Below are 71313 nucleotides of genomic sequence, written 5' to 3'. Positions count from 1 at the left end.
GCGGGAACATCCTGCACCCCAGGCTTGCTTGGCTAGAGGCTGGGCCAGCCGGGCTGATGAGCCCCAGTCTGCCCAAAGACGACGGAGGTTTGGAGGACAGACATTGTGCAGCTCACCTCTCCTCCCGCACCCAAAGCCCCCTTCCCCCTCGGGGGGACTGACAGGATCTCCTGCGCATCTGTATGCAAATCACAGGCTGACGCACCGGGAGAGGCACTTTGTTCCGAGCATCCCCGGCACAGCTGCTCCTCTTCCCGGGGCCAGGACCGAGCCCCTCCGGCCAGACACACCGCGGGGCTCGGGACGCGGCCACACCAACCAAAGCACGGCACAAATTTAGGCAAAGACTCCCCCCGTGTGCCCGTTCCACAGCCAGGGTCTGCCGTGAGGTGTTGAAGGGTCTTGGATACGGACAGGGAAAAATCCACCTGCCTTTATAAAGTATCGGGGTAGGTCTTTGGGAAGGCAGAAGGTAAAGAGGGACAACGCCTTGTTAGAAGACTAAACCAGAGTATTTTTTGTGTTGATGTGGCTCCTCGTGTCCAGTCCAGTGCCTGGCTGGGAAACAGTCTGCTTCCAGACTGGAAGAACATTTCTTGCACCTGAGACTTGGTGACAGAGCTTCAGTCTCTCCAGCCCCAGAGACACAAAGCACAGCCCCCCCAAACACAATACCTTTGGATTTCTTCCATGTCTCAGCCAAACCACTCCTCCTTCTGCCTTCTCTTTGGATTTTTTTTTTTTTTTTCAGTTAGGAACCCATCATATTCTGGGAAAAAAAAAAAAAAAACCAACCCAACAGTGTCTATTGTCTCAAAAACCTGTTCGTTTTCAGCAAGAAGTGTTTACAGGGCCCCAGTGAGTTCCCGACATCTCTGCAAATGGAGAAACCTGAAACACTCTGGCAGGTGATTTTTCAATCGACAAGACAGGAGACAAGAAATCTCTTCTGATGTAAAATGAGCCATTGCTCCCCAAAACAGAGACCAAGGTTTGAGCTGCTGGCCCCGAGGAGTGTGGGGTGACTGATGGGATGGGCAAACCTGGGCAGCCACCACCTCCCTTCCTCACTACTGGAAATTACAGCAAATATGGGGGAGCAATGGAAAACACCCCATTAAGGTGTGTTGTGCTCACAGAAAACAAAACAACCCCAAAAGGTGGCTTTTTACCAGCATCAGGTTATAGTTTGGCTCCATTTGTGGCCAGGGTGACCAACCTGTGTGCAAACCCCTCGTGCCTCTCTGGTGCATCTTCCACCCGAGTTGTCATTTGCAACTCAAACAGCCGGTGCCTCGGGGAATCTGTTTATTTTCTCCTTTCTGCTGGACGAGATTCTCTGGCTCAACACTTTATAAAAGCAGATTTTATTTTTCCCTTCATCCCATGCGACAGATGCAAATGGGGAACAGTAGGATGCCAGCTTATCTTTTATTTGTGCTTTTAGGTTATAATTGCAGTCTGAATCAGACTTTTAAGTTACGCTACATTCTGCCTCAGCAGAGAAAGGGAGAGGAGCGGAAACAGGGAATGATCCCTTGAAGTTCAGTACCACCAAGCAGCTTTGCTGACATACAAAAAGGCATTTGCAAGTGTTCCTCCCATTCGTTAAAGGCACAAACTATTGCCATGATGAAATATAAAGAGAGTTAATTGAGATGGGGGGCCCGGGGATGTGGGGGAAAATCGAACAAGAAATGCTGCTTCGGTTCCTATGTGACCATTGTGCTCACGGTCAGGTATCCATTTCCTAGCCCTGATTTGGGGGAGTTCAGAGTGTTTTACCTCACCCCAAAAACCAGCATTTCGGTGGGCTGCAGATCTGAGCTCTCCAGCCCACATGAAGCCCATCTCCCGGTGCAGCCCTGCACGGAGCTGGTGCGGGAATGTCACCTCTGCCTGTCTGCTGCCACCGCATCCCGCCGGGGCTGGCGAGCCGGCCCTGCCCTGACCTGCCTGAACACTTCCGCAGGAGCCAGGGCTGCAACACAGCACACAGCAACACAGCCAGGGCAGGCCAATACAGGAATACAGCCAGGGCTGCAACACAGCAACACAGCAACACAGCCAGGGCTGCAACAGCAACACAGCAATACAGCCAGGGCAGGCAATACAGCAATACAGCCAGGGCTGCACACACAGCAATACAGCCAGGGCAGGCAATACAGCAATACAGCCAGGCTGCAACACGAATAGCCAGGGCTGCAATACAGCAATACAGCCAGGGCTGCGATACAGCCAGGGCTGCAGTACAGCAATCCCAGCCCCGCCGGCTGCTCCGGCAGCGTGCGAGACACCTGGAGAGCCCGGCCAGCCGCTCCCTCCTCCTCCTCGCCCTCCGCAGGGATGGAGAGTGTGAAGTTATAAATCCCCAGCAACACGGGCTTAGCCACGGAAAGGGTATTTGCGCTCAATGCTGAGTCCTAATTTCCTTTTGAAGGCTCTACATGTTTGATTAGCCAACTTCAGCAGCCCCATAGCATCAGGTCAGGGTAATTAGAGACCTTGTGTTAATGAGTAAACAATGACTCAAAAGCCTAATTGACACTTCCAAGCCCGTGCACGTTGCTAATTGCCAGAGCCAGACCCGCGGCCCCTGTGCTAACCCGTGTTAAACCCTCCCCATGAATACGAGTTATCCCCTGCACTGGCAGCCGGGGACTCTCCAGCAGCGGGACAGGGCAGGGAACGCGAGGGGCTGGGACGAGCCCTGCCCCACGGCAAGTGTTGGAATGGGTGCTGTGTGCCTTTCTCCCGGCCAAAGGCCAGTCCCGAGGCTCCCGAGCAGACAATGCCAGCGCGGCCCCGGCAATGACCCCGCAGGACCACCCTGCTCGGAGGGCGAGGGCAGGCGGACCGCAGCCCGGCAGCCTCTCAATCTTCCCGGCCAAACAAAGCCGCAGTGGGGGCAGCGGCTCCCGGGGAGCGGCCAGGGCACGGCTGGCTGGTGGGAAGTGTCAAGAGCGGGTCGCACGGCAGAGAGCCCTGGAGGAGCAGTGCGACAGGGGGGTGAAAGGGCAGCGCTCCCTTCCCACCAGCCGCCTCCGCACGCCTCGGCTCGCTCCTCCTGCCCTTTGCTCCTCTTGTGTTCCTGCTCCACCCAGCCCGGCCTCGGAACGAGGGAAATCCCAGCACAATTCATGGGGCATTTCTCGCCCAGATGATTTACGGACACAGCATGCTGGACATGGGCTGGACATGGACTTAAACTCAGCTTTCACACCCCTGGCCTTGGTCGCAGAAAATTTGGGTGTTATTCAGGCAGTTGGACTAGATGATCGTTGCAGGTCCGTTCTAACTGAAATATTCTATTTCTATCTATTCTATTCTAATTCTAGTCTAGTCTAGTCTATTTCATTCCATTCTTTTTTTACCCAAAAATAACCCCCAGAAGAGCTAAAAGTGCCTCTTTGTCTGATCCCGGTTGCAGATCTAGTGCAGTCCATCCAGGCAAACTACACTGACAAACTCAGCCCAAGGATCAGGCCTCATCCCACGGGAGCTCAGCCTCAGCTAGGGTGTGATGGAAACACCAAATCAACCTTCATTTCTTTCCTCTGCACACAGCAGGGGCTGAAACCTGTCTCATCAAGTAAAGCCTTCCTTAAATTAGGTTGATATTATGGACTTAAGAAGCTCCTGTGACAGGATCGACACAGACAGGCTAAAACAAACACCTGAGCTGAAAGCAGAGGTGCGGGCGAAAGACAGCAAGCCAAAGAGCTTTGAAATGCCCCCCAGCTCACAGCTTGGGTGTCCTGGTGAGAGACATCCCTGTGGCTCTGCCTTTGCACAAAGGAGAATTAGAGATTGGAAGTGGGAAATGGGTGTTTCCTTCATGTCAAAAAGAGACAAAATCCCCTCACCAGAAACCACCACCCGCCGCAACAAATTTGCCAGCCAAAATCTGCTCCTCCCCAGCTGATTTCCCATCCACGTATCCATCTCTAATCATGAAAATTAATCGTGAAAATTAATCGTTTTGAGGCATGCTGGTATTGGCATACCCTGATGCCTGGGTGAGGGCAGCACCACTTTGTCCCTGCGAGCAGAGCTGTCCCCAGCCCCTCGTGTCCCCATCCCAGGCTCCAGAGTCCCCGGGCAGTGTCCGGGTGTGAGGGAGCATCGGGCACGGAGCAGATGCATACTTCTATGTGAGACTCACTAATGGCCTTTCAGGTACAACATTATTATTTTCCTCTAATGGCTGCTTTTCTCTTTCTTCCTCGCTGGCTCATAAAAGGCACATCATAACTACAGAGGGGGGGAAAAAAAAAAAAGGCAAAAGCTTTGCAAATTACAGCAATCAGAGAGCCTGGACCATTAGCAGCATCTGGGACTGCATTTTAATAACAGTGGACACTTTCTTTGAAACAATTACAGCTAATAATGAATTAGGATTGACTGGGCTGTAAACGTTTCAAATTGCAATTCAGAGACTGTCACTCCTCACCATCCCCTTCTCGCTGGAAAAAGCCCTCTTAATACTCGTTACTCCGTGAGGATCTCGGGAGGAGATGAGGCTCTCCGTGGCCGCCAGTGCAAAGTCCTGCGCTGTGGTCTCATCCTGAGCTCTGATGGATTTGGGATCTTGCCTCCAAATGCAGATGCTTCAGGGAAGGTTAACAGTGTAAATTGATGTATCAGGGTGGATTGTCCTGGTCTTTTTTAACTAATCCCAATTTAAGGGTGGATCAGCAGGCTGCCCTTTTCTGTGCAGGAACAGCTTTCCGAAGGGATGAGGGGATAGCTCCTCCCTAAGCCACACTGAGGAGTTGCTGTGGCCCTGGGGTGTCCTGTGTACAGCTGCCTCAGCCCCCACGAGCCCGGCGCTTCCCTGACACTGCAGCTCAATTTATCCCCGTATTCCTGTCCCATACTCTGGGGCTGGGGCTCAACCTTCACATATACCACAGCTCAGACTGTACCCCAAGGTGGCTCAAAATCCATCACAGCCTGGAGCCTTTTCTGCCTCATGTAGGGCATGAGACCCTCCAGTTGTCGGGAATTTAAAATGTGTGCGAGTTTAATATACACCAGAAAAGTTATTTGAGAATATGTGCTCTTTTCACCTTGTTTCTGGGGGTTGCACTGGCTCTGCAACACTTGGGAACACACCAGGACAGAGCCACTGCTGGCTCAGGAAGTCCCCGTGTCCCCCGTGTAGCTCCAGACCCCAGACAGAGCAAGGACAGAGCTGGGGGTCCCTGGGGCTCAGTCCCCCCCATGGCCAGCACAAGCCCCTCCAGCTGGGTTGTGTGTCTGCATCAACCTCTCGCTGCAGCTGCCTCAACAACACAGGTACCGAAGAGAAGTTAAGAAGAAAAAAAGCATCAATCCCTTCCCTTTTGCTGGAATAAAAACCCTTCCTTTAAAAGGCAGCAGATATAGAGGGGGAGATTGAGAGCAGGGAACACTCGGGGCCCTCTGTGGGAGCGCAGATGTGCTGTAAATGGGGTGCTCAAAGCCCCTTCTCTCCCGAGCTGGCAGGTCCTAAAAGGCCACTTGTTCTGCAAGTTGGCTGCAGTCTCACCCACCGTGTCACCCCAGGTCCCGAAGATCATTCACACGGGCTGATGCTCATCCCCGTTCCCAGGAGGGTCACCGGTCACACACACTGAAGCAGAGGGGACATGAAGAGACAACGAGGACCCCAAATCTCCCCCAAGCCCAGCCCTCCCCAGGGGAAAAAGAGCATATGCAAAGATGAAAGGAGGCAAAATCAACCCTAAGCGAAAGAAACCCCACGCTCCTGTGTCTGACACACCCTGAGGAACAGTTTCGTGTCTATTCCTTGATGACATTTGAGTTTTGAAATGCTCAGCAAGATGCTCCAGTGCCAGCAAGCCACAGACCGTGGCTGCCACCTCTGGCACCCCAGGCACACCTTTCCTTCCACCCAAACCTGCCAGCTTTCATCAACAGCATCTCCCTCCCATCTTTGGGAAACCTGAAGGCTGGCACTAAGCGTGCCTGGCAAATGGCTGCCTGTTTTACAGGGATGGCTCACACCAGCCTTAAAACTGTAATTATAGAAGAATAACAAGGCTCTAAAGCTCAGAAGCACTTAGATATTTTCAAGCCGACCAACGAGGAAGTTACAGCTGCTGTAATTAAACGTGACACGGAGAAGTCAAGCATTAAACGCAGGTTCATTAAGAAAGCGCAGGGACTCGGTGATCCATAAAGGCAGGACCTTGTAGTTGTGGGCCAGCTGGGGAGAGATTCAGAGAGGGGAAGTCTCACCCATCTATCTCGAAAAGGCAGCGCCAAAGCTGCTAATTGTGTTTGCATGATGATAACGAGCCACTGGCAGGACTTTCTGGAGGACAGCTCAGCTGCTGGCTGTGGTTGGGTTTCCCAGGCCACCAGCCCGTGATGGGACACCAGCCAGGCCCGGTGTGGGGCCAGCCCCTGTGCCCACAGCACCCAGAGCTTCCCTTGCACCTCTGTGCGCGAGCTCACCCACATGTGAAAAGACAGTGGAGAATTTGGGATCCTGCCTTCTCCTTCCTGGTTCCCTCTCAGCCTCCATCCCCTCAGGGTGCTCCAGGTACCCAGCCCAGAGCCCTCAACCTCTCAGGAGCCTGTAAATGAACATGCACTAATTAAGCAGCTCTCTGGGCTGGTTCCTCAAGTCCTGCAGGAACTGGAGTGAAGCATCGCAGGCAGGGACCATCTTGGGGTGCTTGAGAGGAGCAGAGATGGGAAATTCTGTGATTCCAACTGCAGGGTGCTGCACTTGGTAGTCTTCAATATGCAGACCCAGCAGCCATCTGTGTTTATGACACGACAAAACCCTAAACCCAAGAAAATGCTCTCGTTATTTAGGTGCTGCTCCACCTGCAGATGCCTCGTGCTTCCCAAAGGGCTCTCGCTGGGTGCAGGGCAGGATGGGGCACAGCCAGGTGGTTGGGCATGGGGCAGGGCTCTTCACTCTAAATTTAGCTAGCCCAAGGCTGTTTCCACACGGGAATGGCAGTGGGATAGGGAGGCAGCCGGGCACACTGGGACCCCCACAACTCCCCATGCAGCATCTTGGGGACAGGAGCCACAACCACAGAAACAGGACCATAACCTACCACCCCACTGAGACCCCGGGGGAGAAAAACCCACCTGGGGGGGTGTGGGGGTGTGGGGTGTGGAAACATGCCACAAATAATAGACACTAATCCTCAACCACCCCAGACCTGAAAAAAAAAAAAAAAATAAACTCGATCAAGATGCAGAAGAGAGGACGAAGAATAGAAGAAAGGAGGATGAACAGCACGACCCCCCCTGACCCGGAGCGTGCAGCCCCGGCTTTGTGCGAGCCCCTTCCCCCCTGTGCCTGCCCTACAATCAGGGCAGCTGCCTGGAACGGGGCCGGCTGCCGTGGAGGAGAGGGCAAGGGGGCAGAGAGTAATTTATTTACTCCTCACAATGTGCTGTTTGAACAGACTCCCAAGAAAACCGAGGAGGAAGCAACACTCTGCCAGGGGGAGGAGGAGGGGGATGCGGGGCTGGGGGAGATGGTCCTAAATGGATTAAAAATTTACCCTGCAACTGTGGGGCTTTAATTGATACAGGGGGAGGGGGGGAGCAGTAAAATTTCCCTCTAATTGTATTAAAGATACACTAATTAGGTTGATTAAAACAGAGAGGCTGTTTCTTTCTTTCCCAGAAGGCCTAAGGGATGGTGATGGGGAGGGGGAGAAGTGCAAACAGATTGGAGTTTAAAAAAAAGAATACAAGAGAGAGAAAAGTGCTCAGGCCTTGTGAGAGGTGCAGACCCATCAGCTGCCCGGGGCACCATCAGAGCAGGAGCAGTCTTCCAGGAATGGTAGGACGGCCAAAGCTTCAGCTTGTCCCCAGAAATGAGGTGCCAAGGTGGCAGAGTCACTCTCAGCATCTCCAGTACCCCCAAATCCGGGGTTTGTTCAGCTGCAGTGCCCTAAATTTGGGGTTGCATTAATTTTGGCCTTGTTTTGTGAACTTTGGATCATCCTTATCTACACAAATGTCTATAAATCCTGTGGGTAAATAGATGTGCACATATAGAAACTTTAAAATACAAGTTCTTTTTTGCCACAGAAAGAACGAACCTAACGCAGCGGTTTAACTGCACAGTCCCTACCCAGGTGATCCCAACCATTAGAGAACGAACACACTGAAAGGGAGACGATGGGCAGGTTCATCTCCATCACTGAACCCTCCCACTGCAGGTGCTTTCCTCCTCTTTTCACCTTCTGATCTCATTTCTCGCTCCCTGATGCCAACCCTCAGCCCGGAGCCCACTGAGCGGGGTGTGACATCCCCTCTGAAACCCTCTGTGAACTTCTTACCTGGTTTGAGAACCCACCTGACCTTTCCTGCTGCCTAAGAAGGACAGAGAAGTACTTTTCAGCCTGGGGAAAAGTTTCCCCTGTGAAAGGTTTTATTGCTCGTGTATGAGGCAGTTGCTAATTGATCTGTCAAATGGCCAAGCTGTAAAACGGGAATGGCAAATAAAGGGCTGTGACTTTAAGGGAGATAAACAATATTGTGTCGGGTTTGGTTTTTTTTTTTTCCCCTTCCTTCCTCTTCCAAATGACCATTTTATCCTTAGTCTGAAACCGCGGGATGAAGGGCAAACTCAAATTGAGGAAGGAAGCTTGATGATTTCTGATGCTTCCATTACTGCATAATCAAGGACTAAAACTGCAATCAACAGAACCGCCTTTGCAACCCAGCAGCTTTCAAAAAACTCAAGTGAAAGGGAGATAATTTTCTTTGTGGGACTTTATGTTCCTGAGCCACCACCTCCCTTCCGCCTTATTTCTTAATGTTTGTTTAGGAAAGAGAAGTGGAGGGCTCCAAGGAGACAGCGGGCTCAGATGAGCGCAGTAAAGTGTGGTTTAGGTTGGAAGGGACCTTTAAAGGTCATTTATGCAGAGGTCGAGTGCAGAGTGATGAAGGACAAAGGCATTGCAGCCCTGAGAAGGCAAGTGGTCACCACAAAATGCTGGAATGGTTTGGCTCGGAAGGACCTCCGAGATGGTCTCAGTGCCCTGCCAGGAGCAGGGACACTCTCTGCTAGAGCAGGTGCTTTGTGTTTGAGCAGCAAAAGTGCCACTTTCCATCACCCCACCCAGAACTTGGAGTGAGCCTCTCCTGCAGCAGGAGCTGGTGGTGGGAGGACCCTGGTTTGGCTGCAGCAGGTTCCTGCCAGGTGCTGTGACAAGAGATCAGAGGTGAAGTGACTGGATTTCCCCTGATCCAGTGACACCAGCCAAGTGCTACCCTGAGCCTTGGCTGTGCCCATCCACATCCCTGCAGCCAGGGGCTTTGAACCCGAATATAAAACCTCTGCATTTTCCTCCATTTTCCCCCTCTAATTGAGGCACTGCAGAGGCTGTGGCAGGGAAAGGGTGTGCAATTGCTGGGGCTGCAGCAACAAGCAATGCAGCAGAGCCTGGATCCTTTCATCTCGCAGTGACGGGGTGCACACGGCGTGCTCTCCTCTTGAAAGCAGCTCTTGTCTTCAGAGGCTTCCCCAGCCCCTTTGACAAACACCTCAAGCCTTTGTAGGTGACTATCACACTCTGCCACAAGTGACACGTCCCGCCAGCTCTTCCTTCCCTCCCCTGCACAAAAAGCATCACTTGAAAGGCAGCTTTTGATGGCGTTTGACTCGGCCCGTTTCCGAGCAGCCTCGGAGCAGCAGCAGTTGGCTCTGGCTGGAGGGGCCCTGTGCATGCCCAGGGTGTGCCAGGGGCTTGGGAGGGTGCTGCTGGCTGCTGTCAGGTGGGAAACACTCGGAAACAGCCCACCCTGGTGTATTGCAGGGCTGTCTGCCCCCCTCCAGCTCCACACACACCTGGATGAAGCACCGGGACAATTCCCTGTGCTCATTTCGGTGTTCCAAGGCAGCCCTGCTTGAACCAGGGAGAGGGACACATCAGCATCATCACCCACCTCCCAACTTGCTCCAGCTTCACCCCCCACCAAGTCTCCTCTTGCATGTACCACTCTGACTCTCAAGAATCAAAAGGGAATAAAGCTCTCAGTGCACCATCCCATGGTTACACAAGCCTTTCACACCACAGAAATGACAGCTGAGGTTGTGAGACAGTGGCAACCTCAGCTCGGCTGCCCACGTTGCCCCTTGCTCACAGCTTTCAGTATACACAAACCTGCAATTTATTTTTTCAGTACTACTATGTTTGCTGGGAAATTAAGTTTTAGAAGGACTAAAAATATTAACAAATTTAGGCTGAGAAAATGGGAGGAGGAGGAGGAGAGCCGATTTTAAAAATGTCAAAACACTCAGATGCAGCATTTTTAATGAAATGTTTCACTTTAGAAATGCCAAAACATTTTGTTTTGACATTTTCAAAGTGAAACTTAATGATTTTTTTTTTCTTAGTAACATCATGGATTGCTTATAACCTGAGTTGAAGAAAAAGGAATGCGGAGAAAACTTTTCACCATGCTTCCAGCAACACTTGACATAGAAAGAGCATTTTCTTCCTGCTTCCAGCCATTTTGCCAACACATTTAGGCACTTTCTGTTTCACTTCACATTGCACCAATGAGTTTCCCTCCCTTTTGCACTGAAAACAGGCTCACACCTTCTGGAGGATCTGCTGCCCACTGCTGCTCTCCTGGCCCAAACAGCTTTTAACACAAGCAGCTTCCTTGGAAGCTGAGCTTCCTCCTTGCTGTTCAGGTGCTCAGCATCTGCAGAGTGAAACCTCTCCCTGTGCCATCACTCAAGCCAGAAATCACCTTTTACCTTTGTCTCTGGCCACACTTTGGATCTGCATGATCCAGATGAGTTCATGACTTTACCTGGAGTGCTGTGTCCAGCTTGGGAACCCTCAGCACAAGAAGGATGTGGACCTGTTGGAATAAGTCCAGGGAGGGCATGAAGATGCTACAAGAGCTGGGGCTGCTCCAGAGCCAGGCTGGGAGAGCTGGGGGTGTTCACCCTGGAAAAGAAGAATTTGAGGAGACCTTAGAGCCCCTTCCAGTGCCTAAAGGGGCTCCAGGAGAGATCAGGAGAGTCTTTGGACAAGGGCGTGGGCAGGACAAGGAGGAATGGCTTCACACTGACATAGAACAGCATTAGATTGGATATTAGGAAAAAATCTTCCCTGTGAGGATGGTGAGGCCCTGGCAGAGGGTGCCCAGAGAAGCTGTGGCTGCCCCATCCCTGGAAGTGTTCGAAGCCAGGCTGGATGGAGCTTGGAGCAACCTGGAGTAGTGGAAGGTGTCCGTGCCCATGGCAGGGGATGGAATGAGATGGTTCTCTAAGGTCCCTTCCAATCCAAACCATTCTGGGATTCATCATTTGGTATCCCACCCAAACCTCGTGCAGGACGAGGGGACAGGGTTGGTTCACAGCCAGCAGCATCCTGAGCCCTCTCCTCTGCACACACAGCCATAAAATGGACCATGAAAGTTTATCAGCCATGAACCAAATGGCTGTTTACATGTGTTTATTATGCTCTTATTTGTGGCCTGCAGCCATTCTCCTAATGCCTTGCTCATCACAGTCACTGTCCTGTGCTGAGACCCTGCAGTCTAATCTGACACTGACCAGTGCAGGCCTGGGGATTGGGAAGGTGTTTCTGGAATCAGCCTGCATGGAAAGGACATCAAGAAGCAGCGGAGTAAAACTCGATCCCATGGGACCATCAGGAACCAGGCATTTCCACTCATTTGGAGGCATTGGGTGAGGACTCTTCAGCCTGGCAAGAGACCCCATCACATGGCATAAATCCAGGCCAAAGGGCCCCTCTGGATAAAGCAAACATAAACAGAAAGAGTTGCAAGCGGTGAAAGGAATAAAGAGAATCTCAGATGCCCAAAATGAAGTGAATTTGATACCTCTGTAGCCTCCTTGGGTGAGGTCCCAGCCCGAGGGATGAGTGGCTACAGTGGGAGAGCTCCAGAGCTGGAGCAGTTTTAGCCCTAGGAAAGGAGGATGAATGTTTTCTCCCCACAGAAAAAGAGCTGATTCCTTGCAGGGAATGGCTGATGCAGCTGTGGGCAAACACATAAATCCAAAACATGTCAAAAAAGAATAAACCTGTATGAGGAAACAAATGCAGGTTTTGGTCACTTCTTGCTGGAAAACACACACCCAAAGAGGCAGCAAGGACAGCTGGTGGCATCACTCCATGGGAAGCCAAACCCAGCAAACCCTGGCAAATTTTCACTGGGGGAAGGCAGGAGCCCAGATAACCCTGGCCAGCCACTGACCTGCGCTGGGCCAAGGTGGAGCAGGGTCAAAGCTCAGGAGAGGGTGATCCAAGCCCTGCGCAGCCTTTTCTCTCCCAGGCTCAGACACGTGTCCCACTGTGGGACACTTCTCTTTGCTCAGTGCAGAAGAGATCAAAAATAATGAACTGCTTGCACACTCCCTGCATATGCAGACCTGTTTACATATGGAAATTAAATCCTTGGGTAGGCAAAGCCAAGCACATCCAATGGATTTACATCAGGCTCCTTACCAAGGCTTGCTTGGAAGTGTCTCCACGGTGCAAAGGCTCATGGGCTGAGCCACAGGGTCCTCAAGGGGGTGGTGGCAGGGGACAGGGAAGTGTTTGAGGATGCTCTTGACCACAGTGGCACTGTGGTTATCTCTGCAGCAAGGCCAGCTCCGTGCTCCTCAGAGTGGGGACTGAACCCAAACCCCTCCATTTGCTAACAAGGGTTCTGCATCCTATTTAAAGGACAGTGCTGCCTTAAGCAATTTACTCATTTCTAATTAGGATTATTCAGTATAGAGGGTTTTGCACTTGCAGCTGAGTGCTCACAACTGGCCAAAGGCTCAGCGAGGAAAAGAGCTTCAAACCCATCCCCTGCAAGGAGAGGTGGTTTGTGGCAGTAAAAACTACAGGGAGAAAGCAACAGCCCCCAAAATGTGAACTGTCCCTTTAATTTCTGTCAAGGCTAAAGCCCACAGACTACAAAAACAACATTTTAATTTAAATTCCGATTCCACATTCATTCATGGGAGCTGGCTCCGAGGGGGATTTCATTAAAGGCTTTAATAGTTTATAGGACTTGTCAGATCCGGAAAGGTTATGGAGCAAATGCATTTTCTCTGCTTCCAGAATTTCAACAACGGCTCGGTAAACAAATTTACCATGAAAATGCAAAGAGTCCAACCTTGTACAGACAAGGAGAAATGAACTTCATCTGAGTGACTTAAAGGCATCAAGATTCACTCTCTGTCCCTTCCCAACTTGATTCCCTCCACTCTTTTCCCTTGGCATGCTGTGCAGCTTCAACATATTTCTTTTTTTTGGTGGAAAATCAGAAAAGGAGAAACTTCTTTTTCCATGGATCACACTTGGACTCAGAGCTATTAAAAATAATGGCAGCTTCAGCAGCAGTGCAGGGATGAGGGGCTTAGAGGGGCTGCCAGAAGCAGCTCTCATCCAAGATCAGCTCAGACCTTGAACTTCTGATTGACTCAGGACAGGGGGTGATGCAATGAGATCCTGTTTTTCCAGAAATCCCTGGGTGTTGGAGGAGATGTGCTAAGGGGTGAAGGTGGTGGTGTGGTTGGGAGAGTGAGCTGACAGGAGAGTTTACAACAGCCACACCTTTGCTCCTGTCCCATCAAGGTTCTCACGAGCCCTGCCTCAGGTTCTTCACCAGCCCTTCCATTCAGAAGAGAATGAAGCTGTTTTGGTTGAACAGCCATAAATGCACAAGTTCTGACAAAATATTTTTCCAGAGTCTTTTCTACCTGCATTTTAGCCCTTGACAAATCGGCTTGAGGGCCAGTCCCAATGTCAGGCCCAGGAAGGAGCCCCCCAAGGCTGGGCTGTGCAGGCAGATGTCCCACCTTGGGGACACAGTGCCAGGGCTGCAGGATCCGTGCTGGGGTGGCTGCACTCACCAGTCAGTGTTTGGGCATCACTGGTGAGAGCCAAACTGCAGGAATCAAAGGCTGATGCCTTGGCAACCGAGTCGTAGCAATGCTGAATAAAGTGAAGAAAAGGCCTCTTGTTTTTGGATGAGCTCTGTAAACAGAGATGAATGTCAGAGGAGATTTTGCCCGAGCATCGCTTAGAGGCTGTATAGTGGCATCACAGAGAGAAATCAGCTTGGAGAAAATTATAGCTAATGCAAACCTCCAACCAAAACCTTTTTTTCTGTTAGAGGGTAAGACAAGTTGATGACTTTATTATTATTATTATTACGATGATTATTTTCCCTCCTTATGACTTTGCAATTTGAGATTGACAGGTCCTAACACAGCTGCTCTGGATGCTTTCCCAGCTCCACAAAGAGACAGGCAGAGTGAAAAGCAGTCGGGCGGTTCAAGAGCCGCTGGCGGGGCGGGAGTGGGACTGAGCAGCTCCAGCACAGAGACCCCATAGATGTGGGACCCTGTGCTGAGAGGTGTTGAACATCTGGGAGTCCCTTTCACTGGGAATAGGCACTGCAGGTGGCTGGGATGTGGCTGGTAGCTATGCTGTAATTAGAGGAAGCTGGGGAGAGGAGCAGATTTAAATCAAATGACTACTGAGTTAAAGCATGAGAATTCCTACGTAATGGTGCATTAAATAGCCTAAATATTTCTCCTCATGAGTTACTCTAATAGCTAATAGCTCTCATTTCAAGGCAGCGTTTTCTGTGATTCTCCTTCATCTAGATTTTTCTTCCTAGTTGGCAAGTACCATAGTAAAATTTCCTCCTCCAATGAGTGGTTTTCTTCAAATGATCCAAGTTCCTCAGGACATTAGCTTGGTAAACTCTGGTTACATTGACCAAGAGTGAAACTTCAAACAATTCACCAAACAGAGTCTTAAAAGCACCTCAGGGTTTATGGCTATACCTGGGAGACATGGATGGATGGATGGATGGATGGATGGATGGATGGATGGATGGATGGAGGACGGAGGATGTGGTCTCAGGGTCCTACAGACACACCTGGGACACACAGACTGTTATTTGTGTCACACAGCCTGGAGGGGTTTCTGAAGACTCATCTATCCCAGCTCAAGAAGGGTCACAGATGATGCATCTCTTACAAGGCAGTGAAAACGTGTGCCTTTAGCCCAGCTGGGTGTGATCAGCACGGCAGAGCAGAAAGTCAGAGAGGAGACCAACAAGAAAAGCTCTGGGTATCCCTGATCCAACCTGTTCTGAGCAAGGGTTTGAAGTTAACTCAGGATGTTGGAGCCTTCCCCAGTGAGGCTTTAAAAACCTCCAAGGGTGTAAATGGCAAAATCTTTCTGCCTGCGTGACTTTTGCTAAACCCTGTCTCCTTCACCAGGAGCCACTTTACCCTCTTGGCTGTGAGGCAGCAGTTTATACCACAACTTCTGGACTGCTGTGATGTGTGGTTTCCTGAGAGCATCCCCCTTCTCATCCCCATGGACACTTGCAGGTGTTTCCCATGCAGATTGCTGGAAGCGGGAGCGTGCACAGAAAATTCTCTCAAGCCGTTCATTGAAGCCTTCTAAGTGACCTCAGCCCGGCCAGGGCTCTGAGCTGACCCAAAAACCCAGAGCCAGCAGCAGGAAAATACTACCCAGAGAGAAATCACAGAGAAATAGGAAAATTTTTCCCTGCTGCCATCTACAGTTTGGAGTGCGGCAGAGGGCTGGGCTGAGAGCCCGGGGAAGGGAAAGGCTGAACTACAGTGTCTATCACAGCTCTTCCCAGCCAAGGCTCCTCCAGCAGCTCCCGGGAATCTGCTGCCATCTACTGATGCGAGGGCGGGGCCACAGGGATCAACAGGCAGGATGGAAATAACTTCATGGCCATCCCCAGAGACTGGAACGGCAGATTGAGTCCCCACTCTAAAATCTTCTCCTCAGAAGAGGTGCAAAGTTGAGGTGCTGCACAGCGTGTCCTGCTCAGCAGCTTCTCCTTGGCTGAAATGTGGGGAGCAGCTGGAATATCCTCAGGCACCTCCCTGGGGCTTCTTTAAGCTGGGTTTTCCACCAATATGTCATTGCTCCTTTCTGCTGTAAGAGGCACCCTGAAACCCAGTGACTGTGGTACCCATCACCACACCATGTACCACTCTAATGTGATTTTTAGTGTCCTTGAGGATTTTCTCCCAAATCCTGGTGGAATAGAGCCCTGCCATGCCAAAACACTGGAAACAAGACATGTATCCAGGGCTGGGTGTCCAGGAGGATACCTGCCTCCCTAAAACTCACCCAGAACTAAAAGCTTTTACACAGTGCTTTTGAAGCAGGTTGTGGTTCCTCCCCTGCCCTGGTCTCCTGGTCAGATGTGATGACATAAGGGAGCAATGTCCTCTCAGTGCCATTCCCCTCGACTCTGCAAACTGCTCTGCAAACTCCAGATGGGATTTCAGCCCTGTTCTCCTCCAGGAGCACTGACATTTTTAGTCTCCTGAGTATCTGCTTCCAGAAGCAACTGATGGCAAATGGAACATCCTGACATCTGCGTCTCCCTGGGCACCATGAGGAGCTTTTGCAGGAGGGAAGGAGAGAGGAGGAGAATGGCTGAGTAACTTCCTGGCTTAGAGTCAAAAAATCTCGTTCTGTATCATCTTTGGCTTCCTCTGCATGATCGAGTTGCACATTCATCCTCCCCAGGCAGCTTTTTCTGCTGTTTCTCCTTCCCTGTGTAATTTGAGTGGTGGGTGGATGGAGAGGGTCCCCTCTCTGTTCAAGAGAGAGGGGAGAGAGGAAGTCAAACCACAGCAAAAGGCCAGGGCAGAGCTGCTCCAGCCAAGCAGCAATGACAAGGGGACACACAGACCTCAGGTGACCAAGGACTTGCAGCAGAAGCCAGAGCAAGCTGTGGCTTCCCACGGGAGATGCCACCAGGCTAGAACCATCATAAAACTGGCAACAGGGTTTATGCTAGAGAGCCCAAAGGGATCCAATCTAATGCAAGGGAGGGTTGAAAAGAACAGTAATAAATGACTCTGAAGTTAATTTTGAGGTGGTTTGGCTTGGGGATGCACAGGAAAGAGAGCAGGACAGGCCCCACCCAGGAAAGATGGTGTGGACCTTGTTCAAACAAACAGGGGAGTGACAGAGCTTTGGGATAATAAAGCAGAGGGAATACACAGTGGTCTGTGCTCCAGGGGAAATGAGGTCAGGCTCTGTCAATGCATCCCTCAGCAAGCAAAGGCAACTCCAAAGTGCCTCAGACTCACTCAGGAAGGTTTCCAAGGACTAAAAGGACCCTCTCAGTTTCATCCCCCTCCTTCATGCAGGCTTTGTAGTGCTCCCACTTCCAGGACAGGCAATATTCCTTCCTGCCCTGTCTTCCTCCGGCCTCAGGGCTACAACAGAGCTGGGTTTGTTGCGTGGCACAAAGGGAGCACAGAGCATCTCCCCAGATGCATGGCTGAGCACATCCCTCCTCCAGCTGCCCCTCCCAGTGCTCTGCCTCCCTCCCTTCTGCCACACTCGGCATAAAACACCAATTTCACAGTCCCAGCCCAGCTATCAGCTCAGTTTGGCCTGGCAGCCAGCACCACCCCGATCTGTGCTCTGCCCACCCTCCCCTGAGCCCTTTGTGCTTCACCAATATCAGCCCAAAGTGCCACCCCAATATCACCTGCTGCTCCCCCAGGGACAGGACAGAGAATGAGGGAGCAGGGGTGTGAACACTCATCCCCAGCAGGGCCAGAAGGTTTTGTGCAGTGAAATCATCCTCTTCATGAAAGAGAAGAAGGCACCAGGACAAGCATGGCTTCTGCAGGAGTAAAAATGTCAAAAGCCTATTTTGAGAGGAACTCAGTGGTGCAGAGCCTCAGCAGGTTGGGAGGCTTTCCCAGCATCATCCCAGCAGCAAGCTAAATTATCATGTCTGACATTTCCTGCCTCCCCCCAAAGGCCAAATAATTCCTTGCTCTGGATACAGATCAGTTGGCAAACAAGCTTTCAGACACAATTATTTTGCCCTGAGAGGATTCTGCAGCTGCTCCTCTTTTTCTTGAGATCAATACCTAAAGGATATCCTGCAGATTATCCTGCAGTTTGGGCTGTTGCTTTAGCTCAAGCTCCTTGTTTGCTTTATTTCCTTCAAGAATTACAATTCCTTCTGGTTGGGTGAGGGAGTGTTTTTATATTCTGTATTTCCACAAATGAGACCTGACATCATAATTGTCTATAGTTGCTGGAGATGATTGTTGACTTTTTAGTTAATTGAACCCTTTTCGAGCACATACCGATTTCAGGTGTGAGTCATTCCTTCCCAAAAGAGCAGAGCAAACAATAGCAACCACTTAAACAAAACAGAGCAGATTTACCTGAAATCTAGCACCTATATTGTTTTAAAGCAAATCAAATCTGTAGGAGTTTATTCTCCTGCAAAGTCCCACAGGCCTAAGGCAGCAGAGATCAGAGCTCTGTTCTGTGCTTTGGAGAGTTATTTTATTTGTTTTGAACAGTTCTGAACATCCAGAATAGCAACTCTTGACTATTTGTGGCTGGAAAGTTTCCCAGGTGTAAACTTGAAGAGATGGGAGAACATCTCTGCTATTTCTGGGACAGATAGGACGTTCCTAAAATAAAGTTTTACCTCAGAATAACTGCTTTAGAGCATTTGTTTTCTGTCCAATAGATCAAGATTCATAAAACTCCACATTGTATCATCAAAGCATCATACCCGTGGGATGAAGGAATCTTCAAAACCTGAGAGACTTCTGAGGGATTGCTGGAACTGCAGTGATGGGACAAGGGCCATAGCTTCAAACTGAGGGTAGATTTAAATGCGATGTTAGGAAGGAATTATCCCCATGAAGGTGCTGAGGCCCTGGCCCAGAGAAGCTGTGGCTGCTCCATCCCTGGAAGTGTCCAAGGCCAGGTTGGATGGGGCTTGGGACAACCTGGGATGGTGGAAGGTGTCCCTGCCTATGGCAGGGCGTGGAACAAGATGAGTTTAAGGTCCCTTCCAACCCAAACCATTCCGTGATTCAGTTAATTTCAGGACTTCAAAAATCACCCAGAGTCTTAGTGGGACACAGGGAGCTCCAAGTCACTCCTTTGATCATCGTCCCGAGGCAGAGGAAGGTGACATTTTGAAGGTCAGCACACAGAACCCACAGATGGCACAGCACCGCACCAGATGGGGTTCACTTCCCAAAACCAGCAAACAGCTCAAGGTACCACACACCCTCTGCTTCTGGTCTCCTTCACATCCATTGAGATCCTGCACAGGAACACTGGGAGCACCAAAAAGCCATCAGGGAAGAGAACTGGAGTCAAGGCAAAATTCATATTTCTTCCAAGATGTTGCACTGAAACTGTGACTTCAGCATCACGTTTGACCTTTGAAACACTAAGGATTTCCAGCCAAGCTTTCCAGTGCCTGGCAAATGTGTTTTCGGAGCTTCCTATAAGGTACAAAGTAAGAAAAGGGATCTTTGGGTGTGAAACCTGCCGGGCAGATGAGGCGACAGCCCCACAAGGTGGCAGCGCTCCATCGCTGATGGCCCGAGCGCGGGATGCAGCAAAGGCACCGAGGGGACTGAGCCTTCCCCAGCCCCCCTAAAACGGGAATAAATCACCTGTAAATCCGCCCAGAAAACAGGAGCAACAGTTCTCGGGGGTTTGGGCACAGGTGAGCAGAACAGAAAAAACTCCTTTCTTCTTTTTCTCTTTTTTTTTTTCTTTTTCTTTTTTTTTTTCTTTTTTTTTTTTCTTTTTCTTTTTTTTTCTTTTTCTTTTTCTTTTTTCTTTTTCTTTTTCTTTTTCTTTTTCTTCTTTTTCTTTTTCTTTGCGCTGAGGTTTCTCAGAGAATTTTGCTGGGAGTTATTAGGAGGTTCTTAACCCACTCTAGGGAATTGTAAACTGGGAAAGAAAATGCAAACTCTCAAGCAGGGAAAGGTTGCTTTTATAAATTATAACAGGGCTCCAGAAGTGAATGGGGGGGGAATAATTTGGATTTCAGGTTTTCAGATTTCTTTCCAAGCTGTTCAGAAATGGGAAATTTCTTCCTGTCTTCTCTGTGCATGCCTCACTCCAGCTCAGTTAAACAACTGGCAATCAACTGGTCGTAAATACATTTCAGCAGGAGACTAACACTAAGCTTCTAACTTCAGAACAATTATAAAAAAAAAAAAAAAAAAAAAAAAAAAAAAAACCCAGCAAGAAAAACATAATCACCGTTATCTGTCATAGTCCTTGACCAGTTGAGGAAGAAGGATAAAGAACTACAACTTTCAACCGTGTGTCACCATCATTCCAGGCTGGGAAGAGGCAAATCTGGTTTGGGTGAAGCAGGACCTTCCTGTGCTTTTCTGTGATTTTCCTCCCTTCATTCCCCTTCCTTTCCAGGAGCTGAGTCTCCCTTACCACAGCTGGGTTTGGAGCTGGCTCTGGTTTTAGAGAACCACCAGGACACAAACCTGCAGAGAGAGAAGTGAATCCAGCCAGACAAAATGGACAAATGGAAGGTTTCACACTGAGTGGAGATCAGAGAGATGTGATCTTTAAAAAGAATCACCTCTCTCTGAAGTGAGGGGAGGCTTCAAGGAGGAATTTTTTTCACCAGAGGAAATCACTCTCAAAGAGGAGAGATATTTTGCTAAAGCAAAATTAAACCTTCCATCACTCAAACACCCAAATCAACAGCCTGACAAACCAGTTACTGTAGCAACAGGTGGGAAAAAAAGTGCCACCGAAAACTCAGCTATTCCCCTAACCCCAGTAAATTGAGGAGGAACAGTTTCTGATTGCTCTGAGCACACAGACGTGCAGTGGCTCAGCCGCGGTGGGCTGGGGTTGGTGCTGGGCTGCTGCAGAGGGCAGAGCCCACAGTTTGTTATTGCAAACCCTTCCTCTTCCTCAGCCTGAGAAAAGCTGGGGAACCCTGACTGGTTTGGGAAGAGCTTCCTTTGCCTGCTTTCCAGGAGAAGGAGGAAGATTTGAGGAAGCTGCAATGTGAGCTCTCTCCAGGAAAGGGGAAGAAAAAAAGTTTCCAAAAGATCAAATTTATAACAGATAGATTTGGCCCACGGGGCCAAAGAAATTCAGGTGCATTTGCCCTCAGTCCCTGTGCAGTGCATTTCTAAGGAGTATTCCAAAAAATGGTATTTCCAGCAGGATTGATCAGACCTTGAGCTGTGCAGTCAGGTGCAAAGCACCCAAAATCAAACTTTCTCTAAGAGCCACGAACTTCAGCTTCCCTGGCTGCCAGTGCTCCTCTCAGATCTGCCCACTAGCTACACTGTGGCAGAACAGACACAAAAATCCCAATTTCGACAGCCATGGCACATGGTGGCCCCTGCAATTCAGTTGGCTTCTGCCTTTCCTTTAATTACCTCTTCAGTTATTTGCAATAATTGTATTTATGGTGCAGAAGAACCATCAGTCTGGGGCTGTCTCGTGGCTGCTGCTGTCAGGACAAGCAGGAAGGGCTTTGCAGACCACAAACTCTGCAGGTCCCCCCCAGAACCACAAGGATTTTGCTCCTGCACCTCTGCAACCTGCACATCCTCCACCCTGAGCATCACCTCTCCCCCTGGAGCTCCTGACCCCAAAAGATGGGCTGCAATAAGGGCATGTTTGCTGCTGGTCAGCGAAACTAAAACAGAACAACCTCTGCAAACATCACACCTCTCCACAGAGACCCCAGACAAACCAAACAGTGCTCTGCCTTTTCATAAAGCAGCCTTTGCCCAGTCCAGGAGGTAATTACTGGCTCCACAGATGCCTCTGTCATCCCATTTGTGGGTATTTTTACCTTGCCAAGGAGGCAGAACTCTCCAGTGAGCCTCATTCTGTGCTGTCTGCTCTGAAGGGCTCATCCATCCCTCATTTGCCTCGCTTCATATATTGCTTTTATGCCTTTCCCTTAACAAAGCAGCTTTTAATCTTGATTCTGGTGCTTGCAGTTCTCAGAAACAGCACAGAAAGGATATTACAGTGCTCTCATGTTTATATAAACACGTCCTTTTTATTAACCTTCATCATGACTGTCTGAGCTGAAATGTTAACATTTGGCAAAAGAAGCAGTAGAAATGTTTTGGGCAGCCCTTTGAGGTAGGTCAGGAGTAAGGTGCTTAATTAAGGGAAGAGTTGTTTCATGGCTGAAAATATTCTCTTTAGTGACTTGTTTTCTTCTTCCAGGTCTTTCTGCTTGCTCCTGTATAATCCTATGGACTGGCAAAGCCCCATCAGCACCCACTAAATAGTGTTTCACTTCTCCCCTTTTCTGCAATGCTTTATGGAGTCACCAAAGGAAAAAAAAAAAAAAAACTCCCCCAAAAAATTTTTGTTTTCCTCTTTTTTCCAAACCATCACTTCCAGCCCGTGATTCCAGCTAATTTATAACACACCACTGCAAAACAACACTGAATTATAGAGAAAGACCATGGGAAGCTTTGACACCATTAGTGTTTGGAGGAATTAATGGGAGTAGACTGTTAAATATGATTATTTTCCTCTGTCTTTCCTTAGGGTGCTGATCACTAGAGCACAAGTGCCACGTGCATTAATTAATTGAAACAACACATTTACATGATTAGGGATTAACTCCTGTGCTTCTCCATTGACTAATTAGTGTATCTATAGATCTATTTAGAAAGAAAATACCTTGGGGAAGGCAGGACTCTTCAGAGTTTATTTCATATAAAGTGGCTGTCAAATTCAGGGATTAGAAAAATGTTCACTTCTCTCTTCCCTCCCCTGGCACTTCCTATTTGCTTCTTTTATTTCTCTTGACTCCCATGTGGCATCTGCCACAAGTTTTACCAGGAAAACTCTACCGAGGTTTTCTTCCCTCATTTTGGTCCCAAGTTTCCCGTTGGTTGTCATCCTCAGGCTGCTCATGGACTCCAGCTGTCAACACACTCTGGTGGAAAAGAATGTTTGACTCTGGGGATTTCAACCTGATGGATTAATTAACTGTCCCTTCTCCTTCAGCTCTCTGTGCCTGGGTACTCTCACATTTCACCCCCAGGATGACCAACTCCCATTTAATTTTTTTTTCTTTTTTTTTTTTTTTCTTTTGTTGTTGTTGTTGTAGGACACTGGACAAGAAAGAAGAGGTGAAGCTGCCCAACTCAGGAAGAAACCAAGCTCTGTAATAGTCTATAGCCTCTAAAATGCTCCATCCCCGGCAGAAAACTGCACAGAATATTGACTTTTAACACCAACTAATTCCTTAAAACTATACCTGCTTGCACAATGACTTCCCACCACTGCTCAGAGAAGAGGCTTTGCTTTCCCTGCTCTCTCTGAGAGGCTTCCAGGGACCCTCCTGGTGGCTTAAAGGCAGCACTTCAAGGTACAAGAAGCAGTAAAAAGAAATAACACCCTTCTTTCCTAGAGTCTCACTCGTATTCATTTAAATGAACCTTGGCCAAAATCTTGACAAAATAACCACTCTCAGCACCACCTCAACCCAGAAGCAGCTCTGCTCCTTTCCAGGGCTGGCTGGGTAGGAGGCTGAGGAGGGGCAGGGAGAGGAGAGGGAATTCAGCAATTACCTGATCAGAGCGTATTTCTTTCCAATAGCGGAGCTTCCTCTGCTCATGGCAGGCTGAGGAAGAGGAGGCTGAGTCCTCCCCTCCTGCTGAGCTGTCCAGTGGCTGAACACAGCAAACTTTGGGAATTAATCCCCTCTCCTATACCCCTTTATGGGGCTTTTGGGTTGAAGTGGTGGGAAATCCTTGCTGGGGTTTTCTCTGTAGCATAAATATACAATATATTCATATTATCCCTGAACATCTTCGTTCTGCATATCCTCATTAATCCTCATTAACGCACTCACAGAAAGAGCCCTACATGCACATCCTTTATTTATGCTATATTTATTATTATTTATGCTGTATTTATGCCATAAATTCTGTGCTTTAACATCTGGAGACAAGCAGATGTTCCACCTTTGCTGCACAGATGCAGAAAGGACCAGGACTGGTTTTCTGTACCTAATCTCAGGACCCCCCCCAGGTGGTCTGGGGAGCAAAACCACTTCCCATTGCTGAAATGTGTCCTCAGGGGGAAATTTAAACAGAAATAGAAGCAGTGGCCCTGTGTTTGGTCAAGATGAGATTGTTGGAAAACCTCCTGGAGGGGCTGCCATGGGAAATGCTGTGATGCTGCAGAGCTGACCCTGCAGCCCCTCTCATTCCAGCACCAGGGAAATGTCATTTCATGCTCCAGCATCGACCAATGCGTGACAGATCCCCCAAACCTGCTGGCTGTGAGTGGGATTTGAGATGCTCTCTCCCAGGGCCTCACTCCACCTCTCCAAGCAGCAGGCAGCAAGGCTGAGCCTCATCATCCCTCTGCTTGGCACCAGCCACCGCGGGAATGTGGCTCTGGGATGTCCGTGCCCCTCGCAGCCTGGGAACCAGCTCTGCCACGGAGGCTCAGCAGCAAACATCGTATTTTAGTGATTCACACGGTTTCCCTCATTGAAGGCTCGTGAGCTCGATTTGGAAACCCGGGAAAAGCACAGGACTCACTGCTGCGAGAAATGCTTTATTCCAACCAGCAGGAAATTCGACAGTTACAGCAAAACGAAATCCCAAAGGAGCTTTTTCACCCGCTCCTGCTCGGTGACCCCTGCTTATCACCTTTAGATCTCTGAAGGTACAGCAGGTACCGACAATTCCACGTTTACAATCTAATACACACAGCAAAGTTCCCACACTGCAAATTGCCTTCAAGAGAAGTAATATCTGCCTCCACAGCTCTAGAGCTGCTATAAAGCAACATGTTTCTCCTTTCTTGTCATTTCTGTAATGTCCTGGGTTCCTTAAGTATCTGAAATAAAGAATGCCTGAAAAAATATGCCGTTCCTACATAAGTACATGTTGAATTTTAGGCTCAAATTCCATTTTTCTGCTCTTCAGCACCACTCATACTCAGATGTATTGCTCTATTTTATTCACACTAACTCCCACGAAGACAACAGGAATTAAAACAAGCCAAATGGTTCTTTATCTTTTCTTAAACTCATTTGAATTTTAATCTCTGCTAAACAAGCTTTGATGGGTGAAATAATTTAAAACAATGCTTTGACTTAAAGAGACAAAGAAATCATGCAACTGAACACTAAAATTATAATTCTTTCCTCTTGATTTTGACAGGTTTTTGAGCGAGTAACACATTCACTTACAATCAGGAGGTTCAAGGAGGCTCACTCTATTTTTTTTTTCCCTTCCTGTACACAGAAAAGAAAAGGAGGATAAAAAAAGCCACTTGGCACTCCATTAGCAGCCGGTCCTTCACTTGGTTTTAATGAGCAGAGCTGTGGCTGCGGTGATGAACGCTGCTAAAAGTCTGTCCCTGCAAGCCCAAAGCTGTTGGTGGGTTTGTAGTGACACCACTGATGGGCTGGAGCCCACGCCTTGGTCCTTGGTGTGTGTGGAGAGGGCTCCCAACAGCCATAAAGAATTCCCTGTCAAAAAAACCAAAAAAAGAAAAAAAAAAATTAGCGCTGACTCGCGGGACTAAAATTAGGTGGGTGCCGCATCTCGCCGGAGGGCAGAGGCATTTGAACAAAGCAGCTTTAACAGGTGAGGTTCACGGCGCGAAACTCGGCCTGGGGTTTATTCTGGTGAAGCTGGACGCGGTTTGGAAGGTGGGCAAGTCGCAGACGAAGTTGGAACTAAATTATCTTGTGCCCCTTCCAACGCAAACACCTACAGATTGGTAAGAAAGGGAGAAGCTCTGCTGAAATGCAGCAGCCGAGGTCCAGGCTGATCCCTCAGGACTGTGCTGCTCGTGTGAGGCTGGGAAAACACTGAGCTGGAAAGATGAAGATGGATAAGCAATAGAAACAAAACAGGATGGTGAGGAGGAGGAGCTGAGAGCAGGCTGTGGTCCCCTGAAGCTTTCTCCTGATGCTGTTTCCTTCCCTGCGCCAGGAGCGGGGCAGGTTCCAAGCTGGGAACCCATCTGCCCACTTTTGTTAGCAAAAGGCTCTGTACAATTCCCTAACTGCAGTCACAGGGAGTTGCCTTCAAACTGAGTGTATGAAGAAACTTTTGTCAGGTTTCTTTGAGGCTCTTCTTTTTTTTGAAAACTAAAAGTAAAATGCATCTATTTAAAGATTAAAAGAGACTCCGTAATCCACAGGAAATGCTGGAGAGTCTCACCAAATTAGCCCACACATTTCTTAACCTAATCTAAAAGCACAGCTCCCACTTGACAGACTTTGAAATATTTCATAACATTTGCAATGTTCTCAGCTTCAGCTTTGAAGCTCTCCCCAAAGACTGGGTTTTCCCATCTCTGCATGGATTTATCATCACCTGTCAACATCTGTGCAGATCCTGAACTATTGGGGGAGTTTGGTGCTTTGAAGTGACAATATCAAAGCCACAAACAATTGATGCCACCCCCACATCTCCCTCAGTCAAATATTGATGTGCCAGGGGTCCCATTTCCAGCTTGCTCTAATAACACCTTTCTGCTGCGCACAGAGAAAGTTTTGTCTGCTCCTGTTCCTTCCTGGGACTTGGTGGGATTGAGGAAGAGTTATAAAATGCCATCTGCCCTTCTCATTGTGTGTGATACCTCCATGGGTTCTCCTGCCTGAATTTGTCTGGTACAGAAAATGTTCCCTCATATAAAACAGAGCTGGCACTGCTGGTAATTAAGTTCTCTGAACTAGGACAGAAGACTCCCTTGGGAATCACCATCTTCCTCACCTGTTTCCCAGACACCAGCAGGTTTTCAGCACTGCCAGATTTTGGAAGACAAAGCCTGAGCTGTGGTTTGCTCTCACATTTCCTCCCATAGGAAAGCCCAGCTGGGCTTTGCTTGTTTTACCCCACCCAACCCCAGCTCTCACCTCAGGGAACACCTCACCCCACCCCACTGCACACACAAGGACACTAAATCCTCCTTCTTAAACACAACCTAAGACAGAACTTCTCCAGAACAGCCAAACAGCCAGGAGAGAGGAAGGGAATAAGCAAAGGGAAGCATTTTTGCAGGACAGGTTTCCCAGCTGTTTGCACCTGTGGGCTCAGTCATGCACACACAGCAGCCAAGCAGAGAGAGAAAAGCACATCACAGCCAGGCTGGCACACAGAAACAGCAATTTTCCCAAGTGGAGCAGCTCTGAGTAGCCAGCAAATAATGAAGAGCAAAATTGGAGGTTGGAGCTAAATAGCCTGGGCTGAGTTAGTGGCAAGAGGAAGCAGGTGGCTCTGAGCAGTGGCAGGGCTGCAATTTAGGTTATTTCACAACAAAGATTAAAGTGCTTCACTTCTTTGGTCAGCTCATGTTATCCTTGTGCTTTTCAGCAAGGACTTCGTGTCCGTGGGGAGAGGATTGTATTTTATAGGAGCTTAGTTTGATTTACTGGGCACACAGGTGGAGCAGTGTTTGCTTTTGCAGCTGTAATTTACGATGACTTACAAAGAAAAATGATGTTTCTGTACTTCGGGATGAAGGGCTTAGTGTTGTTTTCACTCTTATTTGTACAAGAAGTTTAAAGTGGTGCTGAGTTTGAACAGTGGAAAGTAGGAGCTGGTGTGAAGATCTAAGCACAGAGCCACACTCCCCTTGGCTCTCCCCGAGCAGTGAAACGGGCTCAAATTAATTATCAAATAAAGCACCATCATTACATTTTTTTTCCTACCCAGCAAGTACCATTTTACAAATGCACATAACATTTCCTGCTGGATTTTTATGTCCCAATCCCTGCATTAATTGAACTGTCGGACCATCCTCCCCCCTCGTATTTTAACCAGACTTTTGAGCTTCCACTGTGCAGCAAGATGAATTGTGGACGTGATGCTGAACCCTTTCCAGCCCCAGCAGCTCAGCTGCAGAACAAATCTGGTAGAGGAGAAAGCTCTCGGGATTCTGGGGTGGGTTTGGGGCCAGCTTGGGGTGAGCTGAGTCCACAGCACAGCCTGAAAGCGTCTGTTCCTCTTACACATCCACGGGATAATATCCTACAGCATCTTGGCCTGGGAATGAGCTTTGGGATGCACCTTCCAGAAGCAAAGGTGAGGTGGTGGTGTCCTGCTTCATCACCACACTCCCTCCATGCCAGTGAGGCTTCACGAGGGGAGACGTGCAGTAAAATCCATCCTGTTATCCCTGCTCTGGTCCCTGTTCTCACCATGCAAAGCCAGCCAGGGTTATCTCATCACCATTGCAGGGACGGGCCTCGTTTGCTGTGTGCTAATTAGCAATGCAGGGCCTGTGCCAGCACTTATCTCCTTGGAAAGCTCGGACAGGCAGAGCTCAGCCTCTCAGGAGCTCAGCAAAGACAGAGCTCACCAGAGACCTGCTTGAGAGCAGCTGGAGAGGGGCAGGATGCCCGAGGAGGAAGAGGAGGATGAGCTCTGATGTGTTCCAGGGGGAACACAGCTCGTCCTTCCAGCAGGAGTGATGGAGCCTGGCAGGGTTTTCCGCCACCAGGAGCTCTCCTGTGATGGGCACCTCAGATGGAAACCCCAGCCCTGAGCTCGAGGACACAAACCCAGGAGGTCACCAGCAGTGGATGTTCCTAATTCACCCTCACTTCGAGAGTCTCTTCCTCTACCCAAAAAAGCTTGAAATGAAATAATGATCATCCAGATGATGTTTTTGCCACCTTTCTGCTGCAGCCTGACACTGGTGCAGTGGCACTGCTGGTCTGCAGAGAGCTTCACGCTGGGCACAGCCCAAGAGCAGCTGTTTGCCCTGGCAGAAGAAAGGGAGAGAAAAAAATTAATGAGCTTCTTTTCAATTCAAACAATGCTCTGACCAATTTTTACGAAGTATGGCTATAAATAACCAGTTCCTTCCAAAAAGTCCATTCAACATGATATTTTGCTCCCCAATACCACAATTAGATGCGATAGTGGAGAAATCTTTTCTTCTTTACAAAAATAATTTTATTTGAGACAATCCTGCCTTGAAAAATAGTCGAATGGTGATAGAAAAGGCATTCCATTAACAAGTTCAGCTGTTCCACCCCACTATGATGACAAGCTCTTATCAAATGGCATTGCATTCACAAGCATTCCCTGGTCGGAATTGTTTGTGGAATCCTCTCCCTACATTTTCAAAGTCCTTGCAGCTGGATTTTATCCTGGTTTCTAAAGGAGAAGAGGTTTCTGCAAGTGTGCTGGTTTATCTGCTGTTTCTCATGTTCAATTCATTACCAGTGTTTAAATCACTCAGTTGTGAGGGGAAGAGTGGGTGGGACAAAGGCAGGAAGAGCCTGAAATTTTAGTGAAAAGTATGGCCTGAGGAAAGCAAAGGAAACAACCAAAACCTGTGTTTTCTGGTGGCAGTGTGCTGCTGGCTGGTCAGGCCATGCTGGTGGACCAGTCTGCATCCATACAGCTGGAAAACACCCCTCCCTCTGCCCTGCCCTGTCTGGACAGGATGGGCAAAGGGGCAGGAGATGGGATCAGGGTTCCTGAAATCAAAGAGAACAGATATGAGATAAAGGATCCAAACCCATGGGACATAAAAACTCCTTAGTCCTGCTGCTGTGTGAGATGCTGCAGAACAAACCCCAGAAAGCAGAGCTGGGTAATGGGAGCAGGATGCTCTAAAACATGAATCTCAGCCTCCAAATGAGAGAGGGGAAGGCAGGACCACACTCTTCTAATATTCTTTCCTGACAGAGGCAGGAATACTTCGGGGAAAGATTCAAGGAGCTCTTGTGCTTGGAGCTCTGCAAAACACTACAGAGCTCTTCAGGGGCAATGTTAAACAAAATTGCAGTCATAAAAAAAGGCCCAGAATATAAGTACAGGTGTTCTGATTGGAACCAGGTCTGACTGCAGAGCACGTGAGTTTGGGAACATGGGAAGAGGGGGGCCAGAGGTGCATTTCCCAAGGGACCTTCCCCTGAGCAGTCCTGGGCTCCTCCATGAGCAGCTCTGTTTAAGCAGTGCTGTGCTACAGGTGAAAACAGGTGGGTTTAAAAATCTGGGGCTGATACACAAAAAGCCATCAGCTTGCACGAAAGCGTGTTTCACAAACAAAAAGTATTCCACTTGACCACTTCTCAAAAGACAGGCGAGGTTATCTGCACCCTGAACTCACCTCTGGAGCTTCCCTAACCCATGCTAGGTGAGAGTCAGGCACTGGGAAAGCTTCCCCAGGGATCAGGGCACTGGAGCCAATTGTGTGGGGGAAAGGTGAGTCTCCACATCTATGAGATTTGTGTTAACAGGAATGGAAATGACAGATCAGATAAAGGTGGATGGAGGAGCAGATTTCTGTGCTGTCCTGATGCCCTCTGCCACCCCCATTTTCCATGACTGGGACTGTCTTAATGTGTAAGAACAAGAGGGGGATTTCAGGATAAAATCTTGGCCCTGTCAAGTTCAGGGTGTTTGTGATTAATCCAAACGGCCACAATTCAGTGACAGTTGCCAAGCTGTTCTTAGATTTGTCAAGTGGGGCTTCCATTTCAGGAGAACCCCTGAGAGCCAACATCCCCAGGGAGCACTGGGCTGTGTTAGGAAGCAAAGGGAAGCAGACTCTGATCCCACAGATTGGTGTCTTCACCCAAGCAGTGCTCAGAGAGCCTGGAATTTGCTATTCTTTCTTTTGTTGCCTGCTTAGGTTTGCTCTTGCAGTCCTACAGAATCCCTTTTGTCTCGAATTCTCTGCGCTGCAGGAAACAAAGGGGAGAGCTGCTGCTCTCACTGTTCAGTCTTTCCTCCACTCAGTGTCAGGATCAGATAAAAGACAAAAGCAGAACAATTTATGGGGCATTTTCAGCTACCTTTGAAAATAAATCAAAGGATGGGACTGTACAAATGACGTTTGATGACATGGAATTTTGGGAAGGGAATTTTTTCAAGCCCAGTTGTTTGAATCCTTCATGAAATCCCCTAATGCATTGCTGTGCCTCCGAGATTGGTGGTAATTTAATTCCACTTACTCTTCTTTCCCTCTCCTGCACTGTCATCATCTCCTCAGATCCCTTTCTTCCCTCTCAGTCCACTGCTCTGTTCCCAGGGTTCGTTGGGACATAACCAAGGCTCTAAGGCTGAACAAACAAAGCCTAAAATAGAACAGTGATTTAACAGAACCAAACACCCAAAGGCCACGGCTTCAACACACTGCAAACAGCTGCCTAATGACAGAACAGCACCAGGAACTCACACTTGAAGTAGATAGGTCCTGGTTTCCTTAAGAACTTGCTCAGCTCTAGGTATTGCTGGTGGCAGTAAGTTCCTCAAGTTATTCAAGTCCAAGAACAGCATCCAGAGCTCCACTTTCAACCCCCTATTCCTAGCAAAGAGAGACAGGAGCCAGTGGGGCTCCAACAGAGAGGGAACAGCTCAAGTTTGGAGATAATTCACATGGAGACAAGGATGAGCCGTGGGCTCCCTTGACTGCTAAACCAAAGGCATTTACCCTAACTGAGAACTGCCATCTCCACCAGCCTAGCACTGAAATTCAAGATTAGTTTTACCATCTCCAGCCCTGAAGGGCCCTTTTAGGCTCACACTCAGCAGCCCTGCACTGACAGCCAGCCAGAGCCTCAGAGTGAGACATCAGCCTCTGGACCTGTCCCTCCAAATCCATCCCTGTTCCTCGGGGAGGGGAGAGCCCTAAGCCATGCTGTGGGTTGTATCCTGAAAGGAATCTCTGCAAGAAGCTGGGAGGCCGCACATCAGCTGCACCTCAGCAGTGTTTGTTCAGGGATATTTCCAGTGAGGATGCTCTGGAGATGCTCCTCCAAGGAGCACAGCACCCTCTCCCCTTCCATAGTTTCCTCAGCAGGAATGCACAACAACAACATTTACCCTTTGCTTGCTCCAGAGAAATTTAATTTACTGAATTCACCTTCCCCGTTTTGTTCATTAAATTGTCTTTTCTTATTTGCAGTGATGAGGCTGTTAGGATGGCACTCGTGGATGTGTGCAGAGATTTGAAATGTACCCTCTTCAAACCCTGCTTATGAGAGGAGTGGGTAGTTAGGCTCAGACACGGTATGAAAAATAATATGCCATGCCCAAATGTCAAATATAATCATGGGTGATATTAACCTCCCCAGTGAAAGGAATACATCCCTTTATGAAATAACCTGGCTTTAATGTTCAAGATTGCTACAACAGATTAAAAGGCAGCCCCTGATAAGTTGCCTACACTAAAAGCATCATGGAAATTTTTACCTCACTTAAGTGATTCACACTATTAATATATAGAGTTTTCTAAGCCATAGCTTTATCCCACAGCTCTGACACTTGAGCAAAATTCATCCTCTGCTGGGTAGATGGAAAGGGAGAGCATCACTTTGTGCTGCCCTTTTCCTGAAGAAACCCCTAAATCTGGGGTATTAAAACAGTATTTTAATATTCAGAAGCCAAACCGAATCTGTGGTGCTGCTTACCCAGGTCAGGCTTCAAATCTGGTCAGTGATAAGGGGGGAGACACTTCAGAGCCCTACTTCTCCAAGTGTGGGCTCTAAAATCTGGTCACCTGCATGTAAGAACTTGCATGAGATAAGAAATAAAATGTGATCAAAACCCCAAACCAGACACACACTCATCCTTCTCCACACAGAAAAAAGGGCAAAGGAAAGGAAAGTAGATGTAATAAATAACTAAGCTTACTCTAGGTTTTGAAGCCAGCAAGTGCTAATTCCTAATGTAATGGTAACCAAGATGATCTGTGAATGCTTACAAGAGAGATTAAGTGGTTCAGCGGGATGGAGATACACCCACCCACACCTGCACGCCATCACCCGAGCTTCCAAACCTTCTGAGATTTGGAAATATCAGACTTCCTTTCAATTGCAGCCTCTCATAACCAATTTCAGTGGCAAGCCTGAGGCTGGCTCTAAGAGCTAAACCATCTTGTTTAATCTGCTTGTTGATGTTCCAGATTTAGTGCTTCCAGAGCTGTACCTTCGGTCTACAAAAACATCGTGCAGCTGCTCCTCTTCCCTTAGAGGCTCTTTAATATCCAGGGCTGTTATCTCTTCAGAAATGGTACAGTGTGAGCCCAGAAACCCCTTGGCAGTGCCTCTGCAAGTGGGAATACAGCTGCCTCAAAGCACCTTTCCAAAAGGACGTGGACAGTGAAGATATTGCACCTCGCCCACGGATTCGATGGCTCTTGCGTGGTGCTCACAGCGCTGTCAAACACCTGCCTCCAGCCCCTCTCGGGAGAGGAGGGGCCAAATGCATTTTCTCACTGCCAAAATGAGGAGAAAATGCAGCACTCTGTGGCACTGTCAGGTTTCTCACTGCTTTGACAGGGCACCTCTTGCCCAGATGGGTTTCAATCTGGCCATGGAGCATCACTTTTGCAGCCAGTCCTATCTCCTGTTCCCCGTGGGACTGGAAAAACTGGGGGCTTGAAGTGAAAGAAGACAAAGGTTCTGGGAAGGAAATCTCAATATTTATACCTACACATGCACAAGCAGCCACTGCAGGTCCAACCATGGAATGTTGGAAGGGACCTTAAAGATCAATGAGAGGATGAATGGAGGACTTGCTGGTCTTGTGCTGAGAGGCAAGAGGGGTTCAGGAATTATCTCCCTTCGCCCCCTGCCCAGGCTCCATCCAGCAGCTCCCTGCCACATGTGATGGGGTTCATACCACTGCTTGCAAGACTTTACTAGAGCCTTGGGGAGAGGGGATTGCTCTGTCACAGACTCAGCAAAATATCTGTTACATCAGAGAGTCCTTCTCATTTCTCCTGAGTGCACTAATGCCTCAGCTACCACCACTCCCAAAGAAATCCGGTTACCCAAATCCCAGTGATCCCGCCCCTACTGAGAGCCCAATACACTCACAGTGGCAATGAGGAAGGAGGTTGCAGGGATGGAGCCACAGAGCTGCCCCAGCCTCTCTTCACAATTAATTCCACCCCAGGTAATAAGCTCATCAGTCTTATATTTTATAGATTTAACCAGGAAAAGAAAAATCCTTGTCCAATTCCCAACAGCTCCTTGGTTTGAAAGGAAATTGTTGCCTTTTGGAAGTGTGAGTTATGGAGGAGAGGGACAAAGCAGTGCTGTGCATCCCCAAGGTGCCTGGTGAGGGATCCACTCTTTAAAACTTGATTCTGAGACAAATAAAGGTCAAGCCATTATGGGATTTGTAGCCACAACACTTCATTTGTCTTTATTCCTCTTCCTCACAGAAAGCTCTTGATATACCCAGAAAATAAGAGTCCCAGTGCACCAAAGCGATTTTGAACAGCAATAGTCTGTGAAAAACCCTCATGAAGCATTATCACTCATTAACATCACAGGACAGAAAAGGCTGGGCTGGGGAAAGAGCTGGGAATCTCTTTGGTTCTTCCTTCCCTGAACTGGATGGCTAAACCAGAAGCACTCAAAGTAAATCCACAGACGAACCACCACCAAAAAAAAAAAAAAAAAAAAAAAAAAAATCCTGTCTTTGTATTTAAGTGGATAACCATAAAGGTCTGGGGGAGGCTACTCCAAGCTGAAGGAGATTTACTCATCTCATGTCTCTGTAAATGCACCCAGCACATTTCAAGCAGAATTTCACCATTTCAGTTTTTGCAGGAAAGGCTTTAAAGCGATCAAACAACACAAGAGCTCTCAGCACCCTCTCTCCTTCCTATCTCCAGCAAAAATCGTATTTGTATTTTTTCTATGGACTGTTGTTGTCAAATTGAAATTCAGGGATGGAAAATTGGATTCTGCTGAGTTCTGATGACTTTTTTTTTTTTCTTGTATCTGAATTTCTGATGATCAACGTTATTTAGAAAATTTCTCACAGACTTCAGCAATGAAAATTGGACCCTGCATTGGCATCCTGGGAAAGGGATGGGAAGAGCTGCCAGTTCAGCAGTTTACCAAAAACATTATCCCAGTTTTCAGCCTGGAAAACAAAAAAAAATATCCTGTGTTCAGGTACATTTCTGCTTGTCATTTTGTGATCCATCCACTTTTCCATGCTTTTATTTATAAAGACAGAACATGCTGAGGCTTAACATGTACTATATGGGAGCCACGTGTGGCTTTTTGACTGCACAATACCATTAATAACCAGACATTACAAATTCAAAATGAGCCGTATGGAGGTCTCCCCTTCTCTGTTTTTACTCTCTTTAAAAGTCTCTGGCATGTCTGCCCTGGGGACCACAAACACAATAAAACATATTCTGTAGCTAATTCATACTAACTGTCATCATTAGGCATTTAACAGGCAATGTCAAGACAATGTCCATGCAGCTGGAAGTGTCTCCACTTGCTGTCTTTCCTAATCAAGAATTAACTCATCTTTCTTCTCACAAGAGAACATGAGCTTTCTCCTTTCCCCCTTTCCAGGCCATTTGTCATCAGAGATTAGTCCAGATTTATGACACAGTTTCGCCAGGGCAGGCAGGGTTAGTGGGTTATTTTTCCGAAAGAACAGCACTGGTAGGTCCCTACCCTCTCTCAGTTCTCTGGAAATGCCCACATTTCCCTGGTTTGTATTGGTGGCTCTCAAGCGACCTGGTAAATGCAGTCCTCCAAGTTGTGCAAGCACAAAAAAGTGGGTCAGAGTCTGCAGCAATTACAGGAAAAATATGGAGATGACAGTTCCAACTTTCAAATTATTCACCAGAAAGTAAATCTGCTCCTGGCTTTCTCAGGAATTACTTTTCCTCCCACAAATAACATTCCTAGCCCACTCCTCAGAGCACTGACTAAATGAGCACTGGGTATTATATAAATAGGAATTATTGAATTAATGACAAGGTGTAAAATTCCTCTACCAAGACAACCCATTAAAGTGACTGATTCCATTTGTTGCCCTAAAGTTCTCGTGGGAAGGGTCATGAATACATTCATATTTGCTCCTTCCATTCTAAGCCAAGAAATACAGAAACATCTCCACATGGGAAGGCAGCACTTCTGCAGAAAGCAAACCCAACTTCTTCCTGGTTCAGCCCTAGAGAGTTGGGAAATACACTGATCCAAGACCCAGAAGACAGAGAGCAGTTTGCACCTCTCTTTTGGTCTGCACAAATGACAACAGATATTTTTCGTGGGTGGTTTTTATCTTTCACTTTTTAGTTTCCAGGAGAGGAAGGAGTCCTCTTGCTCAGAGATACAAAAAGGAATGTGCTGGAGTTATTTGGGGTGTGAAGAAGAGCAGGGTTCTCAGATCATAACAGTATTTTACTCCTGATCCAAAACACCTTAAAGAACAACATTAAACCCCTGTCCCGGGTCTATCCCTGTTATGGCTGGAGGGATCTTCCTATGGCTTTCCTTGACTTTTGGCAATTTATTCTGAATTCGGGGTAAGTAAAACCTCAGGCAGAGTCAGGTTAGCACAGAGGAGAAATCTTAACATCAGTGAAGGGGTGAACCCAGATAGTGTTTCCTGCCTCTGGGCAACTGAGGGCAAACTAGCTCCTGACCTCAGGGTGTCCAGTAGAGGGATTTGACCCTTCTCCAGCACCATCCCAGTGAGCTTGTTGAACACATAAAAGCAATGATGTTGCTCCTCCGAAGTCAGTGATTTGATCAGTCCTCTCACTTAGGAAATGATCGATTTTCTCGTATTACCAGGATAAAATCTAGCCTGTAATATGTAGGTCATGAACTCATCTTTCTCCACCTTCCTTGTCTCCGGGCACAGTACAACCAGAATTAATGACAATAATAATAAACTCCTTTGGAGTTTAACGATTATTCATTAGCAGGAGTACATCAGTTCTGCAGTCTCCTTTCCCCTTGGATCCTTGACTCTCTGAGCTGCTCTGCTTATGTTTAAGAGGAACAATCAATGAGCACCGTGCAGTCCTGGCTTTCTGGGCTGTTAATCTCTCCATTACTCAGTTAGGCACAGTCCCCTCGGCTTCAGCTGAGTCCATGTGCCAAAAGAAAAGCCCACACAATCAAACATATCCTTAGAGCTTAGCACGTCACCAGGCTGCATCTCCTGGGAACAGGGATGTCCTGGGACAGCAGGAATGTGCTGGTGACAAGAGGATACCTGGGGTATGTCCCTCAGCACTTCCATCTTCCAGCACACAGATGAAGCTGAGAAGCCATGTCCATATCCTAAAACCTTCCTGGGACCCTGGGAGAGCAGAGCAGGGCAAGAACAGGCCTGAAAAGTCACAACACCTCTGCAGGGTCCTTCTTCCACCATCCAGGGACTTGGGCAAGAACCAAAGTAAGGGTTGAAACCTCAGGAGAAAGTGGGAAGAGCTTCAGCAACTTCAGTAGGACTAATGTTTCACTGGGAGGGACTTTACCAGCCTGTGACTCAAGTGTTCCATCAAGGCCTGAAGCTCATCCTCTGAGCAGAACATCTGCCCTGATTCCAAGGCTTTCCTGGCACTGGGCTGCACACCAGGGCAGGGAGAGCATCCTGCTGGTGGAGGCCTCCAAGCTCTCTCTCTCCTCTCTCCTCTCTTTTTGGCCCCTGAATATAATTCATCCAAGCTTTTATGAGGCAATTCACATCCAGATTTTATTAGAAGTGGAAGGCCCTTTTATTTCCTCAGTGTATTCAGCACACAAAGAGCTGATGCTCTGGTTAATTTTATTTCTGTGCCTTCTGTGTTTTAATAATGATCTCCCCAGTTCCATGCAGCTCTGAAAAGGTGGGGGAGATGGAGAGATGTGAGTTGGAATAATGTAATTATGTACTGCAGACAGAGAAATACTGGTTAAAGTGAAGTGTAATGAATATAGGACTGAGGCAGAGATATAAAAGGCTACTTAAAGTATAAAATCTGATGTATCTGCACATTTACCAGGCATGGGAATGCACTCAAAAAAGAAAAAAAGTGCAGCTATTATTTCAAGAAGAAAGTAAAATTATGTAAAAACTTACTTTTATAAAAAAATAGTGCAGAAGTGGAAAAAACCCACACAAACAAGGCACACATATAGCTCCCACTCTATGTGGGTTGTTTTATTTTTACTGTTTTTTTGAAACCAACAAGACAAAGATTCAGCAGAAAAAAAAAAAAAATCTTCCTGTGACACAGAGTATTTGTGTGTGGGTGACAGTAGGAAATGACACACAACTCCAAGCTCATACAGGCCAGGGCTTGTCCTTCTGGTACTTCTTTCATCCCCCAGCTGAGATCTCCCTGTTCCTGCAGCTGCCTGATGGAGGATATCAAACCAAAGACACTTCCACTCCTCCTGTGCAGATTTTTCCAAGTGCATCCAACCTGACTGGAACACCAGGCAGAATCATGTAAAGGCAGTCAGGCTTTGTAAGCCTTGGTTAAAACCAGGAAGGGATTCAGCTCCATTTTAACATCATTCCTTTATCTGATGTTCACAGTCTGCATGTCATTAAGTGAATGTGTTTTGGTTTCTGAGGGATGCACACAGAGCAGGCATTGAGAGACTCAGCAGTGAGTGAGAACTACAGACCACATAACGGGAAAATTAAAATCTGTCTGTACAGCACATGGAATCCCCCTGGCAGAGTCAAGGAAATTAATTTTAAATAAATGGGGTTAAACACCAAAGAATCTCTCTCTTGTTTGGGCTGGGGTTTTTGTTGGTTTTTGTTTTTTTCCCCACAAGAAATCACACTGTCAGCAGCACCCCTACAACTGGAATTAAAAGAAAAAAATCCACTGGCACAGGCTGTCCAGAGAATCTGTTGATGCACCATCCCTGGAAACAGTCACAGTCAGGTTGGATGGGGCTTTAAACAGCCTGATCTGGTTAATGATGTTCCTGATCATTCCAGGGAATTGAAACTAGAAGACTTTTAGTGGTCCCTTCCAATTCAATTCTATGATTTTTATGAAATGTCAGAAGCCTCATGTTGGCTCAGCTGAAAATGTAAAGGTTGATACAGAGCAGGGTGGAAAGGTTCCCATCTTTCCCTGAAAACCTGTGTATTGCTGCCAGTGAGCAACATGCAGCTTTCAGCTGGTTCCTAAGGAAACAACAGAGGTGTAACCAGGTGGTGGGGGTGTGGCAGGGCCCCATTGCAGTGTTTTTGGGGTGCTGGGGACAGAGAGTCCTCAGAAAGCCCCACAGCCCATTAAGGTCCCTGCACACCCCAGCTGAATCAAACCTGAGATCAACCCTGCTCCTCCAGCTCCCGGAGGGAGAGAGGACTGGGTGTTCCATTCCTGTCCTGCACTTGCAAATGTTGACAGGCACCATTTCTCTTGCTTTTGAACCAAATGTAAAACATCCTTGGAGAGCTCCCCTGAGTTTTGACGCTGATTTCGCTGTCCACACGCTCCTTCACCCACTTCACCCAGAAGCTGAGCAGAAGCATCATTTTTAACAAGATGCTGCAGATTGAGCAGAGTAATTAATCTCAACAGCAAGTGCTGTCCACTTTTTCCTGGTAATTCATTTAAAGTGGGAAGTTAATTCCATTCAATGGAGCTACCCTTCACCACTTAGAGAAAGACACAGGCTTTGAACACCCTCGAGTGAAGTGTTCTGGCACAAACCTTCTTCCTCCTCCTCTATCTGCCCTGACCCCCTGCATCCCTAGGGAATGCCACATGCCAGTGCTGTGTGATCCTCCCTCTCGAGGCTGATTAGCCAGAGCTGGAGAGTTCAGGGAGGTGAGAGCATCGGCATCCTCATGCTGACGTTTGATCGCCGGCGGCTGCCAGTGCTCCCAATTAGCCTGCAAACACCGCCTCCGGCTCACAAATACTTTAAAAAATGAAGTTTGACAAAAAGCCGCCTGCCTCGCCTTTCTTCAACCCTCTCTGCCATATCAAAGCCTTTGAGAGTATCTGAGGACAACTTTTATAGGCGAGAAGGGCCCATTTGAGCGGTGTCTCATTAGTGCCGTGGCTGTGCTGCGCACGGAGCTGCAGAGCATCCATCAGCCCACTTACCAGGAGCACTCCTGAATACCAGCGAGCGTGTTAGGCTGGGCAGTTACCTCTGAAGGAGCCACCAAAGGGCTTTTCAAGCAGAAAGGTCATCCAGCTCATCTGCTTCTCGGGGAGCTGATTAGAGCCAGCGCATTTCGGGAGCCGTGGCACCCCGCAGCAAGTCCATTCCCTGGCTCTTTTTTCTCCCTTTGCTCACAGGAGTGATCTGCAGCTCATCAGAGGGGGTTCAGTGGGGGAGGACAGCAGCAGCACTTATTTTAATAAATAACATTCCTGAGTTGGCTTTCCAGGCTGCAGCTTGGTGAGGGATGTGATGAACATTGGGAGGGGAGATGGAGAAAGATGCTGGCACAGGGTGCCCAGGGAACCTGTGGCTGCCCCACCGCTGGAAGTGTCCAAGGCCAGGTTGGACAGGGCTGGGAGCAACCTGGGATAGGGGAAGGTGTCCCTGCCTGTGGCAGGGGAGTGACACTGGATGAGCTTTAAGGTTCTGGAGGATAAGGCTGGTTGTGCCTCCTTGATCCCTCGTTGATAAGTCAATATTAAAAACATCACTGGGGGTGTTACCCTGAGCAGTGATTCCAACCTATGGCCTGCAGTGGGAAGGTCCCAGATTTCTGGCAGGGCTGGTGTATTTCAAGGTGTGTTTCTGCACTGAGGAGGTCTTGGGGCAGTTCTGCTCATTTTCAGTGTATTTTCCAGGACTGTCTGCACTCCTGGTTTTAAGACACCACAGCAGACCTGCTCCAGCTGCTGCTCAGGTCAAAGTCCTTACAAGGAGAAATCATCACCAATGTGTTTGCACAACAGTTAGGAAAAGCATTTGCACTGGGAAAACAGAAGGAATATCTTTAGTTGTTACTTCTGCAATTTAACTCGACTGTTGGAGGCATCTGATGAAAATAGTGCCAGAAACATTGGCAAGCCTATCTCTCTCAAAAACCAAAATGCATCACAGCATTAACCCCACTTTAATGGATAAGCTCAAAAAAAAGGCTCAAGGTGGACAAATATTCTAAGAACACCTTTCTTTTTTTTTCCTCTCAAAACAGCTCCTTCTATTGTATCTCCAATACATTTATTTTCAATTGTTATTTCTCATGTAACTGTGAGGAGATTAAATACTTGGAAACACAACAAAATATATAAATTAAAACAAATGTTTTGATTAATGCAAACCCATTGGCATTTCTTTTCCTGAATAATTTAAAAATTAAGCTGAGAAAACCAATCTCTTGTCTGAGAAGCCTCGGTAAAAGGGAATGTTTGGTATTTTGCAGCACTTCTGTTAAGTGCTGGACTGGTGTCAGCATCTCATTCTTTTAACACTTAGAACAATTTTAACCCACCCACACTCCAGCTCTGAATTATTTAAGAAAAGATGTGTTTTTCTAGACCTTCTTTATAGCCTCTCAGCAATATGTCTGCTTGTACTTGGCATTTCTCATCTAGGATAAAAATACTGTATTTAAATATTAGTGAGAGTGTCCACAATATGTGTATCTTTGAAGCAAAGTTGGGCCATAATTTGTCTTCCATCCCTCACTCTTCTTTCATAAAAATGTAAGGGATTTCTCCCATATGGAAATAATCTGATCTTGAAAGGAAAATTAATGTAACATCCATGGGTGAGCCCTTCTCTTGTTCAGCAGGCTTTTGTTAGGGAAGACAACTCTTCCATATAGCTACATTAAAATCGATGGGAAAAAAATCAAGTTATCTTTTTTTGAATGTTTTAGAGTGTTATTTTAATGAGTCTGCCTTTCTGCTACTGCTGGAAATAAAATATTCACTGTGAGGAGAGAGTAAATATTGTCCCACAGGCAGAACAAGGCAACCAGAGGCTGACAGAGAGAAGCCACTTCGGGTGACACAGTCTGTCTGCAGCTGGATCCCCTATCCCAAAGCCAACATTCCTGCAGTGTGGAACAGGACTACCTTCCTGATCCATTCTTGGACTGAAATGGAGCCCTGAAGCCTTTGAGCACACCAGCAGAGTCACAGAGGTGATTCCATGCACACACAGTGAGGTTTGCACACAGACTGGATGGGAAAGAACTTGTAGAGTGCAAAAACCAAGCCAAGCTGGGCCAAATTCCTGCTAATGCAGGCAGAGGTTTGGCAGTGTTTGAGCTGTGTTTAGCACATGGGTCACTTGGGTTGGCTCCCAGGGGGAAATCGGATCTTTCCTGGGAAAGCTGCTCAGGGACACACACGGGAATGGCAGGAGGAGACACCAAATCCCCCACACCTCAGAGACATTCTGTTTTGAACTTCTGCCTCAGGGCTTTCTGCACGTTCTGGATCTTCTCTGTGATGACAGTGTCACTGAGGTGATCCCCAAACTTCTGCTTCAGCAGCACCCTGATGATTTTGATGCAGCGTTCGTCCATCATGGGCTTGGCCTCCCGGAAGGTGTTGCCCCTGCGCCCCGTGATGGAGTGGCTCTGGATGTAGTCTGAGGTGAAGAGTTTGTAGAGCAGAGTCTTGCAGGCTGTGCTGATTTTCTGGTCAAACCTGATGGTCTCTTTGAGCTGCTCCTTGGTGTAGCCATTGAAGAGCTCCACCACCTCACATGGCTGTCGGTGGGGCTCCTCCTGGAAGGACAGGGATTCCAGCCTCTGCACCTTCTTCTTCAGAGAGAGAACGTCCTGTTGGAGGTCCAACACCATCCTCTCCAGCTGCTCTATCTTCTCTGCCCTGAAAAATAGAAGTTGCATGTGTAAAGGCAAGAAAACACCATGTCCTCACTGTGGATGTCAAGCAGTGATTAGATGCCTTCTGCAAGCAGGGCAGGACAACTTTTCCAACAGAGTATCAGCCCTTACAGCTATTCCTGGGTGAGGAATAAGGCAGGAGAGAAAATGTCATGGTCTGGACTTTTCAGTGCTCAGGGATGTTCAGTTTAGCCCTCAACACTTCCTTGGCATGCATACATGGAGACTTTGATGCTCAATTTTCTTCTCAGTTGTAAGGAAAGACATAAAGTCTGTCTTGCAAGTCCCAGGACACACATATTTGTGGTATTAAACAACAGACTTGCGAGAAATGAACCACAAGAACCATAACTTGGATTTTTTTTGGCACCCATTTCTTTGAACAAAAACTGTCCCTGGTATCACTTTATCACTGGATACTGGTCATCAAAGTAATGAACAATAAACCAAAGAACACACAGCCATATTTTGATTGTTATAGGCAAGAGCTTTGTAGTTTCTGCTCTGTTTTAGAGCCTTCTTACATCTCTAAATCCAAGCCCTACAATCAGAAACACCTGGCTCAATAGTGAAGAGACTCAGCAACTTTGGGGTTTAAAATTGCCCCACTTTGCCACCCATCTGTGATCTCACTGCTCACTCTTGTAGTGAGGAGGAAAACACAGTTAGGAACAAGTGCCTCCTTTTGCTAATTACCTTTCCACCTCACCAGGACTGAAATTTTTGTGAACTCTCTCGAAGCCATCCGTCTCTTGCAAAGCATCAATCTTTCGCTCTTCACGGCTGGAAGAAACAAGCAAGTTAAATAGCACTGCCACAGACAGCACTGTGCTCATATTCATATTCATTCCTGAGGAGAATTATCTGGAATTCACAGCAAAGTCAATTCGGGTTTCATTCACAACAAGAATAAAATAGATTGAGGGGGAAGATGAAGTGTTCTTCATGTGGACAAAGTCCTGTGCATCCCCCTGGCACACAGATATGGGGAACCTCCCACTGACCCACCATGGAATCAGGATCTCAGAGCACAGGGTCATTTCTCTGCTGTATGTGCCCACATAAACTCCTGTTAACTTCTTTGCTTTGGATTTAACCTGTATGAGCATCTACTCAAAGCAAGCACAGCCAGAGAAAGGAGACAGAATGGAAATCAATATGTGGTGTGAAACATTCAGGGTCCTTTCTGTGCTTTCAGGTGTTACCTGTTCAGACAGATCTGCTGCTGGCACGGGGACAAGATGCCATCTGACTTCCTCTTCACTGGAAGGGCAACATAATCTGCAGCAGGGGTGGGAGACAAGCTGAAGAATCAGCTGTTGAAAAGGTCCTGAATCCTTCTGTTTCCAGAAGAGATTATCTATGCACCCCTGCTAGACTGCACGGCAACACATTATTCAATTTGCATAAACAGTGATCCAGACAGGCTCTCCAGGACTGATCAAAGGGGATTTGTTATTAGAAAAAGGTGGCATCTCAAGGGCTTCTGTTCCCAGTGCAAAAGATATGGTGGGGGCAAGGCAAGCAGAGCCAACATGTCTCTGGATGCTGCTGTTAGTCAGCAGGTAAATAAGACACTAGCATATTTTCATAAGTGCATTTAATGGGTGTAGTAGTGGGTGGAAAAATAGGGAAATAGGCAAATCTGAGAAGGTTTGACTAATGGAGACACAGGGCATTTGGGAATTTCAGTTATTTAGGCAGGCAGTCAGATTGTCTTTTGGCTTAGGGTGAGAGGACTGCTAGCCCAGGAGACAGAGCTTGTGCCTAACAGAGCAGAGACCACACACTCCATACAGGCATCTCCCTTGAGACAGCCCTTCTGGAGGAGATCTCCCAGATGGAAAGGACCAGGAAATGCCATCTTTAACCTCTGTAGCCCTGAGACAAAGCCCATAGAGCCACAGTGCAAAGCAGAGATTTCCTGGCTGCCCTGCAAGTTCCCATCCCACCCTGTCACTCAGGACCAGGCAGCAGAGCCAGAACCCAAGGTTACCTCTGGCAGCTGGACCAACCATGTCTTCTTCACCCTGGGAAGTCCCTGGCCCTGGAATGGCCATGGTGATGAAGGTGGATGGAGGTGTGAAGGCACTGGCTGGGTGGGGGGGAGCTGCCAGTGAGCAGGGGCTTCCCAGGACACGTCTGTCCTTGAGGATGGAGGAGCTGCTGGCATCATGGGGCAGGCTGGCCTCAGTCACCCTCAGCAGTGGCTTTGCAGGATAGGTCTTGTCACTGGGGTATTTCCTGGATGCATTCCCTGGGGTCCATTTTGGAAAGGTTTTCCTGGATTTTTTTGGTGGGGATGGCATCATGCTGTGGACAGCTGGTTCTTCTTCTGAAAGCAAGGGAGATACTCAGGATGCACAGTGGGGCAGCAATGTTGTGTATCTTCCATTCCCACTCGGTGCTTTGTACACTGATGGCAGTGATGTGAAATTTATGATGGCACAACAACATTCTCAGCATCCTCCCAACCTGAAAAGCCTCACAGAAGTAACAAGGTGAAATGTTCAAAAGCCCTTACTCACTTAACTTCTCCAGGAGCTGTCGATCTTCCAGCAGCTTCCTCTCCAAAGTATCTTTATGCTCTGTAGGAAGAGAAGATCTTTCAGCAACCAAAACTCCTTCTTGGAAGGTTTCTCCTGAGCAGCCCCAGATTGCAAACTCAGGCCAAGGAGGTGTCACTTACCACTTATGCCTTCCACCATGCCCCAGTACAGCCCACTGAAGCCAGGGCAGCGGGCCAGGACCTGCTCCCCCACGGTGTAGAGGTGGAAGGGCTTGCGGGGCTCCTTGATGTTCTCGATGTTGATGACCCGGCTGCCGTCGGGCCAGCTGATGAGCACGTAGAGCTTGGCTGACATCAGGGCTGCCCACCTGGAGCAGAGGGAGCAGTGTGGGAATGTCACTGCAAGGATTTGGGCTCTCCTGTGGCTGGGAGTGTTCACAAGCAGTGCTTTACCTGGGGCAACACAACCTGCAGATATAAAATACTTGGCCCTGTGTTTTCTCTACCAGTTATTTCCCTGTTCCCAATCCCACCCTTCTGAGCTTGTCTCATCCTAAAGCTCTTCACCGGGAGGCTGTCTTGGGTCTGACTGAGCACAGCCACACACGCCTTCAGTGCATCCAAGTGTCCTTTGCAGTGACAGCCATGGGGTCAGGCTGGGCTAGCCTTCACAGCAGACACTTCGAGCAGATGCTGAACAAGCCACTGAGCAGACACAGGCTGGTTCCTCTGCCCCTGTGAACCATCACAGCTCAAATGACTTCAGTGGTTCTACAGCAGTCTGCTTCAGTGCAGGGCTGGGTCTGTGTGACATCAAGGCAGTGCAGAGAAGAGACTCAAAAAGACCCAGGGGTATTTCAGGAAACGATCATCCCTTTGCCTGCACAATTATTTCCCCCAGTAAACATCAAAATGCTTTGATAAGGAGAACAGAAAATTCCCTTTATTTCACCCATGGGGAAACTGAGGCACAGACCAGTGATAGATATGTCTAAGGCAGTCAAGCAACAAAGTTGCAAGGAGCTGGATCCTAAGTCCTGGCCCACTGCTCTGCCCACTGAGATGTCTCTTTCTGCCCCTGGAGCAGACTTCAATCACTGGAGAAACTGGAGAGCCAGGCTGGTGGTGATTTCCAAAACCTCCTGTTCCAGAGGAGCAGCTGAGGAGCTGACGGCTGCTGAGCTCAGGAGCTGTTTCTTTCCAGCTCCTAAGGGCAGAGCAATCTGCAGGATTTGGCAGAAGGGTTCTGGGGACAGGGCTGAGCCCATGTGCTGGTGGAGAATAGCCATGGTGTGCAAAGAAGATGGGAAGGAGATGGGGCAAACAGAGGAGAGTTGGAGCGGAGACAAACTGGCAGGAAAGGCAGCTAGGACCCAATTTATTCCAGTTTCTTGTTTTGTCTTCCCACCCTCATTAAAGTCCTGCCTGGATTTGATTCCTCTCACTTGAAAGGTTCAAGTTCACCCTGGAGAACTTTCTCCTTCCCCACTTCCACCACCATCAGCTGCAGCAAAGCTCCCCGCAGGAACCGTAACTCTCCCCAAACCTGCCAGTCTGCCCTGCTGGCACAGTCTCACACTTGATTTTCTCCAACCCTTTTCTCCTGACTGATACACACCCTGGCATTATCAGGAAGCACCACATACAAATTTTCTGAGTGCCTCAGTCTCCCCACATCCCATCCCCTGCAGCAGGCAGCTGCCCCCAGCCCTCTCCCAAGCACAGGGAAGGCTACAGAGCAGAAACTGGGATAAATGCATAGCTGAACCCTCTCCCTCTCAGAAACAGAGCTCCGCATTCCGAACAGCAAACAACCCCAGCCCAAACAGCTCTCTGGAGGGGTTTTTCCTTTAACATTTAAAGAAACCACACTGATCTTCCTTCCCCAAACCAGTTGTTCATTTACCCTTATGAATGCAACAAAACTACACAAACACACAGGGATAGGGAAAAAAAAGAGAGATCACAATCCTGATAGCAACAGAGCTGCTCCTTGCCTGGTTAGCACTGCTCCAGGTGTTGAGTCTTGCAAGATGTCTCCTGTCTCTCCAGGTCTCTGCTGCCTGCTCCAGGTGAGGGGGTGACCGGACACTTCCTTGCCTTGGGCTTGTCCCTTCACCACAGTTCCTTGTCAAGTCTCCTTTGTCTGGCTTGGAAAGCTCCCACCTGCTGTCCCCACTGCAAAGGAAAAAAAAAAAAAAAAAAAGAAAAAAAGAGAGCTTTTGCTTTCTTTTTTCCTGGTTGTTTTGTTTCAGCATTACTATTCCTGTTATTTTTCCATATACATATTTTTTTTCCTTACCTTGTTTCAGGTCTGTTTCTTACAGGGAGAGAGAGCAGAAGAGAAGAGAAAAAGCCTTGGGTTTTTTGGAGCATGAATAAACCTTGCATTTCCATGAGTTATTCATGAATAATTCATGAAAATGCATGATTAATTCAGGTTCATGAATTATTCAGGAATAATTCTCGAACATTCCTGGTTAATTCATGCTCACACAGCGAGTGAGTCAGGCTCTAGGGCTTGGAGAATTCCTTTCTCCCTGAGACAGGAGAAGAGAGGCTTAGAGAAGCTGCATTGTGCACTTGCTGTTTACTGCCTCTGAGAAGAGAACATATTTTGGGCCCTTTTTGAAACAAGGACTTGAAGAAAATTGAAATGCCTGCAGCCTCCTGCCCACGGAGGAATAACACAGCACCAAAAGAAAAAAAATAAAAATAAAAAAGAGATAGAAAGAAAGAAATTGGACTCACAGAGGAAAGCCTGGCAGCAAGTTTTATCCCCTTCCAAAGCATCTTTCTCCCCCCACCTCCAGATTTCTCCCTGGTTAAGATACATCTCACTGCTTCAGTTTTTACCTACCATGCAAAAAAAAAGGACTATCCTCACGGGTTTCTGCCTGAGGAGTCAAAGGGAATTTCCATGCCACGTGCCAACCTCCCCCTGAGTGTGTGTGTGCACAGTGTTTTCTCCCAGGTAACAACCAACAGGACAAGAGGAAATGGCCTCAAGTTGCACCAGTGGAGGCTTAGATTGGATACTAGGAAAATTTCTTCACCAAAAGGGTTGTCCAGCACTGGCAGAGGCTGCCCAGGACACTGGAGTCACCATCTCTACAGGGATTTAAAAGTGTGGATGTGGCACCTGGGGATCTGGTTTACTGGTGAGCTTGGCAGTGCTGGCGGAATGGTTGGACTCCATGAACTTACAGAGTTTTTTCAAGCGAAAAGATTCTTGCAAAGCTCCTTAACTCAGTGTCCCAGGCAGGGTGAGCACTGGTTGTGGCACTGGGCTCAGGCCTGGTGCTCACACCAGTGCAGACATCAAGCTAGACATGCACAGCTCTGTGTTTCTCCTAAAAATATCACTGCTGCAGCACCTGAGCTTCCCTAGTGCTGGGCTTTTTATCCCTACTGCATGGAGAATCACATGGCATGGCAAAGGATGGATCCCACGTGGCATCCAGCCTGCCATGATCCAGGCTGGACACCAGCAGGTGAAGGTGCAGTGGGCTGTCTGCACAACCCAACCCAACCCATCCTACCCCAGCCACTGGATGAGGTGGAAAAGCATCTAGGGAGTGACTCCAAACAGCACTGTCTGGTTTATCTTAGCCCAAAACAGCACTGGAGGTTGTTGGGAGAAAGGAAGAATTCAGATGTTCAAAGACACATTAGAAAAGGACCTTGATCAGATTCACAGAGTAGGTAAAATTCTGCATCCCTGATCTGCAATATTTACAGCTAAAAAGTACACCTGTCAGCCCAGGTAAAAGCAGATGTTCAGTAGAGAGCTGATTTGGATTAGGTAACAAGCAGATATGAATAGAAAAGCAGCAATAAGTGACTTCTGTGTAGTTCTGAATGATGTTGCTCAAGACTGAGAGCTGCATAGTAATAAGAAATAGAAAAGCAATGACAAGGAGAGAAATAATAGAGATACACAACAATGGAGATGAGATTGGATTCTGGTTTGAGGCAGGACTTGGTTCCAATAAAATCTGCCTGGGAAGCAGGCTGGCTTAAACTAGCATTGTTTGCTTTCTTTTGAAGAAAAACAATATCCCAAACCTAACAGATGAATATTCCTGGGGTAGAGGTTGGTAATTCAACTGCAAACCGCAGGAGATGAAGGATTGCAGGAACCACAAGAGGAAGACAAATTGTAGTCTCATCAAACAACAGAGAAGTCAAGTGCCTGTGTATAAATATACAGTGTTTGTATTGAATTATTCCAGGAAAATGCGAGTCTGAAATGAATCCCAGGTGTTTGACTTCATGAAAATTAGCAAGCCCTGATTAGATTTCCTTCCCAGTCAGTGAATATGAAATCCCTGGGCAGATGCCTCAGTTCTGGGTGTAGGTAGAGTTACTGTATTCAGGAACCTTTCCTCTGTATCTCCGATTTTTTTGAAAACAAGCCCCACACTGCGGCCCCCGGTGGCAGCACATGTCACCCTACGAGCTGCACTCGCTGAGATTTAGATTTCAGCCACGACTGAAGAACAAAGGCTCCTTTGTGATCTTACCCAGAGATACACCCAGGGAGCAGCTCAGCAGCTGTTTGAGCGCTGCCCGGGTCGTTATCAGAACAATCTTAATTGATGTTTGAAGGGATTTAAAGTGCAAACACAGGTGGTTTTAATCCCCTTTTTCACTTAACCTTGACAATGTCGCTCTTCTTTTGGCTGGGTTCAGGAGCCCAGTCATAGAATCCTAGAACGGTTTGGGTTAGAAAGGACTTTCATGACCATCTCATTCCACCCCACCCTGCCTTCCACTATCCCAGGTTGCTCCAAGCCCTGTCCAAGCGGCCTGGGACACCTCCAAGGATGGGGGACCCACAGCTTCTCTGGGCAGCCTGTACCAGGGCCTTAACCTCCCTTACAGAGAATTTCTTCCCAGTATCCATCTAAACCTGCCCTCTGTCAGGTTGAACCCATCTCCCTTGTTCTGTCACTCCAAACCCTTGTTCACAGCCCCTCTCCAGGCCTCCTTGAGCACCTTTAGGCATTGGAAGGAGCTCAGAGGTTTCTCTTCTCCAAGGTGAACAGTCCCAGTTCTCTCAGCCTGTATCCAGAGCAGAGCTGTTCCAGCCCTTGGAATATCTTCATGCCCTCCCCTGGACTGGCTCCAGCAGCTCCACATCCTTCACCATTTCCAGAAAGCAGCCAGAGCTGAATAATTGAGAGACAAGAGCTACGTGGTTTGGTAATTTTTATCAACACAATGAAATGACACAGAAACCCTCGAGCCTTGTGGTTCACTGAGACCAGCTCTGCCTCCCTTCCATGCTGCCAGGAGAAGGGGAGGGCATGGCCAGGAGGGATCAGCACTGCCAGGGCAAAGGGTGCCAGGACAGAGACCCTGCCCCTTGCAGCCAGCCCCGTCTGACAGAGTCATTAGCATGGAGCTGGGGGATGGTTTCACGTTCCGCGAGGACGAACGCTGTAAGGCACTGTCTGTACCCGAGAGCGACCGCCTGGTGGCATTTTGCATTTGTAATTAAACAAGTACAAGTCCCACCTCTGCCTGTGTTCCGAGGCACAGTGAAATACGATCCGGGCTAATGAGGCTGGAGTTAAACGCGTTTTAATTAAAGAATGTCTCTTTTCCAACAGCCAGAAAGAAGCTCAGTTGCAGAGACACGGGGAGCAAAGGCACCATGAGGCCAGCAGCCAGCTAGACTCTGCAAGTTCTACCTACCACAGTTTGTTCAATGCTTTCCTGGGTTGGAGCTCTTCCCTGTTATTCCTCATAGCACACAGACGAGAAAACGATGAGAAAATCAGAGCTTAAGAGTACCGGGCACAGCTTTGGAATGGGCTGTGCAGAGTTCACTGACTGTAAGGGCTTCCCATGTGCCTAATGCAAGTTCTTATTCCTTCTCTAGAATTGCCCGGAATTAATTAGAAAATATCGAGAGACCAAGATATTTTATTTCTCTTCGGAAAAGGGTTTCTCCTATCTAATCCCATTCCAAATCCCCTTTCTTTTAACCTTAGCAGCTTCCTAGCATTTTGCAAACTCATTTTTTTTTAACTCTCTGCATTTATTAAACCTTTGTGCTATACATCTGATTCCCTATCTGTTGACTGGCTGATTTCTTGGGGTTCCTTTGTGAGCAGGAGCTTGCCAGTAAAATAGCATATATATATATATATATATATATATATATATAAAAGGGGGAAAAGATCACCAAAAAAAGAACCTTAATTGAGGGAGGGCAGCAATGCATGATGGCTTTTAAATAACCCCAAACCTTTTTCTGGTTCTCTCAAGTACTTAGCAATAGTCTCTTTTTAGTATTCAAGAGGACTTGAAGGGGAATAGCAGAAATTAACTAAACTAAGGAGGTACCAGAAATCAAATAATAGATCATTCCCATGTGAATGAAAAGGGAGGAAGGATTTTACATAGTAATTGCAGCTGAAGGTACCTGGGAAATGCCAACCTACTTAATTTCAGGTATCTGAGCAGCTTCTGAGAAAATGGAAGAATTTACTACATTTTTTCAATAACCACAGACTTTAGTGTCACAAAAATCAGGACCAAAAAGCAGAAAAAAACTCATCATTCCACTTAGTAACAAATCCCACTGCAAGGGATCCCAGCACATCATCTCACAACGGGAGGAAATAACACAGCAAGAAAGGGCTGATGTGGAAAATTCATCTCGTCACATCCAAAAGGGGGCTTGCCACCATTTTCCACACCATTCCTGAGTGGAAAGGTGCTGCAGACATGTGTGGTCAGTGCTTCGGATGAGACAATCCCAGTGTTAAACTGGCAGGGTGTGAGGGGTGGAAAACTGAGCTCTTTGGAAAACCAAAATCCAGTGTTTGTGTTGTTGGAAGTCTTAAATCCCACCTCAGTGGTGGGATGAAATAGGTGCTACTAACCCGATTACTAAAGTATCATGCATCAAGATGACACTATTGTAAGACTTTTTTTGAAAAAGGCCAATTTAAACAAACCTCTGCTCCTTTCCATTTTCTCTATTCCACACTTTATGACAGAAGACATGAGAAAAACATTGCTTTGGGAACAATGCTTTCAGGACTCTAAAAATTATAGAAGAACTGCTCTGTCACACTCTCAGCTGTTACAGCTCCAAACAACACTGCCTGTCTTTGCTCACCGAGTCACAGCTGTGGTGAGATTTCAACCATGCCACAGGACAGGCATTTTTTGGTTTTCTCCTGGAAATAACTACAGCACTTCTGGGTAGCAAGGCAAACTCGAGTCCCTTTAAATGGCCCTTAGAACTGGACGTGTGAAATGAGGTACACAAAGCCAAAGGCCAGCTGAACCTGTGAGCTCTGAATGGGTCTTCACATTCTTCCCAGGAAGGTGAATGGGAATCACTGGTTTGCCAGGGAAACTGTAATCAGCTGGGATTTTGGGGTAGAAAATGTGCCTTCTGCTCCTCTCAGAGCCAAAATTCCTACACACTTCTTCTAAGTCCTTCCGAGATAAGGACCATGTTCAACTGAGTGACAGGGAAGCAAAATGGCAATCCAGGAATGAATTTTCCTGCACTCAATCTCCTCCACCCATGTGGATGGTTACTCACTGGCACACAGGAGTAAGGAAGGAACCCAAATGCATCACTGGGTATAAAGTCAGAAGTGTTGAGGATGAAAAAATCTCACAGAGATATCAAAACTACCCCTAAAAACCCAGTTCAGGGAGAGCCTGAGCTATTTTGTGGTTCTAGGCATGGAGATGCTCAGGAGCTTCCACAGATGCTCAGCTGGCAGTAGGATTGTGCCTGGATGTTACTCTGGAAATGCCAGGGGCTCAACTGAGAGCTGTGGGAATGATTTACTTTGCACTGAGAGGGGCCACAGTCCCACAAGGGTCTCTCATCAGGAGCAAACAGCAGCCTGGAGGGTGGGGAATGCTGGATCTGTACCACTGTGTGCTCATCCTTCACCTTAATGCAGAGCTGCCCCCAAAGTTGCCATCTATCACTTTTTAGATTGCTCCTCTTGGGTATATTTTGGAGCAGCTGTTCTATGTGGCTCTTTATGGTGATCCTGTGGGAAGCAGCCATTCCCCTGCTGTGATATCCCCACAACTAATCCTAACTCCTCACTCCCTTTGCTTTGATGGGGAGGTTTTTATCTATTTGTTTCATTGGGTTGGTTGGTTTGTTTGTTTAGGTTTTTACGGTTTTGGTTTGAGTTTCTTGTTTACTTTGTTATAAAATGACTGGTGAAGTTGCCACAGCCAAACTCCGGAAAATGTAAACCAGGCTCAGCTTTCCAGGAATTGCTTTTGACTGTGTTTAGCTGCAGCCCCCAGGCTCAGGATCACCACTATATTTGCAGGTTTTGCTCTGCATCAGCAGCCTGCCCAGAGTCTGCTCACTGTTTCACAAATGGACAAGACAATGGATATTGTGCCAAGCTTCCTTTCAAACAGCAAAACCTGGGTCAGCATGACAGAAAAGCAGGGAAAAAAACCGAAAATATTCACCAGCTACAACAGAGCCAGTGTCCCACCATCGTCCCCTCCACCATTATTAATTTTGGACATTTGGAGACAAACCTGGCTCTAAAGCTCCCATCTCTCAGTCCCTGATGCTGTTTGCTACCCTGCAGCCTTGACTGCCCCTGATGTGACTGACTGCTGGCCATGTGGGGCTGGGGATGCTCAGCCTGGAAAGAGAAGGCCATGGGGAGGCCTCGCTGCAGGGCTTGAAGGGTCCCATAGGAAAGATGGGGACAGAGGGTTCAACAGGGCCTGTGGTGAGAGGGGAAGGGGGATGGCTTTAACTGCAGGACGGCAATGTAAGCTGAATCTAAGGAAGCTGTTTATTTAATCTGAGGCTGCTGAGGCGCAGGCCCAGGCTGTGCATGGAGGCTGTGGATGTCCCATCCTTGGGAACATCCAAGGAACTGCAACCAACACGGTCTGGGGGAAGATTGCTCAGGTTGGAACACAAGGATCTTTAGGCTCCCTTCCAAGCCCAACCGTTCAGGGCTTCCATCATTCAGTGGTCTCCAGTGTTCAGCTTGACCTCACACTCCTGCCAGTTGTGATGTCACAGTCCAGGTTCCAAGTGGATCTTCCAGCATCCAGCAACGAGCACAACACAGCCACTGGCCGTTGTGTCAGCCCACCCTTCGCCCTCGCTCCAAGAGCGCTCCTGTCTCCCTGCCTTTCACCTGCTCCCTGAGACCCCTGTCAGCCCTGACAGCTCCCGATTGTGCCTGGATTTTGCCTGGATCAAACCCTGCACGATGCTCGAATTTTTCCTGAGGATGGTACGGTGCCATTCCATGGAGACGGATACCCCTGGGCTTCCTGGGTGGGCTGGAGCTCGGTGGGGATGGTGTGGGACGGGGACCGCACTCTGAGGTTTCGCTACCTCTGCAGGCTGCCTCAGTCCTGAGACCTCCTGCCTGGCTGGATTTTGGCTGGACCCATCTCTCCATGATGTTCCGATTTGTCCTGAGGATGGTATGGTGCCATTCCAGGGAGGTGGACACCCCTGGACTTCCTGGGTGGGCTGGAGCTCGGTGGGGATGGTGTGGGACAGGGACCCCACTCTGAGGTTTTGCTACCTCTGCAGCCTGCCACAGACAGCAAGGAAGACGTGCAGGTGGAGATAAAGATTGATGCACAGGAGGACAAAGAAAAGAAGGGAAAAGAGCCTGGAGAGGAAGAGATGGAGGTGGATGTGGAGGAGGACAAGGAGGAAGCCATGGAGGTAGATATACCAATTAACACAGAGGAGGCCATGGAAGTGGACGGAGAAGAGAACAAAGACGAAGAGATGGAGGTGGATGTGGAGGACACAGATGAAGCCATGGAGATAGATACACCAATTGATACAGAGGAGGCCATGGAAGTGGATGGAGAAGACAATGGAGAAGAAGAGATGGAGGTAGATGTGGAGGATACAGAGGAAGAGATGGAGGTGGATATAGAGATTGATACCGAAGAGGAGATGGAAGTGGATGGAGAAGAGAAAGGAGAGGAAGAGATGGAAGTGGATGGAAAAGAGAACGCAGAGGAAGAAATGGAAGTGGATGTGAATGATATGAAGGAAGCCCTGGTGGCTGAGAGACAGATTGACACACCAGAGAAAAAGAAAGCGGACGGAGAAGAGACTGGAGAGGAAGACACAGAGGTGGATGTGGAGAAAGCCTCAGATGTGGAAATAGAAAAGGACAATGATGACTCCGATACTGATGAAAGTGATGAGGAGGACATCATTGTCTTGCTATGAAGACCCGTGCCAGCAGCAGGACTGGTATGTGCTCCCCACAGGCAGAGTGGGCCCCCGACCCCAGGCTGGGGCTGCTCAAGGACACGGTACCCCCTGTGCCCTGGGTCCTGGTGACCATCCCCAGCCTGCCCTGTCCTTGCCTGTGGCCACACAAGCTCCGTCCCAGCAGGGACACAACCCCCAACCCCAGGCAGGCTCAGTTCTGGCAGCAGAGCCCCGCTGTGCCAGCGTGTGTCAGCCTGGGAGCACATGGAACACCCTTGTGCCTGACTGCAGTGACCATGGCATTTGCTTTTCTTCCAGGTCTGAAGAAAAATCCCAGACAGAGATGCCACCGTTTTCTACATAGCTTTTAGAGTTGTTTGTTGTTGTTATCTTTGACGTATAGGTTTTAGGACTTCTTTTGTCTTCTGTAAATACGTTTCATCAATTTCTGCTAGATAAGTTCTTAGGTAAAGAAGTTCAAACAGTTGTTCCTGTTACAAATATTCTTACAATTTAAAATTGTTCTGCAGTTCATGTTTGTTGCTGTTTTCTGAAAATAAAAATCTTTTTTCCACATCCCTGTTGTCTTTGCATTTGCTTTGGGCACAGGCAGCATTTACAAAGTTGTGGTTTTCACTTGCTCCAGGTTCCCAGGGCTGGAGGTCCCTGGGGGAGCTGGCAAAGCCACCCCAGCAGTGGGGACACCTGTGCACAGAGGGGTCCCACTGACAAACGTCACTCTCTCCTTGCCATTTCTCCGGACACACTTGGTGTCTGTAGGGGCAAATCCCCACGGGCCCTGTCCCATGGGATCCCATGAGGGAGCAGGGCTGAGCCTGCCTGGGCCTGCAGAGCCTCATCCATGGCTCTTCCCTGGCTAGCCCCAGGGATAACGAGGGTGCACTGGGCTGTGGGCAACCCCTGCTCCTGGGCACCCTGAGGGGCTGGAGACAGCCTGGAGGGAGCTGCAGCACTGGGGCCTCCGGCCTACACGGACCAAGGTCTCCTTTGGAAACCCCTCTGGCACCAGACTCTGCTACAAGCACAACAAGAATTGATCCTCCCCGATAAAGGCACAAATTTGTCCCTTGGACTTTCTAGCACAGCAAATGTCAGCGCTGTAATGCCTGTTCTGCACGCCCTGCCTGGGCACCAAAACATCTGAACCCTCCAGAACATCTTTAATTAGCACCAACCTGCAGAGAGCTGTGGGGGGAGAACCCACACCCACGCACAGAGAAATACCTAACATTGATAGTCTAGGGCAGAGCTGAAATTAAAGTATTTTTATGCCAAGAGAGTGGGTTTTGATTGCTGAATTCCTTCTCCAAGAACAATAAAGAAAGCTTTCGGTCTCCTCACCTGCCACAGATGCGTATTGCCAAGGTTTGCTTCTGGGTTATGACTGATTTTTATGAAACTCTTCAGAACCCTGACACTGTTCCTGGATAAGGTGCAGAGATGATATTTCAGAGCCAGATGAGCTCAGCACTGCTTGTTTCACAAACACACAGAATTTCCAGACACAGACATTCAGGCCACGCAAAATGACACCTTTTCATCTCTGTGCAAAGATCGTTATTAGGACGTCGCTGATGTACCACACACTTCTCAGAGCTGTCCCTTCCATCAGCCCTCCCAATCTCCTCACAGACTTCACTCCAAGCAGTCTCTGACAGAGCTGAGTAGCACATGGGATTTAATCCTGGTTTTTGTTCATCTTCTCCTGAGCTGTCTCCACACACAATGTGTGGGCTCTGTGGCAGCATTAACGTGTCACTTCCCTGGCACCGAGGTTCATGTCACACCTTTTCATCAAAAGCAGCAAAGAAATGATTCCCACTGGATCCCACACAGCTTTTGGCCACTTGCTGTGCCTGCAGCCCAGGTGCACAGGAATTTCCACTGGACATACACAGAAGGAATCAGCCATTCACAGAGAAAAACATCAGTTTGCATGGCCCAAATCCCCATAACACTGCAGACTCTGGTAACCCAGACTCTGCATTCACACTTTGGCCTCTGGGCCTCACTTTTCCTCTCACTAAAGTCCCCCCCAGTTCCCCTCGTGCTCAGGTTCCCAAGATAATTAAAAGCAGCATTAGGAGCAGGGATAGATGAGGGGAATTGTGCCAAGGCTCAAAAATATTTCTCTTCTCAGGCCTGACCAGTCCAGCCAAGGAGAGAGGAAAAGCCTGCATCAGAGAGGGGTGCAATCAAAGCAGTCATCAAATTTTGGTATAATGAGAGAAGCTGAAGAGGTGTTCAGTGCTTGGAACAAGATTAGCAGCTCCAGGCACAAGAGGGATGTGACAAAAAGCAGAAAAAAACCCGCAGCATTTCACTTAGTAACAAACCCCACTGCAAGGGATCCCAGCACATCATCTCACAACGGGAGGAAATAACACAGCAAGAAAGGGCTGATGTGGAAAATTCATCTCGTCACATCCAAAAGGGGGCTTGCCACCCTTTTCCACACCATTCCTGGATGGAAAGGTGCTGCAGACATGTTAGGTCAGTGCTTGGGAGCGGCAAATCCCAGTGTTAAGCTGGCAGGGTGCCGCCAGCTGCTCCTGCTCCTCCTCTGAGTCATTGCCCCGTTACCAGGGTGAGCACAGCCTCCAGCACCTGAGAGCTGCTCCAGCACCGAGAGAACGTCTTGTTTCCTGTCACTCGAGCAGCACAACTCTGATTCCAGATCCTCCCCCTGCTGCTAATTAATTAAATGAAACCAGGAGCATGTTAACAGTCACAGAAGGGACTCGCCAGTTGGCACACACAGCCTCCAGCCCCCGCCACAGCGTCCCATTGAGACAGAGCTCTTTTCCCTCACCATTTCTGGGCTGGTGTTCCCCGTATCAATTCTTGCCCTGTTTCTGGCAGAAGGCTCCAAAATGAAGTTATTTGCATTCGGAGGGAATGTGTTGTGCTGATTTTGGACGAGGGGCTCTGTGGGACCTCATCCCTCTCCCTGATTCCTTGGGCTGCCGCGGTCTGGATGGAAGTTTCTGCAGCAGTGCCTGATCCTGTGCCAGAAAGCACCAGAAACCCTCTGATTTCTCCTCAAGTGGCCACAGCACTAGTTACCTCTCACAGGGCCTTTGGAGGTCCTAATAACTCCATAAATTCCCTCGAACCTGGCACAGCTTTGGCTGAGGGCACATGCCCCTTGCAGGCCCGGGTGCCTCATGTAAGGTCACCCTGGTGCCACCACGCAGGCAGCCTGTGGCAGGAAGGCCTCAGCCAGGACACCATCCACAGGGACATGAAGAGAGCGGAAAGATCTCTCAAACAGGCTGTAAAATCAGGCAGAGGAATTGTCTTTGACCAGCTGTCTCTCCAGGCCCTGCTTCCACGGCTGGCACCAGCAATTGGGCTCTTGTGTGAATAGATCTGTGAAAACCCATGGGAGCACATCCCACCCCAGCCCTGCCTACTCAAAGTGGCATCATTTTGGTACCTGACTACTTCAAAGGTGAAAGCATATTCTCTCTAATTTGCTAAATTGACAAATTTACTCCTCTCAGGAGACAATCTCATTTCCATCTTCTACCTCTTCAGCTTTAGTACACTCAGTCCATAAAATGAAAAGATTTTTCCTCAATTTCTTCTCCAGGAAAGAAGGAATTGATCTTTAATTTGCAGCACTTTAAATTGGCATGTTGACTACAAAAATCCACTCCTTATCACATTGAAGGCTGATCCGATAGTTCCAATTACTCCATTAATTTGGATCTTTTCAGGGATGAGTAGAAGGGACAGGATCAAAAAGGATGGGTCTTCTCACATGAAAGGAGGCAGAGGAAGAAGCAGAATCTGGGAAGACCGTGCTGCTTTAAATGAGGATATCTGCTGTGCATGGCAAGACAAAACCTGACCCAGTCCTCGTCCTGTCTCTGGATGTGATTGAACCCACTCCTCCCCAGCTGTGGAAGTGCGGTGCAGAGTCTGGTCCTCACTCCCCTGGCAAATGACAGAGCTGAGCTGATCTCAGCCTGGAATCCCCGGGGATTGAGCAAGGACTCATACAAGATATAACCCGTGTGTTTGCAACAAGCACAACATCCACTGGCAGGGAATGATTTTCCCTTCATCCTTCCCACTGGAGAGAAATACTCTCCAGTATTCCTCTAGGAAAATTCACTCTCTAGTGCAGACAAAGCAGTAGAGATGGAAGGTTCTGTATGCCTCAAAAAGTCATTAGCGTGTTCATCCTACAGCTCTTCCCTCACAGCAAACAGTTCTGCACAGAGCAGGCAGCAAACTGGTCACTACTGGCATTGCCTGTGGGCTGAACTGGGAGCTGCGGATCACCATCAAGCTTCAAGTGTTTCCTAGTGTGAAGTATTTTACACAGGTCCCTACACATTCTGGTTCTGGGTCAGTCCCACAGCAGGTTTGGGGGCTGTTTTGGTCAACAGGCTCTCCCCAAGCTGCAGCTGGAGCTTAGGGCCTCCCTCCAAACTACAGCACAGTGAAAAATACCTACTAAGGTCACAATGAAAACTCCTCTGCTAATCCTTCTTTACTGTCTCTCAACTCCTAATTCCAATTGTAAAATGCTATTTAGGAAGATCAAACTAATCAAAATCAGGACATTTTTGTGGATAATTGTAAAAATGCCTTTTGAAGCTTTAAGATGGAGGGATTGTCACTGAAGTCACTATTCCTCTTAAAATTTTTCAGTACCCTGTTGTTTTAACTTTCCACTCTTATCTCCTGGCAACTTTTACCTGCCCAGAGCCAATCGTTTTGCTGACAGCCACCATGCCCATGGGCCATTTGCTGAGCATCACCTGCATGAGGCCTCAGGTGCTCACTAAGGAAAACTCACTTCAGATTCTTTGCAGAACCAGGGAAGATCTTGCTTGCTCAGTTGGGAAGTGCAAGAGTTTTCTATTCAAACCTACTCTGTGTGGAATCACGGATGTATTTTTTGACTCAGAGAAATCTGTTTATTTTCTGCTCTTAAATAAAGAGTGAGCAGCTCTGTGAGCAACACCGTGGCAGAAGGAACACAAACAGACTGTTACTCAAACACCATCTCTGAAGGGCTTGTGCTCTGCTTTTCAGATGAGATTAAGAGCTCAGTTACACTAGAGAAAGAGCCTTTCATTAAATCACACACAGAACATAATAAGGACAAATTACAAAGCTCTTCAGAAGCAAATCTGTGTCAGACCGCTGCGTAAGGAGGCTCTTTAGGGGGAACTTCAGTGGTTTCTCCTGCCCTTCTGAAGAAACATGTCCTACACACCTCATCTAACCACATTTTTGAGGAAAGCTCACAACCAGAATCCTATGGGGCATCCAATTCTTTGAATGCCTCTCTTCCAGTGACACGGATGAGCAGTATAAGCAACCATCCCCTCATGTTTGTAACGAGTGAGGTGAAGATTTGGGTTAGTGCTGCTGTGCACAGTTCAGAAGTGCAATGGCTTGCTCTGCTACCACAGGAAAAGCCCAAAAGCTCAGTGTTGGCTCAGTCCCACACTGGTAACAGGAGATAACCTGTGGAGTTTGAAGAATTTTAAGGCCCAGCAGCTAAGAGATGAACCAACTACCTAAAGCCAGATGCTGGACATAACTGTTTCATTCCAGCATTCCTGCCATGCTCTCCTGTCTGCAAAAGCCTTCACCAAGAAAGCTGCAGATAAGGAGGTGAGGAAAGAACAGATTCAAGCCCCTCACACCGAGGAGAGAGCCCAGAGACCCTTGAGTCAGAGATCCTTCCCTGAGCAGCCAGGCTGCCCAAACTTTCCAAGTCAAAGATCCAGTGTGCAAATCCCAGGCACATGAACCACAGGCAGAAATACCCACTGGCCTCTGGATTTGCAGGGGACTGTACAAGTGTGAACCTGGAGCTCAGGGATTGGATGCTTTTCCCTCCCCAGAAATCCAAGGCACTGCATGGCAGAGCTCAGAGTGGACAGCAAAGGGTTACAGGGCCGCCCAGAATCCTGCACCTGGGAAAGGTGAAGTCCAGGTTCAGTCACAGAGTTGTCACCACTTGATTTTGTTCCTTCTGCTTTTCTGGAATATATTATGGTTAATTAAAAGCAGTTAGCTAATTGGATTGTAAGCAGGTGTTGGTGAAAAAACCCAAACCACTGTTCCCCTTTGAAATGCCAGACAGGAGGTTCATTGAAATTCCCTTTGAAAAGACATCCCAAAACCTCATCATCTGTTGATGAAAACAGTCAAGGAAAAGTCAAGGGAAAAAGAGCAAACAATGTTTTTTCAGGAGGTTTCACAACCCAGTCAACTGCAATCCCCATCAAGCATTAGGATTGAGGATTGTCATTTCCTCACCAGGAAACCTTTCAAAGACTCAAAAACTTCCATTGAAAAGCGGTGCCAGACTGCAAAAAGTTGAACAATGATCCATGAAGGCCTCACATATCCATCAAGGCTGGGATGAGATGAGTAGGAGAGGATGACTGGGGCTCTTCAAAAGCCAGACCTCGGAGCTGAGACAGGATTTAATCCTGATATCCCTCCAGTTATCCCGAAAAGGAACAAGACATGTGAGGGAGCTCAGAAAGCCAGAGTGCTCTAAACAGCAGCATGTACACAGAGGGAAGAGGAGGAAATACAGCTGGATACTTCCTAATGCTTTTCTTTGGTCTGACCTGATGGTCTGGTGCAGTGAGTCACAGAAAACTTGCTCAAAACATGGGTGGCAGAGCTGAAAGTGTTCGCTGACAAGCAAGAGAAAAAATTAAGAGCACATAGGAGCGAGTGTAGTCACAAGGACCTGGAGAAGAAAGAACCACAAAAGGCCAGACATCATGCAATATTGTGCATAATGAGGGTAAAATACATGTTGCTATTCATCATGTATCCAAAGAATAATAGAATAGTTTGGGTTGGAAGGGACCTGTAAAGGTCATCTGGAATGACACACTATTGAAAACAACAGAAAAACAATATCTTAACTGCCAGAGAAAACTGTATTAGAGCCAAAACAGCAACATCTTGTCCTTGAACTAAAGATTTATCAATAACTAATGCTATCTGCCACCGAGGGACACGCTAAGCCAGAATCCCTCCACTCCCGTTTTGCCATGCTGTGCTATCAAACCTCTCCATGTTCCCCAGCTCCTGCAGAAAATGGACTTTGTGATGTGACCCCAGCAAGGCAGCAGCCCACGTGAAGCACCACCTCAGAGACGTGCATCACCACTTCTACAGAACAAGGCGTTTTCTACCTGAACATCAAGCAACACTAAATTTCTCTGGGAAGCACTGGGTGCAGAATAATCAGGGACAGAAAAAGGATGTGTCTGTGGAGCACAGGGCTGGTTCAAATTCTCATTAAGTTGTTAACAGCTGGTTTCATTAGTCTGCCTACAGACAATCGTAATTACTTAGTGGCTACTGCAGGGGGAAAAGCCCTTTCAAGCTTATTAACATTCTCAGAGCTGCAAACCTGTCAGTGAAATTATTTTTAAAGTGGATTGTAAAGTTTGTCTCTTCTCAAAGAAGATGCCAGACTGATAGACTGGAGTGTGAAATTTACACCCCAATAAAAGGGAGTTTGAATGCACTTTAATAGTACTTGAAGTGTTCTGCTCTGAGCAACTGTCCCCAAAGTCCAGGTGGACCTTTCTTCACTGGAACTCTAGAAAATTTGTGGAAGCTATAACTTTGGCATTAATTTTACAGGAGCATTTACAGCCCAAGTGTCAAGACCAAAGTCGTAAAATGCTGCTCAGGCCCTGAGCTTTCTCAAACCAGAGGTAAACTTGTATCTAAAGTTCTGTCTGGAGCCCTGGACTACTAAATTTCCTCTAGTAGAATTCCATTCTAAAGCTGAGCCTGCAATGAAGGTAGACTTTTATCTTATCTTAGTTAAATATTCCCCCTAAACCAGCATAAATTATAATTTCCTCACTATAATTTATGGTTTATCCACTCCTAATTACACTTTCTTTTTTCTTCTTGTCCTAAGCACCATCCTTACTCCTACAACAGGCTGATGGCTTCCATTAAATTTATTATTCTACAGACATATGTAGGAATAAAGTTTTCCTAAACACGAGCTTTATCCAGCTCCTGCCAGAGCTAATGGAGAAGATATTTCAGTTTATTCAAAGCAGCTGTTATCTCAGAAAGAGGATCATGCTTAAATTAGAATAAAAGTTCTGCCAGAATCCATATTCCTTTGTTTCCCCCAACCATTCACTAAAAGCCCTCAGTCACTTAAGAGCTTTTAAAATAATTTCTAGTATTCACTACATGGCCAATTATTAAAAGAGCCCTCAACCTGCAGTGCAGTTAATGACCATCTCTGACATATTTCTTATGTGTATTTTCTTCTCACATTTTCTTCAACAATAGCTAACCAGGTGCCTTCCCCTTTTTATCTCCTGTTTATTGCATTTGCTCTCAGCCTCCATGGCACAGCATACGATGGTTCCAAAAAACAGTCTGTACCAGCCACTATTTCACAACTCACCCATAAAATCCCAGTCTTTTACACCTCCACCTCTTCATCTTGCCATCCACGGAGGGGAGTCAAGGTCAGCCAAGATGCAAATGAGGTGTCTGAAGCTGAGGGGTGATGAGGTGCTGATTGCTTGATGAGTACAGGAGGAGGAAAGGTCTTGGCTGTGCCTCGGTTTTTAAATCATCCTCAGTTGTGCAGGAAAATGAAGGACAGAGAGGGGATGCTCCTCTGACCAGCTTCCCCACGCCATCGCTCCTGTCACAAAGTCAAAGACAGGCAGGTCACACATATTCTCTCACTCTGACTTATGCTGGGACGACAATGTCAAAACACAGAAAAAAAACCCCACCTTATCAGGGATTTTCATTGTGTGAGCTCAGGATTCCCTATGCTCTTACAACGGGGGGATGTTCATCAGGCAAAGGATAGAAGAAGGTGCCTTAAATTGTCCAAAATCCCATTAAAAATATTTTTCCTATGGAAACCTTCACCAAGGCTGGTCACACTTCCGGCCCTTTTTACACCCATTTCCTGACGTACATCTCACAATGAGGTGTTCCCACTGCTCCAGAGACCCACCACAAACCTTAGAGCCCCACACAAACACAGCCCAAGGAGCTGCACCCTTCCCTCCAGACATGGGTACCTGCAACAGCCACCTCTCTGCTGATTTGAGCCTGCTTCTCCCCAAAACAAGGTGCTCAATTTACCCTTGGAAAGATTGACAACAGCATTCTTGTCTTCTCCAAAAGAGCCATCATTTCACAACTGTAATCTCCACACTGGGACTTTATTCCCTTAAACTGTCCAGGTACCGGGCAGCATCAAGGGAGGCACTGGAGTGAGTTAAGTTTAACCCAAAAGAGCTCTCAGATCCCTGTGAAAGCCCAGACAAGAACTAGAGAAAGAATTAATGCTCCCATTACTGGCATCTAACAGCCACAGGGCAACTGGAAATTTGGTTTTAGAGAATGAAGGAGATCCAGAAAAAGCACTAAGTAATAAAAGGTGAGAAAAACCCATCACTCCAACAGGAGTAAATGGAGGCAAACCACTTAAAAACAGAGATAGATGGAGAAAGCAAAAAAAAAAAACCCCACAATTAATATTGTCCATGACACCCAGAGCCAAAACAAGCCCAGGGGATCACACTCCAAACAACAGCAGAAATGAAGTGAGATCTCTGAAGGGAAAAAAAGAAAGAGGCAGCCTGAAGAAAGGAAAAAATAATCCATCTTTCCCCATCTTTCATTCCCTGCCCACAAGGTGTTTTGGGTTTTTTAATCAAGAATCCCTTGTATCATGTGGTAGAAATCCAGAAAAATAAAGATCACAAAAGGCATGGTTTATTTGTAACATTCCTGCATAGCAGACAAGATATATCTTTGTGCAAATTATTCCATGTAGCACTCACATCTTTAATTGCTTCTTTTCCTCTTCCTGGCGAAGCAGAGTTGCTTTATTTACTCCAAGCGATATTTTCTCCCTCCTCCTGGCAAAGAACAAGCTCCCATCATCTTGGCAAGTGCTCACTGCTTTACTTAATGCTCATCACACCCCTGCTAAGCAGAGTGGAACAGGTTAATGTATCACTTCTTACAATGATTAACTTGCCCAGCTGCCGGGTTCAAGAGCCCCAGAGTGCCTCAGGTTATACAGGATCACAGAAGAAAAAGCTCCATTGAATTAAGCTGCTGCCACACTGGCCCTCTTTGCCTGTCAAACACATTCAGTTGCTCTTGCATTGCCCTGTGAAAATTCCCCATAAAATACAAGTGAAAATCCCTCAGCACCTGTGAGAAAGCACAGCTACGTTCTGCTCTGGGCATTTCAAATAATGTGGGGTATTTGTGACCTCCCCCTTCAAAGGCAGCATCTCAGGAAGGCCAAAACTTTGTTGTCATGGACTCACAGGATGTGTTGGGTAGGAAGGGACCTTAAAGCAACTCTTGTTCCAGCTCTTGCCACACTAAGGACACCTTCCCCTGGACCAGGTTGCTCCGAGCAACATCCAATAGGGTCTAGAACACTTCCAAGGGTGAGACAATCACAGCTGCTCTGGAACTGTTTTGTTCTTCCCAGATCTAATATCATACCAAACTCAGCAGCCTCAGAGATAGATTTCTGTTAAACATCTACATATTTCTAGGAAAGAAATATGGCAAACGTTCTTTACATCTGACTTTGCAAAATCAACATGAGCTCTTCAGAAAGGTCTGCCACCCACATTTCTCATTTTTCCCTATTTAGGGCAACACTTTCATACTGTTGTTATTTGGAGCACTATTTTAATATATCTGGCTGAGGCGGCTTAAAATAGTACAGCAAGATACCAGAAAACTGAGCTCTTTGGAAAACCAAAATCCAGTGTTTGTGTTGTTGGAAGTCTTAAATCACACCTCAATGGTGGGATGAAATAGGTGCTACTAACCCGATTACTAAAGTATCATGCATCAAGATGACACTATTTTAGGACTTTTTTTAAAAAGGCCAATTTAAACAAACCTCTGCTCCTTTCCATTTTTTCTATTCCACGCTTTATGACAGAAGACATGAGAAAAACATTGCTTTGGGAACAATGCTTTCAGGACTCTAAAAATTATAGAAGAACTGCTCTGCCACACTCTCAGCTGTTACAGCTCCAAACAACACTGCCTGTCTTTGCTCACCGAGTCACAGCTGTGGTGAGATTTCAACCATGCCACAGGACAGGCATTTTTTGGTTTTCTCCTGGAAATAACTACAGCACTTCTGGGTAGCAAGGCAAACTCGAGTCCCTTTAAATGGCCCTTAGAACTGGACGTGTGAAATGAGGTACACAAAGCCAAAGGCCAGCTGAACCTGTGAGCTCTGAATGGGTCTTCACATTCTTCCCAGGAAGGTGAATGGGAATCACTGGTTTGCCAGGGACACTGTAATCAGCTGGGATTTTGGGGTAGAAAATGTGCCTTCTGCTCCTCTCAGAGCCAAAATTCCTACACACTTCTTCTAAGTCCTTCCGAGATAAGGACCATGTTCAACTGAGTGACAGGGAAGCAAAATGGCAATCCAGGAATGAATTTTCCTGCACTCAATCTCCTCCACCCATGTGGATGGTTACTCACTGGCACACAGGAGTAAGGAAGGAACCCAAATGCATCACTGGGTATAAAGTCAGAAGTGTTGAGGATGAAAAAATCTCACAGAGGTATCGAAACCACCCCTAAAAACCCAGTTCAGGGAGAGCCTGAGCTATTTTGTGGTTCTAGGCATGGAGATGCTCAGGAGCTTCCACGGATGCTCAGCTGGCACTAGGATTGTGCCTGAATGTCACTCTGGAAATGCCAGGGGCTCAACTGAGAGCTGTGGGAATGATTTACTTTCCGCTGAGAGGGGCCACAGTCCCACAGGGGTCTCTCATCAGGAGCAAACAGCAGCCTGGAGGGTGGGGAATGCTGGATCTGCACCACTGTGTGCTCATCCTTCACCTTAATGCAGAGCTGCCCCCAAAGTTGCCATCTATCACTTTTTAGATTGCTCCTGTTGGGTATATTTTGGAGCAGCTGTTCTATGTGGCTTTTTATGGTGATCCTGTGGGAAGCAGCCATTCCCCTGCTGTGATATCCCCACAACTAATCCTAACTCCTCATTCCCTTTGCTTTGATGGGAAGGTTTTTTATCTATTTGTTTCATTGGGTTGGTTGGTTGGTTTGTTCGGGTTTTTATGGTTTTGATTTTAGTCTCTTGTTTACTTTGTTATAAAATGACTGGTCAAGTTGCCACAGCTAAAATCCAGAAAATGTAAACCAGGCTCAACTTTCCAGGAATTACTTTTGACTGTGTTTAGCTGCAGCCCCCAGGCTCAGGATCACCACTATATTTGCAGGTTTTGCTCTGCATCATCAGCCTGCCCAGAGTCTGCTCGCTGTTTCACAAATGGACAAGACAATGGATATTGTGCCAAGCTTCCTTTCAAACAGCAAAACCTGGGTCAGCATGACAGAAAAGCAGGAAAAAAAAAATATTCACCAGCTAGAACAGAGCCAGTGTCCCACCATCGTCCCCTCCACCATTATTAATTTTGGACATCTGGAGACAAACCTGGCTCTAAAGCTCCCATCTCTCAGTCCCTGATGCTGTTTGCTACCCTGCAGCCTTGACTGCCCCTGATGTGACTGACTGCTGGCCATGTGGGGCTGGGGACGCTCAGCCTGGAAAGAGAAGGCCATGGGGAGGCCTCGCTGCAGGGCTTGAAGGGTCCCATAGGAAAGATGGGGACAGAGGGTTCAACAGGGCCTGTGGTGAGAGGGGAAGGGGGATGGCTTTAACTGCAGGACGGCAATGTAAGCTGAATCTAAGGAAGCTGTTTATTTAATCTGAGGCTGCTGAGGCGCAGGCCCAGGCTGTGCATGGAGGCTGTGGATGTCCCATCCTTGGGAATATCCAAGGAACTGCAACCAACACGGTCTGGGGGAAGATTGCTCAGGTTGGAACACAAGGATCTTTAGGCTCCCTTCCAAGCCCAACTGTTCAGGGCTTCCATCATTCCATGGTCTCCAGTGTTCAGCTTGACCTCACACTCCTGGCAGTTGTGATGTCACAGTCCAGGTTCCAAGTGGATCTTCCAGCATCCAGCAACGAGCACAACACAACCACTGGCCGTTGTGTCAGCCCACCCTTCGCCCTCGCTCCAAGAGCGCTCCTGTCTCCCTGCCTTTCACCTGCTCCCTGAGACCCCTGTCAGCCCTGACAGCTCCCAATTGCCTGGATTTTGCCTGGATCAAACCCTGCACGATGCTCGAATTTTTCCTGAGGATGGTACGGTGCCATTCCATGGAGACGGATACCCTGGGCTTCCTGGGTGGGCTGGAGCTCGGTGGGGATGGTGTGGGACGGGGACCGCACTCTGAGGTTTCGCTACCTCTGCAGGCTGCCTCAGTCCTGAGACCTCCCGCCTGGCTGGATTTTGGCTGGACCCATCTCTCCATGATGTTCCGATTTGTCCTGAGGATGGTATGGTGCCATTCCAGGGAGGTGGACACCCCTGGACTTCCTGGGTGGGCTGGAGCTCGGTGGGGATGGTGTCGGACAGGGACCCCACTCTGAGGTTTTGCTACCTCTGCAGCCTGCCACAGACATCAAGGAAGACGTGGAGGTGGAGATAAAGATTGATACACAGGAGGACAAAGAAAAGAAAGGAAAAGAGCCTGGAGAGGAAGAGATGGAGGTGGATGTGGAGGAGGACAAGGAGGAAGCCATGGAGGTAGATATACCAATTAACACAGAGGAGGCCATGGAAGTGGACGGAGAAGAGAACAAAGACGAAGAAATGGAGGTGGACGTGGAGGACACAGATGAAGCCATGGAGGTTGATACACCAATTGATACAGAGGAGGCCATGGAAGTGCATGGAGAAGACAACGGAGAAGAAGAGATGGAGGTAGATGTGGAGGATACTGAGGAAGAGATGGAGGTGGATATACAGATTGATACCGAGGAGGAGATGGAAGTGGATGGAGAAGAGAACGCAGAGGAAGAGATGGAAGTGGATGTGAAGGATATGAAGGACGCCGTGGAGGCCGAGATACAGATTGACACACCAGAGAAAAAGAAAGTGGACCGAGAAGAGACTGGAGAGGAAGACACAGAGGTGGATGTGATGGAGTACATGGATGAATCCTCAGATGTGGAAATAGAAGAGGACATTGATGACTCCGATGATGAAAGTGATGAGGAGGACATCATTGTCTTGCTATGAAGACCCGTGCCAGCAGCAGGACTGGTGTGTGCTCCCCACAGGCAGAGTGGGCCCCCTGACCCCAGGCTGGGGCTGCTCAAGGACACGGTACCCCCTGTGCCCTGGGTCCTGGTGACCATCCCCAGCCTGCCCTGTCCTTGCCTGTGGCCACACAGGCTCCGTCCCAGCAGGGACACAACCCCCAACCCCAGGCAGGCTCAGTTCTGGCAGCAGAGCTCCGCTGTGCCAGCGTGTGCCAGCCTGGGAGCACATGGAACACCCTTGTGCCTGACTGCAGTGACCATGGCATTTGCTTTTCTTCCAGGTCTGAAGAAAAATCCCAGACAGAGATGCCACCGTTTTCTACACAGCTTTTAGAGTTGTTTGTTGTTATTTTTGGCATATAGGTTTTAGGACTTCTTTTGTCTTCTGTAAATACGTTTCATAAATTTCTGCTAGATACGTTCTTAGTTAAATAAGTTCAAACAGTTGTTCCTGTTACAAATATTCTTACAATTTAAAATTGTTCTGCAGTTCATGTTTGTTGCTGTTCTTCTGAAAATAAAAATCTTTTTTCCACATCTCTGTTGTCTTTGCATTTGCTTCGGGCACAGGCAGCATTTACAAAGTTGTGGTTTTCACTTGCTCCAGGTTCCCAGGGCTGGAGGTCCCTGGGGGAGCTGGCAAAGCCACCCCAGCAGTGGGGACACCTGTGCACAGAGGGGTCCCACTGACAGACACCCTTCTCCTTGCCATTTCTCTCTGTCATGCTTTTGGCTTACTTAATTTGTTTGTTAACTGAGAGACAGGATTTTTGGGAGACAAAGGCAAAATCAGGCTCAACTTAGAAGCAGAAATGGATAGATTTTATTAACACTCACTAAGAGGAGAAAACAAGAACAGGAAAAAAAAAACCAACACAAATTAATTTTTAAAAAAACAACCCTCTCTCCCACTACAAACTTCATTTATTACAAGCAATGTAAAAAAGCAAAACTCAGAATTCTAGGTCAGTAAAACTTACAAACGAGTCTTTCACTCAGCCTTTGAGTGAAAATTCACTCCTGTGGTTTGGTAACTTTTCCAAAAGTGGCCTGCCCAGAGAATCTGCATTTGTGGTCCTTCCCATCAAGTAGCCTTTCCTGTGACTACTTACAGGCCACATACTTCACAAACTGGGGTGGTACCTTTTAAAAATGAGCTTTTTTAAAAAAACAAATGCACCTTTTCAACTCAAGGAACACAGATAATTTTCCCACTTCCTCTCTGGCAAAAAGGCTTATCATCTTTCTCTGTTCAACCTCTGATGGGGGCACAAAAAATATTCACCCAGTTCATCACAGATACCTTTCCTCAAATCCATAAATCATCTACCCGATTTATACTGTCCATGATTTAAAAGACTGTCCCATTACCACAATCCATAAGCCATTTTTCAGCCTAGAACCAAGGCAACTTGTCATCCTCACTACTTAAAAGTCACTCTTCCTTTACTAACTTTAAGATTTCCATATTGTCCCTTTACATGTGTCCTATTTGGCCTTTTCTGTCATCTCCGAGAAAGGTTAGAGTTTTAATTTGTGCCAGGGAAGAGTTAAAACTTGCCGAAGCCTCCGGTGCTCAGGTGATCACTGCGGCGGCAGCCGCAAATGTTCCAAAGCCATGTCGGTGGGGAGTGAAGGCTGAAAGACACTTTACCCTTCCACCCCCGGCTCTGACAGCGTCAGCCTCTCGCAGCGGCTCTATAAAAACCCAGCGTCGGGTGAAGAGGGGCAGGAGGAAGGGATCCCGTTCTCCCCTCGGGCCGGGGTGCCGGTAGCCGGATGGGGCTGGGGCACGTTCCTGCCACGACCGGCTCCAAACAGCGGAGCCCGAGACACGGGGACACCCTGCCGCCTCTGCGGGCAGAGCTCTCGGGGCCCCGGACAGCCCCGACCGCCCTGAGGGCAGAGCTCTCGGGGCCCCGGACAGCCCCGACCGCCCTGAGGGCAGAGCTCTCGGGGCCCCGGACAGCCCC

At 47.8% G+C, this 71313-nt stretch overlaps 1 protein-coding gene across 1 annotated transcript; it reads right to left on the bottom strand.

The window, feature by feature from the left end:
* Positions 1-41865: 41865 nt before the first annotated feature.
* On the bottom strand, positions 41866-45330 carry LOC136368310 (uncharacterized). Its single transcript, XM_066330443.1, has 6 exons — positions 45084-45330; positions 44923-44982; positions 44391-44729; positions 43600-43675; positions 43091-43177; positions 41866-42377 (listed from the first exon to the last, which is right to left on the bottom strand). The coding sequence occupies exons 1-6, from the start codon at positions 45256-45258 to the stop codon at positions 41930-41932; spliced, it is 1185 nt and encodes a 394-aa protein (XP_066186540.1). The 5' UTR covers positions 45259-45330; the 3' UTR covers positions 41866-41929.
* Positions 45331-71313: the final 25983 nt, after the last annotated feature.

Source organism: Sylvia atricapilla, chromosome 16 (genome assembly GCF_009819655.1).
Source record: "Sylvia atricapilla isolate bSylAtr1 chromosome 16, bSylAtr1.pri, whole genome shotgun sequence".
NCBI lineage: Eukaryota > Metazoa > Chordata > Aves > Passeriformes > Sylviidae > Sylvia > Sylvia atricapilla.
This window is presented reverse-complemented; position numbering and strand designations above follow the sequence as displayed.

What these genes read in the sequence shown, in the direction of transcription:
- LOC136368310 (XM_066330443.1), bottom strand. Translation starts at nt 45,258, where the DNA reads ATGTCAGCCAAGCTCTACGTGCTCATCAGCTGGCCCGACGGCAGCCGG. An exon ending in CATGGTGGAAGGCATAAGTG is followed by an intron (nt 44,983 to 45,083) that starts GTAAGTGACACC and finishes CTCTTCCTACAG; the next exon opens with AGCATAAAGATACTTTGGAG. An exon ending in ACAGCTCCTGGAGAAGTTAA is followed by an intron (nt 44,730 to 44,922) that starts GTGAGTAAGGGC and finishes CCTTGCTTTCAG; the next exon opens with AAGAAGAACCAGCTGTCCAC.